Source organism: Schistocerca gregaria, chromosome 2 (assembly GCF_023897955.1).
Source record: "Schistocerca gregaria isolate iqSchGreg1 chromosome 2, iqSchGreg1.2, whole genome shotgun sequence".
Taxonomy (NCBI): Eukaryota; Metazoa; Arthropoda; class Insecta; order Orthoptera; family Acrididae; genus Schistocerca; species Schistocerca gregaria.
Genome location: NC_064921.1, coordinates 1,047,849,158 through 1,047,921,246, shown reverse-complemented (window position 1 = coordinate 1,047,921,246; position 72,089 = coordinate 1,047,849,158).

Below are 72,089 nucleotides of genomic sequence, written 5' to 3'. Positions count from 1 at the left end.
ATCAAGAGTAATATTAACAGTATGCAGGTGTCTCATAACACTAAAAAGTATTAGGTAATATGAATTGTTGATATTTTTGATAACGTATCAATAGTAAAAGATAGACAACTGAAAATAAAAATCACATTTTAATTGAACCTGATGTTAATTACGTTGTCCCTGACTACAAGTGACTGAAAATAAAACAACGAAACAAGTAATCATAAAATAAGAGTTTCTGGTTGAAAATTTATCATTGTTGGGGGTCTGTTCGCACAAATCATTTCTTTGTTGAAGGGGAAACTATAATGAGATATGATCTTAACTTTTAGAACCTTGAAACATAAGGACCATCCCACTAGGTGGTAAATAAGCTAACCGTACAGAATGACGGTTCCTGAAGTCCTGCAGCTCACAACATACAGATCATACGCAGATGCGAGCATTTGTGATCATGCTGCTGTGTGCACAGGTTTACAGAAATCATCTTTTCCATTTTAAAGATCTGTGAAATTCAGATGACACTAAGACGGCCGAATAACAATGACAATAAGCAATCGACACTACATGCGATGTTCCAAACGTATAGTTATTATGCATACGACGTAATATGGTGACGTCCCCTAATGTGAGAAAAGCAGATACAAATTTCTTCACACGTGAAATAAAATGTGTGCCTTTTTCACTGAAAATATCTTATCTACTTCATGTCAGATTGCAAATAAATGATATTCAATATTTTCTCATTCAGGTACAGTCAAAGGTAATAGTTGTACAATACTCAGGGAATAAGCGTAGCGGAGCAGATGTAGGAATCCCGCATCACCGTAGCAGGCAAGGTCTGAGCGAAAGTTGCTTGCCTTTGCTTTCCTGCGACCTGTTCTGAAGGGTCCCGTATGTATGTTTGCCGGGTGGATGACTGCTTCTGCGATACGGTCTTGGGTTCTTTTTATTATGGATGAAAGTAAGGGAGAGACTCTGATGAATCCAGGCGTCGGCAGCTTGTAGCCCACTCCAGTCGACTAGCATCAAGAGGGCCGCCAAACTTAACGTGCCCATCATCATTGACTGCCAAACGCCATCACTTCTTGAGACCCTGCGGATAAGTCTGGACTTTAATCCAGTATATCGGCTCAAAGACAGGTGATCAGGAACTTGACTCCACCTCCTCTTCTCCCCTTGCCGGCCAAATACTGGCAGCGAAAATTTTCCACTGACATGGTTTGTAGCCATCGCACAGGCATGTGTCAGCTGCTTCGTCTGCCGACGTGGGGTTTGCATGTTTGAAATAACTGCACCATTTCCACTTGGGATATCACGTTCTTAATCATTGTAGATAAAGAAATGTTTCATTAGGATTTATTTTCAGCGGGCTGCCAACACAATTTCAAAATTCAATGACGAACTACAGACGATCAAATCGAAATGACAACCCACTCCTTTTATTATGTACAGAGAGTCCTCGTAGTATGGTCTAATGTTTTACGCTGTAACGTGTTTGCTTGTACGCAACCGCCAAACTTTGGATATCGTATTTTATTTTAATTCTTTTATTTTTTAAACTGTTTATCAATCTTGTAGTGACTCGGGCTATGAGAGAGTAACTTTGGGTCCGAAGAGATTTGAGAAACAAATGCGGGTGTAAACGACTAGGGTTGCGTATGCAGATGTTTTGCAGCAATTTAACAGTTAAGAAATGAACTTCGATATGAGTCTTTATTTAACAAAATAACGTACAAGAAGACCATGTTTTGTGAAGAGATAGCACGGTTACAGAAATTAAATCTGACAAATTTATTATTCTAGCTGCGGCAATTATTCCCAACCGCCGACACAGCAACACCTCATTAAAATGCATTGATCCTGTTCCATAACTTAAACTGAGCACGATAACTGGTAGTCATGATATCGAATATTTTGTAATCGCATTCGTGTGCTGTCTGCACGAAACCTCATTAGCCGCTAGCTGCTTGCAGAAGTTGAAGTCTTGGTTATCATATTGGCCGAATTTGTAATTACAATAGTGTGCAGTGTCGTAATAAACAGCATTTAAATAGCCGGTCTGAAAGTATCATATAGAATGGTCAAAGTACTTAAGAGCTACCGCCGTTAAATTTCCTCATTTGTCATGGTATTCAAAGCAGATATCAATTTTAAAATGGAAATTCTTTGAAACGAAATTAATAAAGATTTTGCATGAAAGACCATAACACACATTACAGCATTGTGAAAAAGACAAAAATAAACACAAATAACTTTACCTACACATTTCCAAATATTGTTCGGGGATGATTGTTGAGCTATTTGATGTGAGCAATCCCGAGATAAAAACTGTTAATTATGCAATAATTCGTCGTTGATATGTAAGATACGTTAATTATGTGAGTCAGCTGAGAAATAGTGTTTGCCACTGAAAAGAAATATTCATTACTTTTTGACGATACACTATTTTGTGCACAGGAAAGACAACCAAAGCTTACAAACCATATTACGTGACTCCAGTACTGCGAAATATTCTTTCGCGGGGGTACTGTTTATTTATCTGATTACTGTACAGAACTGTCTGTATCTTTAAAGTACGTTTTCACAATCTCGATCTCCACGAATGAAACAGATAGAATACCACATTTGATTCACGCATTTGATTTAGCGTATCGATTTTAATCCTCGTTCAACCATCCGTAATCAGATATGCTGTTGTTTACCAACATTATTTAAGCAGAAATCTTGTACAGAGTTTTCTAAAGGCCCTGGCTGATTTGTACTATCACACCTCAGACTTTAATTCTTAATATACCTTCCGTTCTTATAAAGAGAAAAAGGAGATTGCCATAATATAACAGTGTATACATTCAGATTCTCCAATATATCGATTGGATCTCATAAACTTGCCACACAAAGGATAGACTGTTTCATGGTAACGGGGCCAGAATTGAGGTACATGATCTATTAATAAAATTTTAATTATTTCGTGGAGACGAGTTAGTCCAAATATTTAGCACACGACATTCAAAAATTTTCTTTTTCTAAAAGAAAATAGTATTTTATAAACTATTCAGAAAATAGTAAGGATGTACACCGTTAATAAGAATTACGGGAACACGTGTATCAACGTCCGGTATGTTAAATTTATTTCGGTACAGACGCTACTTTTGGTTTTATAGCATAGCCTGAGGTCTTCGCTTTCAATGTAGAAAACAGAATCATTCACCAACTGTTGGCTCTATCACGCATTACAGTGTCATGTGACCCCATAGGAGGAAGTGAGTATCGGCGTCCCAGTGTTTTCTGGTGACGTACACACATGGCAATTTCATCTGTGGAGGTTGTAATCAACCAAGCACATGCAGTCCGACATCTTAATGCAGTGTTACTTGCAAAAGCGGCCTACTTCATCAGAAGAGGATGGACTTTCGCTTGTGCTTCTGCAGATACCTTAGGTTGTGGACACACAAAAGTAAGATAGGTCAGTGCAGAAGGCGACTTGGACAAGGTCACCGACGCACTAATACCCCACATGAAAACCGACCTGACCATCTCTGCGCTGCGGCGTCGTACGTACACCGCCATAGCACTGCAGGACGATCTCGGAAGAACCACTGGAGCCGCTTTGTCCGGTTGGACTGTAATGAACAGGTTACGAAAAAGGGCCTGGGCATCCTATTGGCCACAGACTCACCAAGAACTCTCATCGGCTCTCATTGAAGACTGAATACCACAGGATGACCTCTGTAGAGTTACATGGAGGATGCCACGTAGGTGTCATACGGTTATCAAAGCTCACGGAGGGCATACACGCCAGTTCCAAAGACAAGCACGAAGGAAGACTGGATTAATGATTGTCTCCACTTTGTTTTCGACACCTGTCGGACATTTCACTTCTCTTTTATGTAAACAATCGAGGATGTTATGATGTTTCGTGGTGTACTTAATGTGTGCAATACTTAGCGAAAAATGCGTCTTGTCTGATGATCTTATTTGCTTCTGTGAAACCTCAGAAAAATGACGGGAAAACTTTTTTTTACCATCTCATGCAATCACGAAAATGAAAACAGCACTAAAACCAGAGTTATGGATATGGAACTACTTCGTAAAATTCTTTACAGCGCTTCCTCAGTCTGGTTCACGATCTGTGTAACCAATGATCTGAAGAATTTATTATAAAGGTTATTTGTGATTTTCCATTAGATACACTGCGGGCTCATAGTGAAGAGCCGGTAGGTATCAATTCGAATAGGACCCGAAACATGAAAACGTTTCGTTTCTTTGACACGAAAACAAATATGTAAAATAAAGTATTCTACTTTCCACTTCTGCTGGGCGATCCTGGTAATTAATATCATTTTAACCAAAGTGGCCCTTGGTTCAGTTGGTTTGCCCTCTTTAATAGATATTCTACATCACTTTTCACTTCTGCAACAGTGCTTCATAGTGAACATTCGGTACATGAACACTAATTCACAATAATATGTATTCGATCCCCCCTCCACACACACACACACACACACACACACACACACACACACTTTTATTTCGTTATCTGCTGATTTCTTTGCAGCGTCAGATAGATGGCACAATTTGTAGTAACTGCTGTAAAACGGTTGAACGAAGACTTATATGATACATCCTCGGCAAGGTCGGAAGCTACATCATGCATTTGCAGTTTCTTCTGTTAAATGTTCAATTACAATTACAATACGTGTCAGCAGTCGTGATTGACGTATTGTACGAATACTACCATATTTAAGGGAGTTCTTTGACCGCTCCATTTCTTCAAGTTCCACAACTCACACGATGAAATGCTCATCAGGTAGGAAACACGTTTGCTTAACAAGCAGTCGCAGTTCTCAGTTGTCATGCGTTAAAGAGAAGAAGAAAGTACGAACTGGAGAAAATTGTTAATCATTTACAGTGAAGTGGAAAAGAAACAGAAGGAAATGCCTGTTGTAGTATTCTAGGCAACAATTTCGATAGATACTGCAGTATAAAAAGCGAATGATGCATTGTGTTACGTGGCATTTCGATTATTGTACTTTTTCATTGGTAACACGTATGGTGGTTTGGTTACTACACGGATTAGTTTCAAGCTACAAATCATTCGACATTTCATTTTCACTTTGTTATTATTTGTCGTGAGTTAAACTTTTTGTACATTGTTGCCAACGTTTGGTGTATGTGATGTATACTCATTATTTTCTGCACCGGAGCCTTATGGGCACAGATTCTGCATCAGTATTTGCTTACACATTATGGATAAGCACCCGGTAGAGAATTAATCGAACGAGTTTCACTCTATTTCTCTATTGTTACACTCTCGAATAGCACCTTGGAAAAACCGAACACATAAATCTCGAGCTCTGATTTCTCTTATTTTATTATGATGATCAATTCGGCCTACGTAGGTGGAAGTCGACGAAATATTTTCACATTCGTAGGAGGAAAGTGGTGATTTAAATTTCACGAAAAAAAGTCGCTGCAACCGAAAACATGTTCGTTTTTTAATGATAAACAGTCTAACTCGCCTATCATATCTATGCTCCTGCTTCGGGTTAACACCAAGATAGAGCAACATTGACATCTTGTTTCTGTCTAATGCTTCTTCAGGAAGGACTCTGGGTTACATATCCCTCTACTGGCCTTATCCGTTCACCATTTCCCTAGTCTTCCTCCATTCACATTGATCCGAACCCTGTCCTCGTCCATATACATGTCCGTACTATGGAAGGCAGCGCTTCTGCATTTTTCTCGGTAATTCACTTAAATAGTAGTGTTTCTTATGCAGTCTGTCAAAGTTTATTTGAAGCAGCATCCGCAGTTCCACGACACAGTGAGACTGCGCAGCGATGTTCAGCACAGGGCCACACTCCGTACCGCACACGGCAACCGCCAGCTCAAACGGTAGCAAAATGAGAACAAGGCAGATGGAAAAAATGAAGTAAACTGTTTATTGTTTCAAAAGTAATCGCGATGACCTAACACGCCTGTCCCACAGTAAGACAAGACGGTAAGTACATTCACGGACAAATGTTTGCGGTTGCTGACGAAAGCATGATTGTACCCAAGCATGCATCCCTTCGTCCGAAACAAGTCGACTGCCAGGAACATCTTTCTTTAGGGCTCCAAAAATGCGGAAATCGCATGGGGGGCGATCGGAACTGTATGGAGAATGTGTGGTGATTTCCCAGAGGAACTTCTGTAGCGTAGTGGAAACAACCATGGCAACAGAATGATACTGTCCGTGAACACTACTGGCCGTTTGAATTTGATGGCCCGCTCCAATTTTTGTAAAGTGCCCACGTACAGCTGTGAGTTACTTGTGGCGCCGTGTTCCACAAAGTCGGCCCTTGCAGTCAAAGAAAAAAGTCTCATGACCTTCCCGGAGTGAGTGCACTGTTCGGTGGGGGTGAATCCATATGCTCCCACTGACTATAACAGTTGCTCTCTGGCTCCAGATCAAGACACCGTATACATCTACATCTACGTCTCATCTACGTGGCTACCCTACAAAGTGTCTGGTAGAGGGTTCAACGAACCATCTTCTCACTACTTCTCTACTATGTCAAAATCGTACAGCTCGCGGACGGAACAAACACCTATATCTTTCCGTGTGAGCTCTCATTTCCCTTATTTTACTGTGATGATTGTTTTCCCTGTGTGGGTCGGCATCAATATTTTCGCATTTCACGTTCGCATCTCCCACGACTATGTGGAACAGGAAATGACATTCTTCATTGTGATACTATTCCAGGTTCTGCAGTGATGTTGACATTCTGTTCAGCTTCGGCCACTCCCGCAGGCTACACGAACCCAACTGCGCACAGATCTGAAATTTCAGACGCTCTGTCATGATGGTGGGAACGGAACTGCGACTGATGGTCAACGTGAGTCGAATGTCTTCGACGGTTCACCGTCGCTCATTTCTGACGGCAGCATGCACAGCAGGAATCGCAGAAAGGGCGATGATCCGATGAGCCTGTGCCGGCCGACTGCTCTCTTTCAGCGACATCTCACTTTCTCCCAATCGCTTTACTCCACTCAGATGAGTGCGCGTCATATTGTGTTCGCCGTACACAGCAGACATTCAGCCATGAATTTCACTTTCTGACTCTCCTTTCGCATATAGATTACGCATGTTTGTGTGATGGGAGCGATCTCTCCATGTAATGGAAAGGAATTTGTTCCGAACCCAAGATCGCAAAATATTACTTATTTTATTATCACCGGTTTCGAATTCAAATGTCTCCAAGCAGTATGGGACTTAACATCTGAGGTCATCAGTCCCTTAGACTTAAAACTACTTAAACCTAACTAACCTAAGGACATCACACACAACCGTGCCCGAGGCAGGATTCGAACCTGCGACCGGAGCAGCAGCGCCGTTCTGTGCTGAAGCGCCTAGAACCGGCACCGGATTCGACAGAAGCTTGCTGTCATCTTCTGTTTTCCGTAAACTTAAAGAGAATACGCATGAGTCATGTAGCGAGAGCACAGATAACTCATAATACAGCGTAAGCACATTCGTTTGTCAATAATAAGAAGATGGAAATACAAAATACACATAGCGCCTATGTCATTTTAGCGAATACATTAGGAATAGTATAGTTTGTATTTTCATCTGCTTATTGCTGACAAACCTATGTGCTTATTATGAGCGTAATGTGTTCCCGCTACGCCGTTCATATGTATGCAGTTTAAATTTCCAAAGATCGTAAGATGACAGCACGTTTTGTATTATCGAGAAATATGGGAGACAGTGTCACAGAAATGACACAGGATTTGGGCTGGAAGTCATTAAAAGAAAGGCGTTTTTCGTTCCGACGGAATCTTCTCACGAAATTCCAATCATCAAATTTCTCATCCGAATGCGAAAATATTTTGTTGACACCGACCTACTATTTTGTTGACACCGACCTACACAGCGAGGAATGATCACCACGATAAAACAAGAGAGATTAGAGCTCGATACGGAACGATATAGGTGTTCATTCTTTGCGCGCTATACGAGATTGGAAAAATAGACAGTTGTGGAGGTGCTTCGATGAACCCTCTTCCAAGCACTTAAATCTGATTTACAGAGTATCCATGTAGATGTAGATGTAGAAGTTTCTGTCGAAACCGGTAGTCGTGAAATAAATAATATTACGCTATTTTGACTGCAGCAGTGACAGCTTCCGCATTCAAAAACTGCACCACAAAAAAAAAAAAAAAGATGTGCTGAGCACTATGGGACTTAACTTCTGAGGGCATCAGTCCCCTAAAACTTAGAACTATTTAAACCTAACTACCCTAAGGACATGACACACATTCATGGCCGAGGCAGGATTCGAAACAGCGACCGTAGCGGTCGCGCGGTTCCAGACTGTAGCACCTAGAACCGCACTACACATCACTGTTCTTCGTCCCAGGATTCCATAGGTAAGTCGGATGCACACACGACTCTCTGACCTCACTTTGAGCACTTCTGACAAATGGCACACCGTTGAACATTCGCGCTGTTCCTCTCTGATTCCCAATAGAGGGCACTTCTATGTATACATCTGTCTGCGTTGCCAACGTCCGCGCCATCCTCGTTACGCCCTGAAGTGACAACTGTCGTGGTGTACCTCCTAATGTCGTGTCCGACCTTCTTTTTCCCATTGCGCAGTTCAGCAACACGAATTGTCATGGACTCAAAAATTCGTTCGAAGTTGAAACCTTCCCTTAGATATGTAGGTAGGCTGTTTAGTTTTTTATGTTGGCAACGCCACGTAGCGCTCTGTATGAAAATGACTGTGCTGTGTGCAGTCTGTGATTTTCATACAGAGCGCTACGTGGCGTTACCAACATAAAAATCTAAACAGCCTACCTACAAAGTTTCCTGCAGAGCTATTGATCCACGCTGCCTCTACAGCCGTCCGTAAATGCGAAGGTGTTGCCGATGCATGATTTTGTGCACGAGCTGCGCTCTCGGCTATGTCCGGCAACTGTTGGACGGGATTAATGTCTGGCAATCTCGGTGTCCTAGTCATCCTCCAGAATATTCTTCAAACCAATCGCAAACAATTGTGGCCCAATGACAAGATGCATTGACATCCATAAAAATTCCATCGTTGTTCGATAGCATGAAGTCCTCGAATGGCAGGAAATGGTCTCCAAGTAGACCAACACAGCCATTTCCAGTCAGTGATCGGTTCAGTTGGACCACAGGTCTCGGTCCATTCCATGTAAACGCAGCGACAACCCAGCATAGTGCATTGTTGTTGACTTTAGTCCATAGCCTCGTGTGATCTGCGCCACACTCGAACCGTACCCCCATCTCCATCAACTCTTACCAACTGAAATACCAACTCAAGCGACCAGGTCACTGTTTGCGAGTCGTCTACAATCCAACCGATATGGTCACGAGCCCAGGAGAGGCGCTGCAGGCGCTGTAGTGTTGTTAGTAAAAACACTCGCGTCGTTCATCTACTTCCATAGTCCATTAACGCCAGATTTCATCTCACTGCCCTAACGGATACGCTCGTCCTACGCCACACATTGATTTCTGCGGCTATTTCACGCATTGTTGCTTGTCTCGTAAATCTACACAAACGCCGCTGTTCTCGGTCGTTAGGTGAAGGGTGTCGGTGAGAGGTGATACCCGAAGTTTGGTATTCTCAGCACACACTTGACACTGTGGCTTCCGGAATACCTAATTCCCTAAGGATTTCTGAAATTGATCGTCCCATGCGTCTAGCTCCAACTACCATTCCGCTTTCAGAGTCTGTTAATTCCCGTCACTCGCCCGTAATCACGTCGGAAACCTTTGCACATTAAACGCAGGAATGCAAATGACAGCTCCGCTAATGCACTGTCCTTTCATACCTTCTGTACGTGACAATAGCGCCATCTTTGCATGTGCATATCTATATCCCATGCCTTTTGTCATCTCGGTGCATATACTCTCTCTCGTTTTCGTTTGCCTGTTCCTTGTACTTGGGCTGTAAGTAGAAGTGGAGTTTGTAACGCCGGAAATGCATATCCTCCTATTTCCAATTATTGTACTATAAATTTTTTTCCTGAATTTGTTACTTTAAGATATGACATTTCTGTGTCTTTATATATTGTAAATGCATGTCGATGTATAATTGGTTTGTTTTGTAAATAATATTTGTAATTTTATGCTGGGTCTTGCGTAGGGCAAACTATGCTATCAAACGACTACGTCGATACGTCGTGTGAAGAACCAACGTGTGTAGGATCTTTGGTAGTGTTAAGTCTGCCGCGTGGAGCGCGGGCAGAGCAGAGTCTGGCTGGACTAGGGCGGTGGAGCCGGTGTGTTGTGTGACGCTCCCACGAGTTGCCGCGCTTTCAGGGTTTGGCAGCATGTAATTGCGCTCGAGTTGCTATGTTAGTTTCTGATATGGTGTCGCGGACGGGAAGCATTAGCCTGCGCACATCAAGAGCCCGTTTCGCCTAGTGACCGAGTCGAGAAGAACGCGCGCCAACATCCAGCTTCTGCAACAGCTACGGCCGACAATGAGTTACTGTCGCCACCTCCTCGATCGACGACTTCAAACCTTCAATCAACCAACATGGAAGGCTCGAAGCACCTAAAGTTTTAGACCTGTATCGCAGACATCAGGTTTTCAAACTGTTAAATTTTTCTCACTAAATTACAGAAACATAGCATGAACCTTTGTTGCTCATTGTCCCAGTTGCATTACCAAGCAGGGTCCCTTCCTTTTCCGAAATGAACCTAGTGTCGTTGAAATTCAAACGCCAGCATTAAAGTAATATCATTCCATTTCACTGCTTTAATTTCAAAGTTCAATTCAGGTATTCATAGCTGGCTGCAATATTTAGATTACACAAGCACAAATTAAGAGTGCGAGTTTTGTTACCGTATTTTAGCTTACCTGTGACTGCAGCTCATCTTGAAATTTTACTATTCGTAATTGTTCAGAATCATTTAATTCAAGTTCAAAGTTAAATCCCTTATTTCTAAATTGCGTAGATTCAAGTAGCTTTTGAAATGATTGTTGAGGCAGCCCAAGACTAACCTTACTTTAATGAATTTCGCAGTGCTTCAGAAACAAAGTTCACTATTAATTTCAGTCACTAAATTAACTTTCAATTTTCCGGTTTTATTAATTCTTTTGCTAAATTAAGTCAGAGTGTAGCGAAATTTATTACTTCTGACAAACATTCAGTTTTCACACAGCACGTGTCAACCTTGAGTTGCCACGCTTTTAGTGCTAAATATATGTGCATTAATCTTTCATTTTCAGTTATTATAGTAGTTTTCCATGGGATTGGCTACCGAATTTTCCCCAAATCTCAAATATCTAATTAACGCCAATTAATTGTTAACGTAACGACCGCACATTTACTTTCTTTATTAACTTCAACCCTTTTCAAAATTAATTTCCTCCAATTTGCATTTTTCCTTTCATTTAGATGTAACCCTTTCCTCCCTCTTTACCGACAAATTAACTTCGGTGACGATTGCTTTTCCCAAATTTCCATTAGGTGCACGCGGTTTAATTTTTCACTGTCATTAAGGTCGATAAGTGAGGGGGAGGTTACAAGTTCTCCTGTTAATACTCCTGCGACTTTACACTACTGCAACCGTGTTGCTCTTCCTCTGGTTCTAGTGCCATCACACTGCAGAATTCGAATTTTCGGTTACAATACAAGTCCCCTCATAACGTACTGAGTCAGTCCCTGCTTGGGAGGAAGGCTGTGTAGCATCAGTCCTGTCGAAACGCTGCTATGTTGATTCCGGCTTTACTGGTAGTTAAATAACGTCAGACATGGTGGATTACTCAGTCCCCGCCACGAGATATTTCCACCGTGTACCTTAACGCCATCAATAGGTGGTGACGTAATAGCTCCTGTTGCGGTATTGTTCGTTACACACCCTAGAGAGTGGGGAACGCGCAGGGCGTGGACAACCTTGAGGCTGATTTCTCTTAAGTAGGGCGATGGCGACTGATCTCCCTGGGACTCAGTCTGTTCTCTACAGTTATAGGTGGTGAGCCAATGAAAAATTTTAACTTCACACGTAGGCGACACTCATTTCATGAAATGGTATGACAGATTTACTCATACGCTAAAACTCATTTGTTGGTTTATCATTTATATGTGGATGTTGTTCCCAACTTAAACATTTCAGACAATAATACAGAAACAAATAAATTGCTATAATATAGAAATATTTGTTAGTATACTTCAACTAGTCATGCTACGGAACCGATGCGTAGGGCTCTTTAGTACTATGTGCTACATTTGTTTTATAGATGAAGAAGGAGGTATTTGCTTATCAAATATAGCGAATAACAATGAAAGTGAAAACAAAATTTACTGACATCAAAGGTTGAGGTGTCCTGTATTGTAGCTTATTCGCACAAAAAGTTTCTGTTCTGTAACAAAACGTTTTAAAGTCTATTAAGTGTTTATACCTAAGACGTTCAATCACGTAATGAAATATACACATTCCGACGAGATACCCTGTTTCTGCTCCGCCTGATAACGATAATTCTCGTCCAAACCTACACATGCTATTTTATGTGAGCGTGCTGTCCTCGGCATAAATACTTAAATCACTCTGAAGGACTAATTAGAATCGAAACCAGTAGTTTGATTAAAAGTAGTACACAACTGACCACTGGGTCGTTTAATTTCAATAAACGTACTATCGGTAACTGCAGAAGGGCTTGGGGGCTCAGTCAATCCCTCAAGAGGAAGAGAAGTTGAATCATTATGTTTAAGATCTTTACTAGACGGAATTCATCAGTTGCTAATCCACCGATATACTAATCGAAGTGTTGCTAGTAATTTGAAGTGTCTAAGAGTAGAGATGTCTGCACAGGTTATCTTCCAACCGAACAAAGAACAAGTCTTAAAGGTGGAAATGATAAGATGCTGTGCATGGAGAAATTAAGGGTTGGCAGACAATATCACAAGGTAGGTCCTTAAAATGTCGTATGCAAAATACCGGGAAAATTGTTTCACAAGCGCACTAGTGGGAAAACAATCTAAATAAAGACACTATGGCTGCAAACATGAAGAAATACATAAACACACACACACATACACATTTGTATTTTAGACTGAGACAGTGGCCCAGGAGAAAATTAAAAATATTATCAGTCCCCAGATTCCGACCAAGATATTCATGAGGTTTACTTTGTGATATTGTAACATAATGTAGGAGCGAATCATAGCAACCTTTATTGCTAAATTTCATTTTTTCAGTTTCTGTGACAGTTACAAAAAAACCAAATTAGGTTTATTTTGGTTGTAAAGCAAATTCTGAAACCACTAAGCCCATCTTGGAACCCGTCTGCCCCACGAATACCTTGATTAGCGTTTGGTTGAAAAGAAGCGGAACTTTATAATTGGTAGGAATTCAAACAGTCCGTTCTGCCTACTGAAGGAGAGAAGAGGAGTAAACATAGAAGCAGTAGGACAGCAATATTGCTTTAGTAGTCAGAAACTTAGCGTAATACAAAAACTTTTGACATTTCTTTTTTGGAGTATCCAAAGATTCGCAGCCCTGGGAAAAAGTATGAATGGTCAAACAGTACCTGCACTTAGAGAACAAGTGTTTGGCAGTTACCATAATTGTTTCTCAACTGCACAAAAGAAGGAAGTTTATATTATAAATGCTTTAATAAATAGAGCTCCATGGTGATTACTCTGTCGCTCAATCTCAGCAGACGCGCAGTGTTAAGATAAAGGTTGCCGTTTATCCTTCCTTTCGTGAAAGTGTTTTATGCAATGTGAGTCCTAAACGAAGTGGGATCTGTTGCCATGTAATAGGGAGCTTCTTGTGATAACAAAGTCGTCATCGCTAAATGCTTCGGTCAGTTCGCGGGAACCTGTAGAGGCTACACGAGTGGTGAGGCCCTGTGTGACGATAAGGAGCGGTCGCCGCCTGGATGGATGCTTCCTGATAGCGGCTCCATTAGGGACAAGAAAACGCCAGGGTTGTAAAGTACACAAAAGGGAGAACTTCAGAGCAAACAACCAGCCCCACAACCGGTTCCCTTAACTGCATCGTTTCCAGAACCACGTGCCGAGAAATATACTCTAACGGCGGAACACTTAAATTAGTTATCTACAATAAACAGGGAAAGATTTTGATTTTATAAGTCATAGACCAAACGACTATGTTCCCAGAACGCCGTGACATCTGGAACGATGAAGCTGAACTGTTGGTAACTACGTCGTTTCTCGATAAGAAAGAGGAAACTTTTGTGTCCCCTCAACATGATGTACTCATAAACTAGTCAAGAAATTCGGTTTGGCATATCGTGTTCGTGGTATTGTCCTTAATACAAGATTTTTGGTTTACTTTACCTGCTGCAACTCCCTGTTGTGTTTTGGAATAATGTACTGGAGCAGTCCACCTAAAGTAAGCGTATTTATTCAGCAGAATCGAATAGGAAAAACTGTTTAAAGCTAATATTTTCCCATCCACAAAGGCTCGTGTAGGGATCTTAGATTCAGTACTCTCGCTTCCCAGTATATTTACTCGTTAATGATATCCAATGGAAACAGTAGAAGTTCCAGCTGACCTTTATCTTCCACAATCACAACATCAGGTACAAAATCAGTTGTCATGTAGACTTCGCCTTCTTATCGTGGGTGCAGAATGACGTTATGTACTCTGATGCCAAATACAAGGGGCGATCAAAACGTTTCCGTTTGGGGGGCGTTGATCCTGCGTATATGCAACCTTGTGCAACTCTATTGCGGGTATATGTGCACCGACATGTAGGCAAGGGAATAGATTTGAAGAGATTGACAGCGATGGACTACTGGCTCGTGAATATATATTATAAATGCACAGGCTATGAATTATTCGCAAGATTTGCAGGTCAGAAGGTTTCTAGTTTCTACATCAAGAAGACATGGGCGTTGTGAGTTTCATGTGGTTGTGGTTTGTCTTGACAGTTTCTGGTGACAGTAATGTGTTAAAGAAAACATATGGCTTAATAATGTACAAAACATTTGAGTTGTTTCAAATTGTCTTGCTTCTCACTTCTCAGTGAGAACCCGTGATTCACGGTTGTTGAATGCAACGATCTGAAATACCGGTAGGTACTGAATGGCTGAAATGAGAATATGAAACCAGCAACCTGGATACTAATGACGGCCTTCGTTATATGAAAATGTTTTGATAATCAGATGGTTGGTTCAAATGGCTCTGAGCACTATGGGACTCAACTGCTGTGGTCATTAGTCCCCTAGAACTTAGAACTACTTAAACCTAACTAACCTAAGGACATCACACACATCCATGCCCGAGGCAGGATTCGAACCTGCGACCGTAGCAGTCGCACGGTTCCGGACTGCGCGCCTAGAACCGCGAGACCACCGCGGCCGGCATCAGATGGTTAATACGACGAACACATACGTATGAGAGTAATTCATGTTTCTGTGTAACCATACTGGACAGAAAATATGCTTGCTGCTACTCGTAACTTCAGCCCTCAGTGTTGATATGAACTATTAGGGCGCAGCAGTTGTTTCGAATAGAATTACTGCGTTTGAGAACCGTCAGAGGGCAAATACATTCGATTATTTAGCCACTACACTGGGCTTGTATTTAATATTTGAAAGCTTTTTTCAGAACACAACAGATATAAATTCTTCCGTGATATTCTTGCTGAACTTAAATATAAAATATAAACTGAATTATGTGAGGATCAAGTTAATCGGCAACGAGTGCATTAACATTTTGAAAAGTCAGTACCAATGAATTTTATATCCAGATTAAGTGAGAGCGTTGCTTTTACTAAATATTTCTAAAACGTTTTAATCGCCTCTCTGGTTTATTGCCTTGATACAAATAATTTAAAATGCAGAATTACGTTTCTTGTGGTTGAAGTACTCATATACAGCTTCGGTCGCTTCCCTATATCATCACCACACATGTGTTGCACAAATGTCGACGTACTATAACGGGCCGTCTTGGTATTGTAAATTTTTTGTCCTGAGTGAGTTTTGGACATCTAGATAAACAGAAAGCGATTATTGTGCGAAGTGACAATCTTTATTCAGAGGAATTTATAAATGTATTTTCCTCCTCAATTGTGCTGCTTCACGCTCCTTTTCAATGCTGGTAGCTGTCACAGTATAATAATTAGGTACTAATCTGCCTTGGAACCATATATCACAATTTGTAACCTGTCGAAGTCGAATTAATAAACAAATGACGATAACGTTTGCGTAGTGATCTTTTTGTTACACCAACTTTTCGATAAACGTTCCTCTCATGAAGTGTGTTGAACAACGGTGTCCTTGAAACTTCCTGGCAGATTAAAACTGTGTGCCGGACCGGGACTCGAACTCGGCACCTTTGCATTTCGCGGGCAAGTGCTCTGGAAACAGTGTCCTTGTTATCAGACCACCTTCAAGTCAACAGTAATTATAAACATGTTTTTAATCACAAACAGCCAGCAAGTATCGATTTATGAGAGCGAAACACGTTAGCTGTGGCTGATGTTACGGAATGTTGTTGTAGGCAAATATATTTTGCTGTGAAAATAATAGTGAGGAAATGTGTTACAAAAACGACAAGGAAAACACAAAATCTAGATCACACTGTTCCCGGGGAAGATAAATGTGGCGCCTATTAGGTAATAAGGAGAGAACCCACTGTCGTAACACGTCTGCCCAGCAACCAGTTTTTTTCTGACCACGCCCACCAGACCCCAAATCGGGACATACAGTGGATATGCGGAGGTTTGACGCTAGCTTATTAAGGCCGACGACGGGTGGCGATATTCAAATTATTCATTAGCGTTTTCGTCTGGAATGCTACTCTACATGATTCTGTAATTCAATAACCTGCAGATGTGTTTGGAGGGGGGGGGGGGGGGGGGAGAGAGAGAGGAAGGGACGAGGAGCGGTCAGCGAGAGAGGGGGAGAGCATCTGTGACGTCCGTCTGGCGCTTCTCCATTAAGATCAGCAGAACACTAATGATATGGGAGGAAATCACACAAAAAAGTTTTAGAAGATGACAATGGATTAAATGACAGCAAGTTATGAGAGACTTGCAGCGTTATGATTTATAAGTGCAAGGGAGAAATATTGGCATATGACAGTCATATGTAATGTTCTTGTATTGGTTAAAAACAGTCTTGGTTGTAATTTTAGTTTTTTGTTTTTCAACGACGCGTTTCACATTATTTAGACATCTTCAGGTTATCTTTTCTAGATGGACGCGAGAGGCATCAAGATCTGTATAACGCGTTCCCGATCACAGGAGCGAGTAACAGAGCAAGATGGGGCTCAGTTAGTGAGCATAATGCTTATTACTCAGGTCTGCAATATGCTCAGGTAGTAAGCATAATGCTTACTATGCTTACTACCTGAGACCCCATCTTACTCTGTTACTCGCTCCTGGGAACGGGAACGCGTTATGCAGATCTTGGTGCCTCTCGCGTCCATCTAGAAAACATAACCTGAAGATGCTTAAATAAGGCGAAACGCGTCGTTGAAAACAAAAAACTAAAATTACAACCAAGGCCGTTTTTAACCAATACTGTTAAGCACTGGTTTGCTGTATGCCACATATGGATTGGAAGAATTTCTGTAATGTTGAAGACTCTGACTGACTGGACAAAAGCAGTAATCACACCAATCTTTAAACATGGAAACAGAAAAGATTGTAACAACTACAGAGGTATCTCTTTAATCAGCGTTGTGGGTAAAATCTTATCAGGTATCGTTGAAATAAAAGTGCGAATATTAGTTGAGGACCAATTGGATGAAAATCAGTGTGGGTTTAGGCCTCCTAGAGGTTGCCAGGACCAGATCTTTAGCTTACGGCAAATAATGGAGAAGTGTTATGAATGGAACAGGGAACTGTATCTATGCTTTATAGACCTAGAAAAGGCATATAACCGGGTTCCTAGGAGGAAGTTATTGTCTGTTCTACGAGATTATGGAATAGGAGGAAAAGTTTTGCAAGCAATTAAAGGTCTTTACATAGATAGTCAGGCAGCAGTTAGAGTTGAAGGTAAATTGAGTTCCTGGTTCAGAGTAGTTTCAGGGGTAAGACAAGGCTGCAACCTGTCTCCACTGTTGTTCATATTATTTATGGATCATATGTTGAAAACAATAGACTGACTGAGTGAGATTAAGATATGTGAACACAAAACAAGCAGTCTTGCATATGCGGATGACTTAGTTGTGATGGCAAAGTCGATTGAAAGTTTGCAAAGTAATATTTCAGAGCTAGATCAGAAATGTAAGGACTATGTTATGAATATTAGCATCTCCAAAACTAAAGTAATGTCAGTGGGGAAAAAATATACGAATTGAGTGCCAAATAGGAGGAACAAAGTTAGAACAGGTAGACGGTTTCAAGTACGTAGGGTGCCAGGAAAGCCTAAGCAATCACATATTCTCACAGGATGGCAACATAGTGAAAGAACAGGAAACGAGGTGTAGCAAAGCTAATGCAGTGAGCGCTCAGCTACGATCTACTCTCTTCTGCAAGAAGGAAGTCAGTAGCAAGTCTAAGTTATCTGTGCACCGTTAAATCTTTTGACCAACCTTGTTGTATGGGAGCGAAAGCTGGGTGGATTCCGGTTACCTTATCAACAAGGTTGAGGTTACGGATTTGAAAGTAGCTAGGATGATTGTAGGTACTAGTCGATGGGAACAATGGCAGGAGGGTGTCCACAATGAGGAAATAAAAGAAAAACTGGGAATGGACTCTATAGATGTAGCAGTCAGGACGAAGAGGCTTAGATGGAGGGGTCGTGTGACACGCATGGGAGAAGCAAGGTTACCCAAGAGACTCATGGGTTCAGCAGTAGAGGGCAGGAGGAGTCGGGGCAGACCAAGGAGAAGGTACCTGGATTCGTTTAAGAATGATTTTGAAGTAATAGGTTTAACATCAGAAGAGGCACCGATGTTAGCACTGAATAGCGGATCATGGAGGAATTTTATAAGGGGGACTATGCTCCAGACTGAACGCTGAAAGGCATAATCAGTCTTAAAGGATGATGATGATGATGATGATGTAGACTCTGATTACATCTGTGAACACCTACGATATTTATTTCGTATCGTTTGTATTTCGTAGTGTTTTGTTGCAAATGTAGTGACTGCGAAACTGAGGAATTAAGATAAGATTGTGTTCTGAACAACAACTTGCCTCAGTAATGCACTGCTACTGCGAAACACCTGAAACGTGGAGTAATTAGAGGCAAAACCTCGTTCAATGATCAGACCAGAAAATGTGAAAGGACATTTGTATGCCATCCCTGTGACTATCTAGAAAATTACAAGTACAACCGAACGAAATGGAGCATAGGCTAAGATTCTGGATTCATGTTATGGACCACAGTAATTCAAATATGAGTGGCTTTTTGTGGTTTTCCTATACTGAAATATTTCTCTCCGGAAGTGATTGCAATGTGGAAACAACGTGAAATACTCGTTTCTCATTCTCCTTCCTGCAAAATAAATAAACAAAAAATCAGCGTAGCCTAGTCAGTTTTCAGGTCTTATATTTAAATCCCTACTGTGCGGAGGTATTCCAGAGCAATCATAGTAAGAAATATAGTAAAAAGCACATCACCTTCCATTATTTACGTTTTCGAAAAATCATCTTTTTCAGTGTTACATAACTGAGTAATATCTGCACTATTAATCCAACAAGGAATATTGATCTTCACCCAAGAACGCATGACTTAAAAATCCGCAAATATGTAGCATGAAATTCAGATACTGTGTAACATCCAGCACTATACATTTCATTGATGGATAAGACTGCGTCTTAACAACTGTCAATGGATATTCATTTGTACAGTTTTACTCCGAATGTCAGTAAACTTAAAGGCATTCGTAGTTTCATTGAAATTCATTTGATTACGTAAAAAAATTGAATTTGTTCTTTTATGAGAAAATACTACGGGACTTGGCGAAATGTCGTGATAACCAACTTTTCAGAGAATTATAGACACTTGGGGAAAGACCTGAGAAAATTCAAAATAGTATTTCGAATATTTACAGCCGTTACATAGATGAAAGGAGTACATAAGAAAGTTTTAGTTCATCTATACCAGAGCACCATTAGAAGAGTGGACTACATATGGACGATAATAAATCTTTGCCACGATGTTAGAAAAGTAAAATATTGCTCAGATACTCACTGGGATATATGTGTATTATATCTTTTTAGCGATGTATTTCAGATATGCTTCTCTGTCTGCACGCAACTGGATGCTCTGAAGTTTTGTCCCAGTTGGTCTTTACGTTATCGTAATAAGCTTTGTATGGGAACTTCACTTCTTCTACTAGTAGGTACAAATCCAAGTACACGTGTACATAGTGCTTTTGTTGCTTTAACATTTTAACGTAAACAATCTACGTATGGTAATATGGCCACAAAATATGCAGCGTACACAGCACGACAGCGATGAAAGTTTTACTTTTAAATGAAATAAATAAAGAACTAGTGATATCAAACGGCGTTATCAGGATATATGGACCTCTCCTCATTGAACTGTTAGAAGATGTTACTAAGTGCACGATGATGGCGTGCAGCGCGGTGTGTAAGAGCAGTTGTCTGTCAAAAATTATCCGTGGTTACACTCACAGCTGTGTTCCTGGCAGAAGAATGGGCCAGCGTGTAAAATTAACAAGCAACATCACGAACGCTCGTTCCCTTTCTCGTGAGTTTTTGCCTTTCCAAATTACTACTTACTGATAAACGAGGAGTATTCCTTTACAACGACAAATACCTAGTTATAAACACTCATTCGGTCTTCATATGTTCTTCGTGAAAGCTCTGTGTCGATTACGAAGTGTGAAATCAGATAATCTCTTATCAGAAGTGGATCTGACGACACGATATTCTTCACCGTCATGGGTCTACCAAATCAGAAATTAGTTTCTGCCGTAGGGCAAACAGTCAGCTATGGATTAATGTCTAAGTCGGACTCAGTCAGCTATCTGAAGGAATGGCACACTGATCAATGTCTCGTAACTGTCACGTGGCTTGATGAGCAGCGACGTCGGAGAGGACGAGCAGGGCGATCACTGGTTCTAATACCGGGCAGGTAAGCGCCAGGGTCCGTACGGCAGGTACGGAACTCCGCGTTTCTTCCCTGGTCACGGCATTCACGATGGAGGTAGACGACATCTTCATATCTCCCTAGCGCCGCGCTTTCTTTGGTCTTTGTGTCCGTCCTACGTTTGTAATCATCTGCCTTTGCAGTCATCTTCATTGTATCGTAAACTGATTCACTGATGCGGTGTACAGCATTACTTGACAACAGTGTCGTGTTGGATGGAATCCTCGTGTGCTGTACTTGTTCCCCCTCTCCGCCACATGAGGGTACCTCCAGCTTGGTCGAACATAACATTTTGGTGGTCCAGTGTTATGGTGTAATGATGCATGGTTGTACTGACGCCCCCTCCTCCAACCAAATCTTTGAACAAGGTACACTCAACACTCAATCTTATTGTGACATGTTACTTCTTCCCCATGTGCGAATTTTAAGTTATAAAGTCGGCCCTGATTTCATTTTTATGGATGGGAGCGCGCAGTCGCATCGAGAAGCGCAGGTGAAGGCGCTCTTGGAACGAGAGACCATTCGGTGAATGGACTGGCCTGCACGTTCCCCCGACGTAGATCCCACAGAACACGTGGGGGAAGCGTCGTGCAGACATTGTAGCACGTCCACGTGCTCAAAGGGTCGTCCATCCGCTGCCAGACGCTCTGGTGGAGCAGTGGAACGGCCCAACAGAGCCTTGCGACCGGCGTGGGGACACGTTGCCGAGCACGCACTGCCTTCCGTGGTGATCGGACGTCCCATTAAGAACCATGGCTGTAATGTCCAGGAGACCAGCGTAAGTCGTGGTTAGTACAGCTAATTATTGTCTTTGAATGAAAAAGTCATTCCTGTTCGTCTTGCAACGTAACCTTCGTACTGGCTGCGGTATAGTTAAAGTTATAACTCGACCTGGTACAAAGATTGCCGTCGCTTATCATGTGCCTGTGAGGTAACGGGCGAGTTCTGGCACCCTGGAAATATTTCGCAGCTGGCCCGCGCTCGTTAGCGTCTGCGTGGTGACTCACAACGGCCGGAACACGTGGTTCAGGGAGCGGGTGGCTGGGAAGTCCAAGCTGACTCTGTGACGACGACTGTGCTTTGTGTCGATGAAGGAGATTTGTATGCCGATAGTGCCAAAGACGCCGGACTTCGTGAAACCATAATGGCAGAAGTTTAACAGTTCATACAGAAAATATTAACAGCCAAAGGAATCAAGATACGTCAAATAGAAACATGTACATTACCATTATCTGCACGAAGATTCTGATGGTGCAATCAGATTTTCAATGTCTTAGTTACTTCAAAGTTTAGAACACTACTGGCCATTAAAATTGCTACACCAAGAACAAATGCAATGATAAACAGGTATTCATTGAACAAATATATTATAATGGAACTAAAATGTGATTACATTTTCACGCAATTTGGGTGCATAGATACTGAGAAATCAGTATTCAGAACAACCACATCTGCCCGTAATAACGGCCTTGATACGCCTGGGCATTAAGTCAAACAGAGCTCGCATGGCGTGTACAGGTACAGCTGCCCATGCAGCTTCAACACGACACCACAGTTCATCAAGAGTAGTGACTGGAGTATTGTGACGAGCCAGTTGCTCCGCCACCATTGAGCAGACGTTTTCAGTTGGTAAGAGATCTGGAGAATGTGCTGGCCATGTTAGCAGCAGAACTTTTTCTGTATCCAGAAAGCCCCGTACAGTACGTGCAACATGCGGTCGTGCATTATCCTGCTGAAATGTAGGGTTTCGCAGGGATCGAATGAAGGGTAGAGCCACGGGTCGTAATACATCTGTGTCGTCAATGCGAAAAAGTGGTGACCGAGATGTGAAACCAATGGCACCCCATACCATCACGCCGGGTGATACGACAGTATGGCGATGACGAATGCACGCTTCCAATGTGCATTCACCGCGATGTCGCCAAACACGGATGCGACCATCATCATGCTGTAAATAGAACCTGGATTATTCCGAGAAAATTACGTTTTGCTATTCGTACACCCAGGTTCGTCGTTGAGCACATCATCGCAGGCGCTCCTGTCTGTGATGCAGCGTCAGGGGTAAGCGCAGCCATGGTCTCCGAGCTGATAGTCCATGCTGCTGCAAACGTCGTCGAATTCGTTCAGATGGCTATTGTCTTGCAAACGTCTCTATCTGTTGACTCAGGTATCTAGACGTGGCTGCACGATCCGTTACAGCCACGCGGATAAGATGCCTGTCATCTCGACTGCTAGTGATACGAGGCCGTTGGGATCCAGCACGGGGTTCCGTATTACCCTCCTGAACCCACCGATTCCATATTCTGCTAACAGTCATTGGATCTCGGCCAACGCGAGCGGATAAGATGCCTGTCATCTCGACTGCTAGTGATACGAGGCCGTTGGGATCCAGCACGGGGTTCCGTATTACCCTCCTGAACCCACCGATTGCATATTCTGCTAACAGTCATTGGATCTCGACCAACGCGAGCAGCATTATCGCGATACGATAAACCGCAATCGCGATAGGCTACAATCCGACTTTTATCAAAGTCGGAAACGTGACGGTACGCATTTCTCCTCCTTACACCAGGCATCACAACAACGTTTCAGCAGGCAACGCCGGTCAACTGCTGTTTGTGAATGAGAATTCGGTTGGAAGCTTTCCTCATGTCAGCACGTTGTAGGTGTTGCCACCGGCGCCACCCTTGCGTGAATGCTCTGAAAAGCTAATCATTTGAATATCACAGCACCTTCTTTTTGTTGGTTAAATTTCGCGTCTGTAGCACGTCATCTTCGTGGTTAGCAATTTTAATGGCCAATAGTGTATCTAACAGTAAATTATACAAGTAACACTCAGCAACGAATTACGAAAATCTAAATGGTTCATCCGATTTTGTCGATCGAAATGTCTTTACAAAGCTATTATTGTCAAACCAAATTGGTATAAATTACAGGCACATATCTTGAATAGTAAATGAGGTATTGGAGGTCAAAGTGGCCGATTACTATCGATCAAACGTTCATGTGTGTGTGGATTCGTAAGGGACTAAATTGCTGAGGTCATTGGTCCCTAGATTTACAAACTACTTAAATTAACTTAACGTTAAGGACAACAATCACACCCATGCCCGAGGGAGGACTCGAACCTTCTGCGGGAGAGACTGCACGATTAGTGACACGGCGCGTCTAACCACTGGGCCACTGCGTGCGGTTACTGTCGATCACGTCAGGTCTTAACTACTACACAGTTACACGAAATAAACGGTAAGAGCATGCTTATAAACATTTTAATTCATCCATGTCTGATACATACTATTCATGAAGATATTGGTCGAATATTTGCTGTGTTTAGAAAGCACAGAGACACTAGACTACAGGCCTACTTTGTTTCTATTCCTTTGATATATGTTTATTTAATTTGTATTTAATAATGTGTGTTAGAGCGTTTATATGGTCCTGTCATAGGAATATTTATTTAATTTCAAGTTATTCAAATGTAAATCCAGTATTTCAATTGCGTTTCATTATGTTTGTGAGTGTGCGTTGACTTGGAGACACGTCGGGAGCGTTCTAGCCAATCACAGTGATCGTTCCAATAAGGACACGTGGAGACACTGTATGGAAGTGGTGGAGGTGCATCGTTTCGAGGGAGGAGAGGTAGTTCTGAACAGTGCGGCGCGAGGGCCAGTCGCACAGTATGGCAGAGGACGTGGGAGAGTTCTGAGCAGTTCGCCGCTAGGGACAGTCGCACAGTATGGCAGAGGACGCGGGAGTGTTCTGAGCATTTCGCCGCTGGAGACAGTCGCACATTATGGCAGAGGACGCGGGAGAGTTCTGAGCAGTTCGCCGCTAGGGACAGTCGCACAGTATGGCAGAGGACGCGGGAGAGTTCTTAGCAGTTCGCCGCTAGGGACAGTCGCACAGTATGGCAGAGGACACGGGAGAGTTCTGAGCAGTTCGCCGCTAGGGACAGTCGCTCAGTATGGCAGAGGACGCGGGAGAGTTGTGAGCAGTTCGCCGCTAGGGACAGTCGCACAGTATGGCAGAGGACGCGGGAGAGTTGTGAGCAGTCCGCCGCTAGGGACAGTCGCACAGTATGGCAGAGGACGCGGGAGAGTTCTTAGCAGTTCGCCACTAGGGACAGTCGCACAGTATGGCAGAGGACACGGGAGAGTTCTGAGCAGTTCGCCGCTAGGGTGAGTCGTACAGTATGGCAGAGGACGCAGGAGTGTTCTGAGCATTTCGCCGCTGGAGACAGTCGCACAGTATGGCAGAGGACGCGGGAGAGTTCTGAGCAGTTCGCCGCTAGGGACAGTCGCACAGTATGGCAGAGGACGCGGGAGAGTTCTGAGCAGTTCGCCGCTAGGGACAGTCGCTCAGTATGGCAGAGGACGCGGGAGAGTTGTGAGCAGTTATCCGCTAGGGACAGTCGCACAGTATGGCAGAGGACGCGGGAGAGTTGTGAGCAGTCCGCCGCTAGGGACAGTCACACAGTATGGCAGAGGACGCGGGAGAGTTCTGAGCAGTTCGCCGCTAGGGACATTCGCTCAGTATGGCAGAGGACGCGGGAGAGTTGTGAGCAGTTATCCGCTAGGGACAGTCGCACAGTATGGCAGAGGATGCGGGAGAGTTGTGAGCAGTCCGCCGCTAGGGACAGTCGCACAGTATGGCAGAGGACGCGGGAGAGTTCTGAGCAGTTCGCCGCTAGGGACAGTCGCTCAGTATGGCAGAGGACACGGGAGTGTTCTGAGCAGTTCGCCGCTAGGGACAGTCGCACAGTATGGCAGAGGACGCGGGAGAGTTCTGAGCAGTTCGCCGCTAGGGACAGTCGCACAGTATGGCAGAGGACGCGGGAGAGTTCTGAGCAGTTCGCCGCTAGGGACAGTCGCACAGTATGGCAGAGGACGCGGGAGAGTTCTGAGCAGTCCGCCGCTAGGGACAGTCGCACAGTATGGCAGAGGACGCGGGAGAGTTCTGAGCAGTCCGCCGCTAGGGACAGTCGCACAGTATGGCAGAGGACGCGGGAGAGTTCTGAGCAGTTCGCCGCTAGGGACAGTCGCTCAGTATGGCAGAGGACGCGGGAGAGTTGTGAGCAGTTCGCCGCTAGGGACAGTCGCACAGTATGGCAGAGGACGCGGGAGAGTTCTGAGCAGTCCGCCGCTAGGGACAGTCGCACAGTATGGCAGAGGACGCGGGAGAGTTCTGAGCAGTTCGCCGCTAGGGTCAGTCGTACAGTATGGCAGAGGACGCGGGAGAGTTCTGAGCAGTCCGCCGCTAGGGACAGTCGCACAGTATGGCAGAGGACGCGGGAGAGTTTGAGCAGTTCGCCGCTAGGGACAGTCGCACAGTATGGCAGAGGATGCGGCAGAGTTTTAATATTTCATCTGTCTGTGAGTACGTAGTTGAGGGCCACAACACACATCATCATATTTGAAAGCCTGCATCCTACACATCCTGCGAGCGTCCCTCTGTAGTGATGGTTTAACAAATTCGTATGGTCCACGATATTACAGGCCCCTGCGTGCTATTGCTGGGTATTAACAATTTCTAGCGGAAAATTTTAACCAACCGGCAAAAATTTGAACGCAAGGGATAACGCTTTTTTTTTTGTGGACCACTACAGAATGCACCTATGCACCTATGCCAGGCTTAAAAAGGAGCATAGAGCCATTAATTCCTTTCATCACCCAGCATTCAACTCTGGTACTGACTTTTGCCTATTCTCTATAATGAAGGGAGGAAATAATCAGTCGAGTAATAGATTCATGTGTGTGTGGATTCGTAAGGGACTAAATTGCTGAGGTCATTGGTCCCTAGATTTACAAACTACTTAAATTAACTTAACGTTAAGGACAACAATCACACCCATGCCCGAGGGAGGACTCGAACCCTCTGCGGGAGAGACTGCACGATTAGTGACACGGCGCGTCTAACCACTGGGCCACTGCGTGCGGTTACTGTCGATCACGTCAGGTCTTAACTACTACACAGTTACACGAAAAAAACGGTAAGAGCATGCTTATAAACATTTTAATTCATCCATGTCTGATACATACTATTCATGAAGATATTGGTCGAATATTTGCTGTGTTTAGAAAAAACAGAGGCACTAGGCTACAGGCCTACTTTGTTTCTATTCCTTTGATTTATGTTTATTTAATTTGTATTTAATAATGTGTGTTAGAGCTTTTATATGGTCTGGTCATAGGAATATTTATTTAATTTCAAGTTATTCAAATGTAAATCCAGTATTTCAATTGCGTTTCATTATGTTTGTGAGTGTGCGTTGACTTGGAGACACGTCGGGAGCGTTCTAGCCAATCACAGTGATCGTTCCAATAAGGACACGTGGAGAGACTGTATGGAAGTGGTGGAGGTGCATCGTTTCGAGGGAGGAGAGGTAGTTCTGAACAGTGCGGCACGAGGGCCAGTCGCACAGTATGGCAGAGGACGTGGGAGAGTTCTGAGCAGTTCGCCGCTAGGGACAGTCGCACAGTATGGCAGAGGACGCGGGAGTGTTCTGAGCATTTCGCCGCTGGAGACAGTCGCACAGTATGGCAGAGGACGCGGGAGAGTTCTGAACAGTTCGCCGCTAGGGACAGTCGCACAGTATGGCAGAGGACGCGGGAGAGTTCTTAGCAGTTCGCCGCTAGAGACAGTCGCACAGTATGGCAGAGGACACGGGAGAGTTCTGAGCAGTTCGCCGCTAGGGACAGTCGCTCAGTATGGCAGAGGACGAGGGAGAGTTGTGAGCAGTTCGCCGCTAGCGACAGTCGCACAGTATGGCAGAGGACGCGGGAGAGTTGTGAGCAGTCCACCGCTAGGGACAGTCGCACAGTATGGCAGAGGACGCGGGAGAGTTCTGAGCAGTTCGCCGCTAGGGTGAGTCGTACAGTATGGCAGAGGACGCGGGAGAGTTCTGAGCAGTTCGCCGTTAGGGACAGTCGCACAGTATGGCAGAGGACGCGGGAGTGTTCTGAGCATTTCGCCGCTGGAGACAGTCGCACAGTATGGCAGAGGACGCGGGAGAGTTCTGAGCAGTTCGCCGCTAGGGACAGTCGCACAGTATGGCAGAGGACGCGGGAGAGTTCTTAGCAGTTCGCCGCTAGGGACAGTCGCACAGTATGGCAGAGGACACGGGAGAGTTCTGAGCAGTTCGCCGCTAGGGACAGTCGCTCAGTATGGCAGTGGACGCGGGAGAGTTGTGAGCAGTTCGCCGCTAGGGACAGTCGCACAGTATGGCAGAGGACGCGGGAGAGTTGTGAGCAGTCCGCCGCTAGGGACAGTCGCACAGTATGGCAGAGGACGCGGGAGAGTTCTGAGCAGTTCGCCGCTAGGGTGAGTCGTACAGTATGGCAGAGGACGCGGGAGAGTTCTGAGCAGTTCGCCGCTAGGGACAGTCGCACAGTATGGCAGAGGACGCGGGAGTGTTCTGAGCATTTCGCCGCTAGAGACAGTCGCACAGTATGGCAGAGGACGCGGGAGAGTTCTGAGCAGTTCGCTGCTAGGGACAGTCGCTCAGTATGGCAGAGGACGCGGGAGAGTTGTGAGCAGTTATCCGCTAGGGACAGTCGCACAGTATGGCAGAGGATGCGGGAGAGTTGTGAGCAGTCCGCCGCTAGGGACAGTCGCACAGTATGGCAGAGGACGCGGAAGAGTTCTGAGCAGTTCGCCGCTAGGGACATTCGCTCAGTATGGCAGAGGACGCGGGAGAGTTGTGAGCAGTTATCCGCTAGGGACAGTCGCACAGTATGGCAGAGGATGCGGGAGAGTTGTGAGCAGTCCGCCGCTAGGGACAGTCGCACAGTATGGCAGAGGACGCGGGAGAGTTCTGAGCAGTTCGCCGCTAGGGACAGTCGCTCAGTATGGCAGAGGACGCGGGAGTGTTCTGAGCAGTTCGCCGCTAGGGAAAGTCGCACAGTATGGCAGAGGACGCGGGAGAGTTCTGAGCAGTTCGCCGCTAGGGACAGTCGCACAGTATGGCAGAGAACGCAGGAGAGTTCTGAGCAGTTCGCCGCTGGGGACAGTCGCACAGTATGGCAGAGGACGCGGGAGAGTTCTGAGCAGTCCGCCGCTAGGGACAGTCGCACAGTATGGCAGAGGACGCGGGAGAGTTCTGAGCAGTCCGCCGCTAGGGACAGTCGCACAGTATGGCAGAGGACGCGGGAGAGTTCTGAGCAGTTCGCCCCTAGGGACAGTCGCTCAGTATGGCAGAGGACGCGGGAGAGTTGTGAGCAGTTCGCCGCTAGGGACAGTCGCACAGTATGGCAGAGGACGCGGGAGAGTTCTGAGCAGTCCGCCGCTAGGGACAGTCGCACAGTATGGCAGAGGACGCGGGAGAGTTCTGAGCAGTTCGCCGCTAGGGTCAGTCGTACAGTATGGCAGAGGACGCGGGAGAGTTCTGAGCAGTCTGCCGCTAGGGACAGTCGCACAGTATGGCAGAGGACGCGGGAGAGTTCTGAGCAGTTCGCCGCTAGGGACAGTCGCACAGTATAGCAGAGGATGCGGCAGAGTTTTAATATTTCATCTGTCTGTGAGTACGTAGTTGAGGGCCACAACACACATCATCATATTTGAAAGCCTGCATCCTACACATCCTGCGAGCGTCCCTCTGTAGTGATGGTTTAACAAATTCGTATGGTCCACGATATTACAGGCCCCTGCGTGCTATTGCTGGGTATTAACAATTTCTAGCGGAAAATTTTAACCAACCGGCAAAAATTTGAACGCAAGGGATAACGCTTTTTTTTTTTGTGGACCACTACAGAATGCACCTATGCACCTATGCCAGGCTTAAAAGGGAGCATAGAGCCATTAATTCCTTTCATCACCCAGCATTCAACTCTGGTACTGACTTTTGCCTATTCTCTATAATGAAGGGAGGAAATAATCAGTCGAGTAAATAGATTAATTGATATTTATTCAATACCGATGGCATTTCAATAAATAGCCGTGTGTCTGTTGGAATATACATCATCACAACTGGTCTCTAGTTAACATGATCCACTTCCGCCACGTGATTATGGAAAGGGAGAGTAGAGCGCAGACCTGGCTTCAATGTAATTTTATGCACGCATTCCAATTATACCTAAGCCCATGCTTATTGTAATCAGTTACTGAATGTTACGCAGAATAAATTCAGCAAAGACATTGCAAGCGAACTCGGTCAGGGCGGAAGAGTATTTTCATTAAAACGTACGCTGAAGAAGGGGTAGCAAGTGGTGCACTTAACTATGACTTCCAATTTCGATTTAAATTCACTTTCAGAAACACCACATTACTGAGCTCTGGGAGAAGAACATTTACTATTCCTAGGTACAAGAGTTTAAACCGTGTATTTTACGTAATGCGCTTCATTGTAGGCGAATCAAGTACTTATGGGGGGCACAAGAAACATTAACTATCACATCAACACTATTCCACACAGGTGGCCGTAGCGCTAGCCAGCAGAAATGCAAACATCGGACACATGAGATTATTCCTTCTATATCTTACGCTCACCCGCTACCGCATGGTTATTCACTCGACTACTATATATTTTCAGACCGAAACAGCAGTTTGCCATTGTAGAGGTTGCTCCAATCTACCACGTGGCGGGAAAGCAAGTACAAAGAAAAGGTATGAAAAATAAATAAAAATACTCCAAAATATTACTGAAAAAGAAAGACCACATTAAAATACATTAAATGAGTGAACCTCGTTAAAGACAGAGGAATAATGTGGCAGTCAGCTAAGGTTCATGAAGCGTGGCCTGACCAAGGCACAGACGCAAAGTTCTACTGAAATTTGACTAAATAGTGAAAATATGCTCCATTACGGAGGTTTCGTGGTAATATCACACCTGATTTCAACATCTGGACAATATTAACGAGCAGATTTGAGACATTCTGATACCCTTCTTAACTTTACCAAAATCGAGAGCTGCGCCTGCACGTCTGTACAGTGCCGCTACCCAGGTACAAGTGGACCTGCGAGCACCTCGCCTAATCGTTTTTCGTTCAAAACGTGGTGGAGGGGATAATTAGCCAACCTGTCAAGAGCCAATACTCTTGCCTTCGTGACCTCTTTGACATGACTTGCACACTACCTTTGCCAAACTTGTTCGCGTTTAGGGGGTTGGTACTATCCTACCACAGAACCACCCTACTCATGCAGTGCTACGACATCTGACCAAAACATACTGCTACTTCACATAAAATCTCATTCATACAGTCCCAAGTACATAGGGGAGAGGATGCAAGGAAACGTGGCACAAACGAAATTTAAAAAAAAGTTCATGAATAAATAAATAAACACCGCTTGGTCCATTCTCTCCTGCTTGTTACCCATGGATTTACTTCTGCAGAGTAAAACACTCTCGCTATAATTCTCCTGTACTGGAATTTATTGAGAAAAAATATGGAACGGGACAACAAGATCAGTTTCAATCTCATTGCGTAATTCTGTCAGTTAGCTTCTGTATTGTACTGTAGCAGATCTTTTTACGTGTGTTCCAAGTTTCACAGTGCTGTGTTACTTGACAGTGACACATCATACGAGAGTTACTTCCGTGCTTAAGTTTTGCACACCAGTCTCATACTTTAAAGGGCACACTGGTTGCTTTAGAGCCCTGCAGAAATATGGTGCCAGAGCTGACAGATCATGGCAGTGAAGAGAGGTGTGTGTGTGTGTGTGTATCTATGTGTATGTGTGTGTAAGCGCGCGCGCATGTGTGTGTGTGTGTGTGTGTGTGTGTGTGTGTTAACGTGCGTGTGCGTATGCGTGTGTGTGTGTGTGTGTGTGTGTGTGTGTGTGTGTGTGTGTGTGTGTGTGTGTGTGTCAGTCCGTTGTCTGAAATCAGCGTAGTAAGATGAGTCAACATGACTTTACGCCTTGTCAGCGACAATCGGTTTCAAACCTGACAGAAATTACTGCTGCCTGTGAATGACAGGAATTACTGCTGTCTGTGAATGCAGGTCAATCCAAGCCTTTCACCGACTGCATACATGAAGAATCCCTCGCCGAATTAAGGCCATTCTGAAGGCCAGAGCCGGTATAGTACCGTCCTTGCGTGATGTCTCCGAGGGCTGACTAACTGTTTGCCTGATGTATTTGTGTATGAAAAGGGACACTGGCTTCCGGGCAAGCGGTTCAGCTCCGCGTCTACTTCGTGTATCTTCAGCAAACGTACTGACACAGTAATGTGTGAATTCCTGTCGGCGGCTGTCGTCTCATAACTGATAGTTAATTCCGTATAATCGTGACAATACGTGGTGGAAGATAAATCAACTGCCTCTGTCTTCTCCCCTTCCTCACCCTATTCCTCCTACTTCATCCACAAAGTTTGGTTCAAATGGCTCTGAGCACTATGGGACTTAACTTCTGAGGTCATCAGTCCCCTAGAACTTAGAACTACTTGAACCTAACCAACCTAAGGACATCACACACATCCATGCCCAAGGCAGGATTCGAACCTGCGACCGTAGCGGTCGTGCGGTTCCAGATTGTAGCGCAAGGTTTGCGCGGAGAGAATGACTACCGGAGAAATCTGAGTGTAAGATGAAATATATCGGGTTTTATGCTTGTGATCATCAATGCAATGCACAGCGTCTCACTTTCATCGTCTTCTAGTGGAATTGTGGAATTAGTAGAGTATCTCTGCGTCCCTGTCGCTCTTGCTAAGCGATCCCACAACGATCAGTGCCGATTTTCTTACAATCTTCAAATCCCCATTTAATTCCTCGAAGCAGTAATGCTAGCACGACGAGCAGGACTCAGTAATTGCGCCATGCGAGTAAATACTGCGTCAAGCACCAAAAATCTGATTCAGAGATAAAAAGCAAAATTAATATAGCAGTTAAAAATTAGGAATCGCGACACGAACACAAAAACTATACTATTTTCATGCTACATATGTGTTTCTATTCTATGCCAATAGGTTTAAAAACAAAATGATACAAAATTTAAAAAAAAAGGAAAGGTTTTGTATGCAACGGCTTTAACATAAATAACGATACAGGTACCATCATATCCGGTTTCACTCATTTCACAACGTTCTCGTAAATTCTCCTATTCTCCTCTGTTACAAATGGAATCATTTTAGCTAAATTTCTTCAGGCAACCTAGGTTCACAGTGTAGTGTTCCAGCTGCACGAGTTGAACCTGAGAAGGTTTCACGTTCCTCTTCAAGACGTAATGTTCCCTGAACTTTTCAATTGTATTTAGGGTTGACCGAACTTGCATTACCCCCCCCCCTCCCCCACCCGCTCATCAGTCTGATCCACTGTGTTTTTGAAATATCCACATTTGTGAGATTCGCATTTTTTCAGCAGTTGACTTAATGTCGTAAAAATATCTTTCTTGCAACAGTCGCTGTGAATGGCATTGCGCCTGTACATTGAGTGATGAGATTAATTAAATCTTTCGGAATTTCACACACCGTTAGCCTCTTTCCTTTCTCATTAGGTGCAAAACCAAGATCACAAGACACATAAGAAGGTCCTTTCACCAAAAACTTGTGTTCTACTTCCGTAAAGTAACCCTTCCCTGTTGGGTAAGTAAGTAGTTAGATATAACCTCATAATTAGAACGATGGTCCTCATATTCACTTCAATAATAAATTAAACGCATTAAAATACTTTAACATTACTTACATTCATTGTAAGCCTTATAGTAAATGTTAAAACGAGGATCAAAGTCTATCTGGTGCTTGGGACCCTCTTTAGCTGGAACCACAATATTGTCGTTTCGCGTATACTCCTTTACTTCGCTACCTAGTTTCTTCCTTTCACTTTGAGCAATACCTTCACCCCGCTTACTCTGTTGTTGAGAAGTTTTACTTTCTGTTTTGCAATATCGTATATTATTTATAAGTGAGAATTAATTGAGCAGTGCCCTATTGCTCCAAACAAACCACAGAGCACTTCAGTTGTCTGCAATTCACACAAGTACACGGCAAGACACTAACAGAGAGTTGGCGCATAGCTCATTACTTGAACATCGATGTCGGTCTTAGACACTAGTGCCATCTTTGGAGAGCTCTAAACACTGATTACCATTGTTCTGGTGCTTGTATCATAATATACGTTATTGGCCTTGGCGTTTCACAGGAATTTTGCCATTAACTCAAATTTTTCTCTTTTGGCGCTTGATCCGTGATTCACTTGCATGCCGTAATTGATTTAACGAGAGTTTTTTAAGCTAATTTGTGCTTGGCGTCTACCTCTTCCTCGTTCAGTTTGAAGTTGCCACCCGCTCCGGCTTTGCATGGATCGCAGCAAGTATTTACGGCCGGACGGCTTGTCTGGCGTGGCGGCAATAAATTATATTCAGAAACTTACCTAGTGAATCAAGCCATCTATTAGTGAAAACCGTATCAAGATTCCGGTGGTAAGTTCTGGAGATTAGCCTTCACATACAGACTGAAAAAGGCGAAGTTAGACTAGGTGTCGGATATTCCTTTTTGGAATAATGTCAACATATATCTTTGTGCAATGAACTTTAATTTACTTCCTTATTGCCACATAAATTACTAAGTCTATAAAACTGACTGTAACATGAATTACAAAATTTTTTCCTGATGGATACACTTTTTCATACAGGTAGGTTTTCTCTTCCAATTCTCCACATTGCAGTTTACGTAAATAAGTCAACTATAGTTTTATTTTACTGTTTTTGGAATATAGAAGAAATACATGAAATGCATTCACGATTGCGGGTACCGGCGAGTGTCACCTGTATAATGGTATGGTGAGAATGAAAATTTGTGCTGGACCGGCATTCGAACCCAGATTTCCCATATTACGCGAGCGATCGCATTAACCGTATTGGCTGTTCACGCACGTCATCCATCCATGTGCGAAGGCACACTGCATAGTTCTTCTTAACGACACTGCCAATGTAGTGTCTCATTTATCCACCGATATCAGGCAGTGACTTTCAATGAAAAATGTCTTCCCCTGTATGGGAACTGGATAATGTGCGTACGAGTACAGATCGTAACGCAGGAACGACATCATATGGCCGTTTGGGTCTAGCAGCGACTCTCGCACGAAGAGTCAAAGTGGGTTCGAGTCCCTGGTCCGGTACAAGCTTTCACTGTCATCGTTCGCTTATACAGCAGATGGTTGCCCGTATTCGCGACCGCCGCTAATACAATGTCCCCAGTCGCCGCAGCATTTTTTTCCTCGGCCATCCATGCACGTCGGAAGGAACAGTGCATAGTTCTGAACAACACAGGCACTACAATATCGTACACAGAAGAAAGCCTATGGAAATGTCGTACTGTAATGTAATATATCCAATGTGCTTGAAACAGGTGCTGGAGAATAAATCATTAAACCGAATTAAACTGTACCTATTACTATTCTCAAGCCACTCTTAGGACAGTCGCAGAAACAACGAACTGCCCTACACCTCCGTATGCGACAAATAATTGATACTTGTATCATATGATTCGTACTGGAAAGATTAACAATAAATACATAAGGCTGTGAAGGAGCTTCCATTGAATAGTACTGGACCTATGATGCTTTGTGTAAACGTCAGTCAAGAAGAAATTTCGAATACAGAAACTGATTACAGAATCGCGCTTTCAGTTTACTGCAAGAGGTATATTATTTTGTCATCATTTATTTCTTGCGATAGGTACAATGCCTGAAATTGGAATGTTCAACAGAAACCCCTGAACTTAACCCTTTCAAGAGAAAAGCAGAAACTCCTCGGTTGAAACGTCCTCCAACTATTTATGTCTATCAACAATATTCTGTGCCATCCAAAAACCGCCAAATTTCATACTACTCAGTGTCCTTCAATTTGTGAAGATATTTGTGTTTAAAAAACTATGGAACACTCGTGAGCAGATGGTTATTCGGAAGCACAATTGGCGCGAGGAAGCGTTACAACTGCTACTCAGTTCTTCCAAACGAAGAACTGAAAAGTGACTGTTAAAAAAAAAAAATAAAAAAATTAGAAAAACGAACATGGTGCTAACATGGATTGCTTCTGATGTTGATTATCTTAATCAGTCGTCCACAGTTATTAGTTAACTATTTTTATAATACAGTAATGAAAGACGTGAAACAATTTCCTATTTAGGAAGAAATATCTCAGAAGATGGTAGAATCAAAGAACTTATCACATACATGTTTTCCGCTGGAGATGAACGTGTTCCTCAATGAAAGAGCCACACTAGCATCAGATACTGACACTAGCATCAGATACTGACACTAGCATCAGATACTGACACTAACATCAGATACTGACACTAGCATCAGATACTGACACTAGCATCAGCTACTGACACTGGCATCACATACTGACACTAGCATCAGATACTAACAGTAGCATTAGCTACTGACACTAGAATCAGATACTGCCCCTAGCATCAGATACTGACACTAGCATCAGATACTGACACTAGCATCAGATACTGACAGTAGCATCAGATACTGACACTAGCATCTGATACTGACCCTAGCATGAGATACTGACGCTAGTATCAGATACTGACCCTAGCATCAGATACTGACCTTAGCATCAGATACTGACCCTAGCATCAGATACTGACACTAGCATCAGATACTGACACTAGCATCAGATACTGACACTATCATCAGATACTGACACTAGCATCATATACTGACACTGGCAACAGATACTGACACTAGCTTCAGATACTGACACTAGCATCAGATATGGACACTAGCATGAGCTACTGACACTAGCATCAGATACTGACACTGGCATCAGATACTGACAGTAGCATCAGCTACTGACACTAGCATCAGGTACTGACCCTAGCATCAGAAACTGACACTAGCATCAGAAAGTGACACTAGCATCAGATACTGACACTAGCATCAGATACTGACACTAGCATCAGGTACTGACACTAGCATCAGATACTGACACTAGCATCAGATACTGAAACAAGCATCAACTGCTGACACTAGCATCAACTACTGACACTAGCATCAGATACTGACACTAGTATCATCTACTGAACTAGGATCAGATGCTGACACTAGCATCAGATACTGACACTAGCATCAGATACGGACAGTAGCATCAACTACTGACACTAGCATCAAATACTGACACTGCCATCACATACTGACACTGGCATCAGATATTGACACTAGCATCAGATACTGACACTAGCATTAGATACTGACAGTAGCATCAGCTACTGACACTAGCATCAGGTACTGACCCTAGCATCAGAAACTGACACTAGCATCAGATACTGACACTAGCATCATATACTGACACTGGCAACAGATACTGACACTAGCTTCAGATACTGACACTAGCATCAGATACGGACACTAGCATCAACTACTGACACTAGCATCAGATACTGACACTGGCATCAGATACTGACACTGGCATCAGATATTGACACTAGCATCAGATACTGACACTAGCATAAGATACTGATGGTAGCATTAGCTACTGACACTAGCATCAGATACTGACACTAGCATCAGATACTGACACTAGCATCGGATACTGACACTAGCATTAGATACTGACACTAGCATCATATACTGACACTGGCATCAGATACTGACACTGGCATCAGATACTGACACTAGCATCAGATGCTGACACTAGCATCAGATACTGACATTAGCATCAGGTACTGACAGTACCATCAGCTACTGACACTAGCATCAGATACTGACAGTAACATTAGATACTGACAGTAGCATCAGCTACTGATACTAGCATCAGATACTGACACTAGCATCAGTTACTGACACTAGCATCAGATACTGACACTAGCTTCAGATACTGACAGTAGCATCAACAACTGACACCAGGATCAGATACTGACGTAAAAAAAGAGAAGTTCCTTCACGCTTACGTCTGGAATGGAATATTGTGTAAAAGTAGAATTTGAACCATCGATACCCCTAAAAGAGGAAAATCATCAGTCTGGGTGACCGGGTAAGGCGTATGAACTTTAATTTTCCAGAATTTGAGTGCATTTTCTTACACAGGGTAGCAAATTACTCGGTTAGACACAAGAAAAGCAGGTAACTCAAGCTGAACTGCGAATCTCGCACCCTCGTTGTTGACAAAGCGGCAATAACATTCAGATACCAACTCAGTAAAATTGAGATGTCTTTGTGGATAATGTAACAGCTCACACGTAGCCTGCCTTTGTTGTCCTGCAACGTTACTGCTAAACTGGGAGGCGAACGTTTCCTTAGCCGGAAGGGAATGTGGCGCGACGAGAGCAGCCGTCCCCCTCCGCGACGTCGCAACCTGGACGCACGACCACTCCAGAGCACTCAGCTTTTTGTGTCCAGCTGGTGGGGGCGTTTACAACGCGTGACCTCTGTTAATAGCTGCTGAATGTAAAATGATGTCACAGTAACGGAGGGACTAGGAAGAACAAGCCGGTTTTCTTCAGCCACGTCACTGTCGGCAAAGGTCAGTCAGGATTTAAACTGTTGCCGAGGGTCGTTAACTGCTTCATAACCAGTTAAACTACGGTATGTCTGAGGCTAACATTCTGATGTAGTTGGTGTTACTCACATAGAATAAAAATGGAAACAATTCGTACGGAAGTGGAGTAAATACTGAACTGACTGCAAACTACTGCGAGTCAAACAAACTAGGCTCTTGTCAATAAAATTCTTCTGGGTTAGAGACGGCATTGTCATTTATAAAATTCCAACGTTTCGGCGTCTTGCAACAGACGCCGAAACGTTGGAATTTTATAAATGACAATGCGGTCTCTAACCCAGAAGAATTTTATTGACATTGACAACGGCCGCGGAAGCCTACGGTTACAAACTAGGCTCTTCTTTTGTAAAGGTCCGTCTTGGACACATAAATTTTAGAATTCACAATTAGCGGTTTCGGCTAATGCCATCTTAATCTTTTTGCAGATAGAAAAACGGTGGTGTAACCAACTAAGTTAATTAGCTGAAGCAGATTCTTTAACAGCCATAGTGATAGACAAGAAGAATATTAATATGATCAACAGCCAGGCATAGACCCGCCAGGGTAGCCGAGAGCGCCAACGCGCTGCTTCCTGGACTCGGGTAGGCGCGCCGGCGCCGGATCGAAGCCGCCCGGCGGATTAACGACGAGGGCCGGTGCGCCAGCCAGCCTGGATGTGGTTTTTAGGCGGTTTTCCGCATCCCACTAGGTGAATACCGGGCTGGTGCCCACGTTCCGCCTCAGTTACACGTGTCGCAGACATTTGAAACGCGTTCGCAGTATTTCACGACTTCCACTGGACGCAGACTGCTGGGGTACACTGATTGCATCGCTGGGGGTAGGGGGCGGCCGCAGGAAGCGCGTCCGGCCACCCCTAAATACTAGCCTTGCCAAACCCGTTCTAACCCCGCCGACCCTGCCATCGATGCGGAACTTTGGCGTAAGAGAAAGAAAGAAAGAAACAGCCAGGCATACTAGCCATAAATACCATAAAAACATGTAGGCCTCAACGTCAGAATGTATATAGCCAGATACATATTAAATTCTGCTGGTGGCCTGGATGCATCCAGTATTTATACAAATAACTGAGGGCAGTACAGGGCACTATAGCTACGTTACGTGCGTAGACAGTATCGTAAATTCAGTAGTTGAAAAGGCACTGATTGTAATTACTCTTTATGGCAAAATGAGCGTCTGCCACTAATATGGGGCATTACATCCAAACTTAAAATCTACATAAAACATGTAAAGGACAATAACAGAAAACTCTTAACTTGGCAAAATACAGATGACCTTGAAGAGCCAAAGAAACTGGTACACCTGCCTAATATCGTGTAGGGCCCCCGCGAGCATGCAGAAGTGCCGCAACACGACGTGGCATGGACTCGTTTCTGAAGTAGTGTTGGAGGGAATTGACTGCAGGGCTGTCCATAAATCCGTAAGACTTCGAGGGGGCGGAGATCTCTTCTGAACAGCACGTTGCAAGGCATCCCAGATGTGCTCGATAGTGTTCCAGTCTGGGGAGTTTGCTGGCTAGAGGAAGTGTCTAAACTCAGAAGAGTGTTCCTGGACCGACTCTGTGCAATGTTGGACTTGTGCGTTGTTGCATTGCCAGCTGGAACGATGAACATGAACGGATGCAGGTGATGACTCTGGATGCTTACGTGCGTGCCACCTGTCAGAGTCGTATCTAGACGTATCAGCGGTCCAATATCACTGCAGATGCACATACCCCATACAAATACAGGACCTCCCCCGGCCTGAACAGTTCTCCACTGACATGCAGGGTCCGTGGACTTATGAGGTTGTCTCCATAGCCATGCACGTCGATCAGCTCGATACAATTTGAAATGAGACTCGTCTGACCTGGCAGCATGTTTCCAGTCATCATCAGTCCAATGTCGGTGTTGATGGGCCCAGGCGGGGCGTAAAGCCTTGTGTCGTGCAGTCATCAACAGTACACGAGTGGGCATTCGGCTCCGAAAGCCCTTATCGATGATGTTTCGATGAATGGTTCGCACACTGACACTTGTTGATGCCCCAGCATTGAAATCTGCAGCAATTTGCTGAGTGGTTGCACTTCTGTGAGGTTGAACGATTCTCTTCAATCGTCATTGGTCCCTTTGTTGCAGGGTCTTTTTCCGGTGGCAGCTATGTTCGAGATTTGATGTTTCGCCGGATTCGTGGTATTCTTTGGACACTCGTGAAATGGTCGTACGGGAAAATCTCCATTTTGCCTCTGCCTCGGAGATGTTGTGTCCCATCGCTTGTGCGCCGACTGTAACATCACGTTCAAACTCACTTAAATCTTGATAACCTGCCACTGTAGCAGCAGTAGCCTGTCTAACAACTGCGGCCGATACTTATTGTCTTGTATAGGCGTTGCCGACCGCAGTGCCGTATTGTGCCTTTTTACATAACTCTGTATTTGAATACGTATGCCAATACCAATTTCTTTGGCACTTCAGTGTATGTAAGAGCGAGAATTAAAAGTTTAATAGTAACATGACGTCAATAAATCGTAGCCTTTAAGTATGGTAAAACAAACATAACCATAATGAGATTTTCACTCTGCAGCGGAGTGTGCGCTGATATGAAACTTCCTGGCAGATTAAAACTTTGTGCCCGACCGAGACTCGAACTCGGGACCTTTGCCTTTCGCGGGCAAGTGCTCTACCAACTGAGCTACCGAAGCACGACTCACGCCCGGTACTCACAGCTTTACTTCTGCCAGTATCCGTCTCCTACCTTCCAAACTTTACAGAAGCTCTTCTGCGAAACATGCAGAACTAGCACTCCTGAAAGAAAGGATACTGTGGAGACATGGCTTAGCCACCGCCTGGGGAATGTTTCCAGAATGAGATTTTCACTCTGCAGCGGAGTGTGCGCTGATATGAAACTTCCTGGCAGATTAAAACTGTGTAAAGCTGTGAGTACCGGGCGTGAGTCGTGCTTCGGTAGCTCAGTTGGTAGAGCACTTGCCCGCGAAAGGCAAAGGTCCCGAGTTCGAGTCTCGGTCGGGCACACAGTTTTAATCTGCCAGGAAGTTTCATATCAGCGCACACTCCGCTGCAGAGTGAAAATCTCATTCTGGAAACATTCCCCAGGCTGTGCCTAAGCCATGTCTCCACAGTATCCTTTCTTTCAGGAGTGCTAGTTCTGCATGTTTCGCAGAAGAGCTTCTGTAAAGTTTGGAAGGTAGGAGACGGATACTGGCAGAAGTAAAGCTGTGAGTACCGGGCGTGAGTCGTGCTTCGGTAGCTCAGTTGGTAGAGCACTTGCCCGCGAAAGGCAAAGGTCCCGAGTTCGAGTCTCGGTCGGGCACACAGTTTTAATCTGCCAGGAAGTTTCAAACATAACCATAACTGAGATGTAATAAACAAGACAGTATCTGTTATTTAAAACAACCTCGATAGTCGATGATACACACGGACTGGAACATCAGTGGCGCCGCCTCGTAACTTCCCTGTAAGATGTTTCTACTTTCCCGTGGCGGAGCGACCGCACGTCCAGCTACTGCAGCGCGCCAGGCTGCTTGAACCAGCAGATCTCTGAGTACATCACATTAGGCATTCAGCTTAAACTCGGTCTGTTCATTCACCAGTAATCCCAGTTGCCGTATCCTATGTATGTAAATTTCCATTGCTTCCAGTAGATTCAATAATTGTCCGTTGTGCAACACTTCGCCAGCCGCGGTGGCCTAGCGGTTCTAGGCGCTACAGTCTGGAACCGCGCGACCGCTACGCACGCAGGTTCGAATCCTGCCTCGGGCATGGATGTGTGTGATGTCCTTAGGTTAGTTAGGTTTAAGTAGTCATAAGTTCTAGGGACTGATGACCTCAGAAGTTAAGTCCCATAGTGCTCAGAGCCATTTGAACCATTTGCTACACTTCCTTATTATTCTCTGAATTTCGTGCCACATACTTTTTCTTTGTCCAAATGTGTGTCGGATACACTGTTATTTTGGCTAGATGTTTGATCTCTAAAATGAGTCTTGAAATTACTTCCCGTCTGACTGACATAAAGCTTTTCACAGTCTCGGCAGCTGATTTTGTAGAAACCACATTCCAAATTTTTGTTGCTGTTGTTAACTACTTTATGGCGTAGTCTAGACCCAACTGTACGTTTAATTTGAAATCCTTCTTCACTTTTGCTTTCCTAAATGCTTGTGCAATTCTCTCGGAAAATGCACCTTTGTGGGACATAGCAACAAGTTTTTACGCCCAGGATCCTAAGTCTCCTTTTTTCCTCTTTACCTTTTTTCTTTTAGTTTTAGTTTGTTGTAAAGGTTCATTAGATCACGGTACTTCTACCCGTTTGTCCTGGGGTGCTTGTTTAATCACATTTAATCCATCCACTTCGCCGTTATGGGTGAGTGGTAGCTTTAGCATCCCTGTTGATCATGGCTCTGAACAATCCCCATTTATGCTTGTTGGGCCGGTGACAGGATTCCGCATTTATAATCATGTCAGCACTCATTTCATTTCTAAATATACCAATCTTATGTCTTCCGTCTCTCTTAGTTAAACTAAGTTAAAAATACTAATACCTTCTCCTTCTTCAGATCCACAGTCATCTTAATTTTTTCTTGTATCCCACTCATCTTTTCTGACACTTCACGCTTTTCATTTCCATCAACTTTGTACAGTAGTATGATGTCGTCTACCCAACGCCTGTAGTAAACAGTCAGAACGTTGTTCAAAATGCGGTCATTTTGCCGTGTGAAGTAATTTTAATTAATGAGTACGCTGCACGCTAACTATCGAACTTCCAATACTGATTACTCATTGTGCCCTCTAACGGCCTAAGTTTACTTGTATACATACTTCTCACATCATGGCCACCAGCAGCACTTACTATGAACGTAGATATACACAACGACGGAAAAAATCACAACACCAAGAAGGAGCTGTGCGACGTAAATGGAAGTTGGTAGGCGTATTTCTACATCTGAAAGATGATGTCTACTAAAATTTCCAGCGGATCGCATAAGAGTGGCGATAGCAGCGCCGCTGCGTGGTGTAGTTACCTATGAGATTTGAAGTGGTGTGTTGATGCTAGTCAAGAATGCGTTTAAGGCGACAAAGACGCCATTGTCAAACATTTGGCAACACTGTGACAGTGCAATCACTTCCGTGTAAGGTACTGAACTGACTCGCTAAATTCACTCGATATTCCCTTTTCATTTGAATGACTCGTGCTATATAATCCTGATGTAAACTAATACACTGAGAAAGAAAATTCAATTTTTTGGCTACAGAAATGCTATTCTTCACATAAATGACAACTTTTATTATCTTTCAAGATGCGTTATGAGGCTGAGCGACCAATACCATGATGAGAGTGGCGTTCAGGCAGCAGTGTATCCATAGCCCCATGGTACCGCTCGTGTCTAGTACTGCAATGGTTCAACAAGTCGTCAGTTCTATCCGTGGTAGGGGCCAACGTGTACGAGGTTTTCTTTGTGGTTTATTTTATGGAGCTGCGAATTTCCAGAAAAAATTCTGTAACGAAATCAGAAGAAAACATTCACACATCAAATCCTCTTAGCAGCTCGACTCAGTAAGTTGTGTTAATGGTCACATACCTCGGCTTTCTGACTGCCAAGTTGCTTCACATTACAAGCGTCTCTGAAGAAATTCGAATCGACCGCCAACGATACGAAATTCAATATTGTTCTTCACTTAAGACTCACATGCCAGGGATATAAGTATGAAGAAAATGAAATGGTAAGCAAATCGCAAGAAAATACTTTCGGCTCATAGTGCAATGGTTAGAAACTTACAATCCTGCAAAACAGGTAACGCCTATTACCGCTGCTGACAAGCAGATTTTGGGTTTCTAGGAATACATAACTTTATTTATGAAATGCCACATTCGCATACCTGTTGAGTATGACACAGTATACCAATTAAACACAGACCCAATCGAAATCTAAACGAGTAGTATTTTACAAATTTGGGCCAATAGAGGCACGTTTGTGTACAGATACTCAGTTTTATTAAAACAGACTTTAACCGTAAGGTAATCATGGATAGTTTTGTTTCATTTACTATAATACAGTGCACAATTTTCGTAGGGCTTCTTTTAGTGTTGTTAAAACAATACTAAATATGAGAGAGAAATTAATTATCAATGATATATGCGAATTCTCTGATTTTATCTATAACAGTCTGACAATGCACATTCAGTTTATTGATTAAATGCATGTAGAATACATGTTCTGAGTTAAAGCTGTCAAGCAGGGTTTGAAGAAGAATAAAATGCCACTACCACACGAGAGCTAATGTAGAAAATACTTTTCTCACTATTTTGGTACGATGCACTCTCCCCATACATAATACAAAAGCTTCGAATTGCATCTGCTGCCTGGCCATCTATTAAACCCAAAAAGAACAAAATGTCGCAGAAGTTAGCCCTTTTTCCCCATGAAACTATTTTGGGTTGAGAAGTGAAGGGAATTATGTTCAAAATTCCATTAGATAGACGACTTCAGCAGATAGCAAAATTCCGTTTTAAAAACATCTTATCTACAGTGAGCAACGCTTCCCATCACACTACCAGCTAACACATAGCTACAGCCCCTACAGAAGTGAACAATTCCTCTAAAACTTCCTCTTTCCACAGTGCTGTAAGATAATGCATACGGCCAGCTCTAAACTTCTGTGAGACGGACAGTTACAGCTTTTCTTCTGCAGTGCACGGCGTATTCAACAAACAGATAGGGCAATACAATAGCTCAAGTGGAAAGGAACACTTAATATTTAAATATCTGCACCCTTCACTGTCAGCAGTTCTGTGTAGGTGGCAGTTATGTTATTTTATTTCGGTGATTACAAAACGCAGTCGAATGTGTGCATTGGGTGGTAGCCAAGGCAGCTAGTTCATGGCGATTCAATCAACCAAGTAAATAAATGCACTGCACAAGCTGCAAACCACTAAAGGGTGCCTGTGTGTCAGAGGGATTATCCAGTGTGGCGGAGTGAGCCACAGAGAAGAGGATATGGTGGTTTGTTGGTTTGATGATATGTTCATATTCTTGAGGACTCAGTTCGATTCGATCTTCTGCTCATGGTTTTTGATAGGGAGAGACAGATTCTATTCCTTCTGGCTACGCCAAGTGAAGAAGGTATAGCAGCATTGTGGTCTGAAATTCACATTAAACATGATATTCCCTCTCTACCTAGTAGACGTTAGGTTGAACGACGATAAAGTCCGGAGTGGAGACATGTAGAAACTCTATCACCAGTAACCTTTCTTACACTAGTTATTTATTTGTAGTGGCGAAACAAACGCTATGTAGGGTCACAGGACACTTATTCCATCTTTTATCTGAGCTTCTGTATGTCGATAAAATTGGTTCTGAACTGAGAATGCAACTCAGACGCCCTTAACGCGGAATTTGATCCCTTCGTGACAATACAGGTTGGCTACAATTTGTTGTTTGTTCAAAAGTGCAGATTCCTCAACATCTCCACATATTACGCGTGAATGGGTTCGAATCCTTACCCGGCACTACGGCTTTGATTATGAATTATCAAGCTCTAGCATGAGAACACCTATCTACTGGTGTATCATAATTTTGATTTCAATGCGTTTTCATTCGTTGTCAACACTAACGATGTCTGACGTTTTTGACTCCCAGTGAGTCATATAACTATTTGCGAGATCACTGTAAGTTCAAGGATGTTATTCCGAGCTGCTGGTGGAGAACAATTCGGTAGCTCACGTCTGTTTGTGTGTAGAAACGATATGTGTGGGGTTCGATTCCCAGTCAGCGCTGAATTCTTCGTCATATTGTTTCTAGTTCAAACATGCTCTCATGCCGCTGCTGGTGTAACAAACCCACATTTAGCGTTAGTTTTCTCTAGAATATAACAGCGATAGGTGCCGAGATGGAGTCCTGGGAAGGAAAGAATTAATGTTTCGTCTCGTCATTTCAGTTAAAACATCTATCTACTGTCGAGAAAATCCGATATGTCACAGTTGATTGAGCTTCGATAACAATCCGATTAGGTTCTGGGTTCGAATCCCTGTCCAACACAAAGCTTTACCTCACGGTATTTCAAGTAAGTTACTTGTGAAGAAGCAATATTTATCATCTGTTGTAGTTCGTTGGCAGGGACAATAGATGCTTAGTAGGATCCGCGTCCGTTACAAATGCTTACGTTATGTAATTAAAAGTTGATGTTTGCTAACTGATATTGTCTAAAATCGAGGTATGTCATTTTGTGTATGCCTAGTCAGGAATAACTGTTAGTTTCAGTCAGTCACGAGGTCTTAGTCTGTATGACCTGGGTTTGAATCCATAAGCAGAACGAGACGGTTCGTCGTGTCATTTGAAGTTCATTCATATTCTCATCTAACTACTCGTGAAGAACTTCAATTTTTAATGTTATTTTGTGTTAAATAATAAGTACGGTATGTTACTTTGAAGAGGAAATCACGAATACGACGTACTATGTGCATTACCTATCTGACGTAATAATAAGAGTGGTAACATTTCAGAATTGTCATTTATTACAATAAATGTGATCTTACAAGCCCTAGGGACAGTCTTAGTTGTGATAAGGTGTTCCCTGGTATTCCTAGTATCGTGGTATTACTTTACATCTTATGTTATTGCGACAGATAACAGTGTTTTCTAGTGATGACTTGTTGGAACCATTTTCAACAGTCAAACGACTGTACCAAGGAGCGATTAGAGGACCTGCTAGACAACTGAGTTATGTGGGTTGCATTCGAATCAGGTCGTTCGGATATTTTTGAGCACTACTGTACATCGGAATATTTGCAGGGTATACATGGCTAGTATGCATGACTGTTGATCAAGTTAATATTTTGTTTTTTATTTTCCTTACGTGTCACTTGGCCTGTTACGGATTTTGCTTCGTCTAATTAAATTTGTTGGTTACGATACTGTTTTTGTGTTTGTAACAAATCTGAAAATGGCAATAGCCGAAAGTGATAATTGTGAACTGTACAATTTATATGATCAAGACAGAGTTTCACAAATAAAGTGCCATAACATGATCACGGACTTTAGCAGAGCTGTGTGTCTTCAATTACTTGATATACGAGGTTTTGCTGAAAAGTAATGTCCTCGAATTCCATATTTGAAAACTCATTAAAATTCTTAAATAAAACATTCTTCGTCTTAATTCTTCTTGCTGACATGTTTTTCAACATAGTCTCGCTGGTGACGAACACATTTCTCCTAGTGAGACCAGTTTGTTGATACTGTCACTGTCGAAATTTTATCTCTGCTGACGGAGCCACAACTTCACCTCTGCTTCCACCGCTTCATCATTATCAGAGCGAAGTTCTCGAAGGTGTTCCTTAAGTTTTCGAAAATCCGATGGGGACGAGTCGAGACTGTATGGAGAATGATCGCTGCCACTGCACCCAAGTTGTCGGCTTGTCGCCAATGTCGCATACCTTGTCTGTCGTCTGGTAATGTCATGTTGATGGAGAGGGTGCTCCACATGTGGACGAACTCTTCGAATTCGAAACTCGATTATAGCGCGCTAATCTCACGTACCGTCGTAGAGTCGTTACACACCACCATGTAACACACAGTAAGCCGTAGCTCTATAGGTGCAAAGGGCTGCAAATACGGAGTCACGAAGAAAAAGTAGTAGAAAATAACGCTTGCTTTATTAGAAAAGCCTTAAAAATTATCACATAAAAATTAGGTGGCATTTTTTTCAGTCCGTCCTCGTAGGATACTGGACTTACTGAACGACTGCTGGGGGATATTTAGTAAGAGGAATGGTTGGACTACGGAAGTTATCCAACGTTTATTACCGGCATCAACCAAAAATGTGACAAAAAGGTTGAAAGTTCTTAGTGAAGCTCTTTCTGAGAAAAGAACAGTGTAGTTTAAATGCGGTCGTTCCTGCCTCATTTGAAATGAGTTACTAGATTCAGAAAAGAAAGGGGCCAACGTTCTGAAATTCATAGATTATGCTCTTGGCTATACGATTACCGTATAGCTCAGGATTTGTGTGGTGTGAGGTGTGGTCTGTAGGGTTGGGCAACTGTAGGCTCATTTTGCAACAGCAACTATTTAACAGTATATGTAAATGACTGGAAGTTGATAAAAAAGATCAACAGCATTTGGCCCAGAAATAGTTATTCTATACAAAAGGGCTTCGTACAATTATAAATGGGCGTTGTACAATAATAAATAACAAATACGAAACTTATCCCAAGTGTAAATGATACGTACAAACCTAACCTGATTCAGCCCCTGTGACACGCTAGTGGACACTAGCCAAGAGCAAGACTCAGACATCAGAATCTGGACAATTTCAGCTTGAAGTACGTTATAATCCGTCAACAATTACGACTCAGCATAATGAATAAATACAACCATAACAGTAGTTACCCTTACTAAAAAAGATACTCATCAGATTTCTACTACTGCTACAGAAAACAGGATTGCACGATACTAGCTAGTCAGTGGACAGCAAACATCAACATAATACTCCAAAAACTTATAACTATGTACGACAAGGAGGTAACAAAAGTCATGGGATACCTTTTGATATCCAGTCGGAGTACTTTTGCTCGACGTACTGCTGCAACTGGACGTGGCGAGGACTCAACGAGTCACTGGAAACTCCCTGAGGAAGTACTGAGACATGCTGCCTCTATGGCCGTCCATAATTGCGAAAGAGCTGCCGGTGCAGGATTCTGTGGGTGAACTGACCCCTCGATGATGTCCCTTAAACGTTTGATGAGACTCACATCGGGTGATCTGCGTGGCAAACCATTCGCTCGAATTGTCTAGCATGTTCTACAAACCAATCGTTAACGATTATGGCCCGGTGACAGGGCGGATTCTTATCCATGAAAGTAGGAACGTAAAGTCCGTCAGTGGCTAAAAATGGTCTCCAGATAGACGTACATAACAGTCTCCAGTCAATCCGTACAGTTGGTCCAGAGGACACAGTCCATTCCATGTAAACACAGCCTACATCGTTATGGAGTCACTACCAGCTTGAACAGTGCCTTGTTGATAACATGGTTTCATGGGGTCCGTCGAGACACGATTCCTACCATCAGCTGTTACCAATTACAGCCGCGACTCATCTGACTAGGCTAGTCGTCTAGGGTGTAACCGAAATGACCACGAACCCAGTTGATGTCCTGAGGCCATGCCATGCTCTTAGCAAAGGCACTCGTGTCGGTCATTTGCTGCCATAGTCCGTTAACGCCAATTTCGCTGCAGTGTCCTAACGGATAGGTTCGTCATGAGGCTCTCATACATTTCTGCGGTTATTTCAATCAGTGTTGCTTGTTTGATAACTCTAGACAAACGCCAAAAGACCGTAACAGTTAGGAAAAAGCCACCGTGGTACAACAAGCGAGTTACAAAACTGCTACGGAAGCAAAGGGAACTTCACAGCAAACAAAAATATAGCCAAAGCCGTGCAGACTAACAAAAATTACACTAGGCGAAATATAGTGTGAGGAGGGCTATGCGTGAGGCGTTCAATGAATTCGAAGGTAAAGTTCTGTGTACTCACCTGGCAGAAAACCCTATGAAATTTTGGTCTTATGTCAAAGTGGTAGGTGGATCAAAACAAAATGTCCAGACACTCTGTGACCAAAATACTAAATGTCTTTTTCCAAAGTTGTTTCACAGAGAAAGACTGCACTGTAGTTCCTTCTCTAGATTGTCGTACAGATGACAAAATGGTAGCTATCGAAATAGAGGACAGAGGGGTAGAAAAACAATTAAAATCGCTCAAAAGAGGAAAGGCCGCTGGATCTGATGGGATACCAGTTCGATTTTACACAGGGTACGCGAAGGAATTTGCCCCGCTTTCTTGCAGCTGTGTACCGTAGGTCTCTAGAAGACCGTGAAACGTCCCCTTAGAAAAATTATTACAAGACTGTGCTTAAACTGAAACACAATATTTTTTAGCGCAACGCAATCTGACTTTCAAAAATCCCTACGAAAGAATGGCCCTGAGTAACATTAACCTATACGTTTCACAGATCACTTACCTCACAAAAATCTTCGTTACTCAAGCTACTGCAATACAGCGAGCTAAATAAAATATTCAAACTACTGAAGGCACTAACTACTGACAGGCATAGTTAGCAAATGAAAGATTTTAATACAGAACAGACAATGTATTTACCTTAATATTCATAATATATAAATCAGCTCGTGACACCAATTCTTACAAATTTCAAAACTCCGCTATCTCTCTACCCACGTTCACCACTGCTGGCGGTTCACCTCCAACTGCGCAACGCTACGCGCTGTTAGCATCCAGGTGCCGCTGCCCAACACTACAATGGCAGACAACAATGCAAACTAGCCACAGACTGCACACGGCACAGCCAGTGATTTTTATACAGAGCGCTACGTGGCGGAGGCGTTACCAATAAAAAAACCTAAATAGCCTACTTACAACCGTAGCGTTCCAAAAGATTGGAAAAGGGCACAGCTCATCCCAGTTTTCAAGAAGGGACCTCGAACAAATGTGCAGAACTGTAGACCGATATCTCTAACGTCGATCAGTTGTAGAATTTGGCAACACGTATTATGTTCGAGTATAATGACTTTTCTGGAGACTATAAATCTACTCTGTAGGAATCAGCATGGGTTTCGAGAAAGACGATCGTGTGAAACCCAGCTCGCGCTATTCGTCCACGAGACTCAGAGAGCCATAGGCACGTGTTCTCAGGAAGATGCCGTGTTTCTTGAGTTCCGCTAGGCGTTTGATACAGTTCCCCACAGTCGTTTAACGAACAAAATAAGAGCATATTAACTATCAGACCAATTGTGTGCTTGGATTGAAGAGTTCCTAGCTAACAGAACGCAGCATCTCATTCTCAATGGTGAGAAGCCTTCCGAAGTAAGGGTGATTTCAGGTGTGCCGCAGGGGAGTGTCGTAGGACCGTTGCTATTCACAGTATATATAAAGGACCTTATGGATAACATCGGAAGTTCATTGAGGCTTTTTGCGGTTGATGCTGTAGTAAATTGAGAGTTTGTAAGAATGGAAAATTGTACTGAAATGCAGGAGGATCTGCAACGAATTGAAGAATGGTGCAGGGAATGGAAACTGAATCTCAATGTAGTCCTGTCTCCTCTTTACCTCTTGTGTCATTGATAACCTTCGCATTTACAATAAACTATGTAACCTTCCCTTAGGATTTCCATCTCTTGCTTAATAATAACAAATGAAATATTCCCTCTGAAATTTATTCTCTTTCTCTATCTCCGCATACAAATTTAATTGCTGCTTATTGAAAGTGATTTTGTGGTTATTTCGACGAACGATAGAACGTGTTGTCGTCGTGGCCCTCAGTCGTTATCTGCAATAACCTGAAACTGTTCCTTACCTATTTTACTGTTACTGGATCGCCATCTGACTTCTACATCGAACTGGGACATGAGTATACTTACCCTGTTTTACAATACTCTATTAGCTGCTGGTGTGCTTTCATAATAAGTGGCTGTATTTATTACCAAAGTTGACGTAAATCTTTAATAGCAAAGCTGACGTTATTCTATAATTAATTTGACTGAAATTCCGTAATTCATAGTTAAACTCTTTCTTGACAACAATAAAATTTTACGTTGATGGTTTTTGGGATGGATTATAATTAGAAATGCAATATTGCTGGCAAAAGTCAATTATATTCTGAATGAAATAATTTTTCAAACGTTCAAATGGGACTTACTTTTTACAATAATGTTACAACTAGCAATGCGCAAACATACCTTCAGTAGTCTTGAGTTTCTCAAAAAATTAATTCAATAATATTAGTTCCTCTTATTATAGTAGTTAACTGATGTCTCTGTACATCCATTTATAATCTCTTGTAAATCGTATCTAGTGGCTGGCAGGCACACCGTTCCTCTCAACCTCTCGCTTCACACCTGCTACCGACTCGCTTTACTTCTCGCTTACTACTGACTTCTTACGAACGCTAAAGTGCGGTCTCTCCTGCCAACAATGATTTCTGGTGCAGACAATCCCTGCTACCATTACAAAATTTATCACTGGGCGGCTTTTCATGCTCTTTTCTTAAAATGTATCCATATGCAGCCTGTCCCGCCCTTTTTAAAATTATATCAATTTGCGGTCTCTCTTGTCAACAATACTTTGGTGCAGACGTTCCCTGCTGCCACAATTATTTCCAACATGACAAATATCAATTATTCCTACTTAATCCTATTAATAAAATATAAACAAACAGCCTACTTACATAATGTGCTGCCAATACGTAGAGCAACTGGAAGCAGTTAATTCCATAAATTATCTGGGACTAGCCCTTAAGAGTGACCTAAAATGGAATGACCATATAAAATTAATCGTCGGTAAAGCAGATGCCATACAGATTCATTGGAAGAAATCTAAGGAGGTACAGTCCGAAAACAAAGGAAGTACGTTACAATACACTTGTTCGCCCACTGCTTGAATACTGCTCACCGGTGTGGGATCCGTACCAGATAGGGTTGATAGAAGAGATAGACAAGATCCAACGGAGAGCAGCTCGCTTCGTTACAGGATCATTTAGTAATCGCGATAGCATTACGGAGATGATAGATAAACTGCAGTGGAAGACTCTGCAGAGAGACGCTCAGTAGCTCGGCACGGGCTTTTGTTAAAGTTTCGAGAACATACCTTCACCGAAGAGTCAAGCAGTATATTGCTCCCTCCTACGTATATCTCGCGAAGAGACCGTGAGGATAAAATCAGAGAGATTAGAGCCAACACAGAAGCATACCGACAATCCTTCTTTCCACGAACAATACAAGACTGGAATAGAAGGGAGAACCGATAGAGGTACTCAAGGTACCCTCCGCCACACACTGTCAAGTGGCTTGCGGAGTATAGATGTAGATGTAGGTGCTCTAGGTTGTCAAGTTAACACCGTCGGTGGGAGGTAATGCCTGAAATTTGGTATTCTCGGCACACACTTGACACTGTGGATCTCGGAGTATTGAATTCCCTAATGATTTCCAAAATGGAGTGTTCCATGCGTCTACCTCCAACTGCCACTTTCAAAGTCTGTCAATTCCCGTCGCGCGGCCACAATCATGTCAGAAACCTGTTGAGCTGAATCACCTGAGTACAAATGACAGCTCCGGCAGGTGCACTGCGCTTTTATATCTAATACCGTCTGTATACGTGCACATGATTTTCGTCGTCTCAGTGTATAGCTGAACGTGCCTTCAGCGTGATTATAAACCACAGTACAAAAACCTTTCTTAAATACGGCTTAACACGACCTCAGCGTGAAAATGAAACACAACACTGATCGCGCAATCTGGCGTTTCACAGCCACTCTGTACAATGCCACACTTTTACTGAACGCATGATATTCAAATACACATACCGGCCATTGGGTGCCTTCACTATGCTCAACACTGCCGCACTGCATCAGCCTCATAACCTGTCAGATGCCCACCAGTCACTGTCTACAAGCAAACCCCCTGATAGTGCTCTGTACACCACAACAGTTAACAAATCTCCACTGTTCCACGTCTCTGGTTGCGGTTGCCATCTTATCTAGTCACAACAAAAATACATCGCTTGCCCTCCAGGTGGGCGAAGTCCACTACAACTTTCCGAAGCCCCACGTGATCACCGGGCGAAATGGCGCAGCTGTTAGCACAATGGCCTCGCACTCGGCAGGACGACGGTTGAAATCCGCGTCCAGCCATCCATATTTAGGTTTTCCGTGATATCCCTAAAATCGCTTAAGGCAAATACCGGAATGGTTCCTTTGCAAGGGCACTGCCGATTTCTTTTCCCATCCGTAACATGTTCCGAGCGTGTACTCCTTCCGTAATGACCTCGATGTCGACGGGATATTAAACCCAATCGCCCTTCCTTCCCACGTACACACTGCGACTGTACACGCTGCTCTGCGCTACGGAACACTACGTTCAGGAATGACACTTCTGTAACGTTGCTAGGCAGGAACCAGCTTCCTGTGATCTGCTATGGCTGTGACCAATGGCAATAAATTGGGCCCGTCATGCCACCCTTAATACAAGTCATGACAGCGCCCATTGCGAAGCCCGTAGCCGCCCCCTGACTCGCCATTTTTATCAAGAAGAACAGTGACCAGGATCTCGCGAAACAAATAGGAAAGCGATCTTGAATCTTTGTAAACAAACGAGAAACAGGCACCAACCACCTTTTCCAATGGGGACTATGCTATTTTACCCCCAAATTAGAAGCGGTCGAAGAGAGAAATTCAGTGATGTAACTCTTTTCGATATCTAATAAGGAATTAGGGAGTAAAAGGACAAGAGGCATTTTTGTGCTCTATCTGTGGCCGTTACATTTTGTGCCATTCAGAGATTTACATCACTTTACAAGGAAACTTACGCCATTGAGGCAAGAGGTACTTAATCGTACTCTCAACAGAATCCCGTGTCATCGAGACAATAGGTACGTCTTCACTTCTCCCTTGCCTTTCGGAAAGATTAACGTAAGTATACGCAGATCAGGTTTGTTACGATGAATGCAGCATTTAATTATACAGGGTATTTGAAAAAGAAGTCCTTAGTTGTAATGTGTCCTAGGATCTGTACAAAGTGACACACACCATTCTGCTTTATAGTGTTTGATTCATCAACTCTCCAGGTTTGGCTCCCCTGCAGTTGGCATGTCTACTTGACCTTGAGACGGCACCAGAGCTGTTTTTCTCCTGTTTCTCAGTTCAACCCAAGAGTGCGTGTACTGCAGTGCAGAGCAACTCAGCAACAATATGTACTCCGAAACGGAAAGTTTAGTGTGTTATTTGGCTTGAGAAAACCGAGTCAGTTATAACAGTACAGCGCAATTTTAGACGCCAGTAAGGTAGTGAAGCACCTACAGCGAAAACTATGCATCATTGACTAAAGTTTTTCAAGGAAACCGGTAGTGTTTTATAAGCAAAAGCATCCGATAGAGTGAGAACTTTTAAAGATGTTGAACAGAACCGTGTTTCGTGTGTTCGGAGGCCAAAGAAGTCATTGGCCACACCTAGTCTACAAATTAGGAGTGCCTAAAGGTACTGTGTATGATGTTGTGTTTAAAAGACTTAAGTTGTGCGCCTACAAATTGCAACTGTTACATGAAGTACAACCTAATGATTAAACCGAGAGGCATGAGTTTGCTGTTGACTTTCTGCACAGTGTTGATGTCAATTTTTTTTAAAAAAAAGATTCTCTTTTCTAATGGGGCTACATCTCATGTTAGTTGAACAGATAATCGCCGTAACTGCAGACTTTGGGGGCAGGGCATCCACATGAAGTTATTCAGCATCAACGTGACTCTCCCGAAGATAATGTGTGGTGATTTGATGGAAGATTCCGTGATTGGTTCTTTCATTTCTGTAGAAAAAACAAATAACAGGGACGTTTACTGTGACACGTCGAAAGAATATGTCTTCCTCAAATGGACGGTACTGAGGCGGAAAAGAGACTCGTGTTTTCCCAACAAGATGGCGCCCCACCCGATTACAGTAACCATGTACCTGCAGCTCTTGACACTCGCTTCCCAGGCAGATGGATAGGTAGGGATGGTCCAATACCTTGGCCGTAACGAAGCCCAGACTTAACCCCACAGGACTTTTTCTTTTGGGGCCACATAAAAAAGTTGTGTAAAGTGAAAAGATCAGCGAGATCAACCATTTATGGGAAGGAATAGTCGCGGCGGTTGGAACAGTTCCACCTGAAACGGTGAATACATGGCGAGAAGTGGAATGTCGTCTCGACGTGTGAAGGGCAATAAATAGATTCCAAGTTATCGTCTACTAACGTCAAACAAAACTTGAAGGAATTCTCTGTCATTAATGTAGTGATTGATGTAATTTTTCATTAATTTCCCCATTAAATTTGTGCTTGAAACAAGGGAGTTCTTTTTCAAACACCCTGTATTGTGTGTTACCTGTAAAACAGCAAAACAGCTCAATAGTAGAATCTCGAGTAATGCATGAACAGTTTTTAGGAAACAGTGTAATTTGATAATTTATAATTGGTCGAAATACTCCTACTTTAAGGCAAATAACTCGAGAATGGATCAAGGTCATCAAAACTATGTGTATTACGGCTTACCAGTAGACTTTGTAGATCTCGCCCCATCTTCGTTAATAACATCAAAAGACGTTCCGAGGCTGGGAATGTAAATGTAGGACATAATCTCTACAGATCAATGGAATCCCAACATTGGCTTCGTCAGGCATTCAACTGGCGATACTGAAATGCTGATTTGCCGTGTATCGTAAGCGGGCAGCACATGATCAGTCCTTATTTCGTTGATGTTATGGTGAACGGGGAATGTATACACATTTCTTGATGATATACTCTACCGTTGTTACTAGAAAATATGCCCTTGAGAACTCGACAAATTATTTTCGAACATGACTGCTGTCCGGTCCTAAATCTTCAGTTGCCAGATGTGCATTACACTGCTCATTTCAGAACCCGTTGATGGGTAGAGGCAGTACAGATCAGTTATGCAGCACGATTTCCTTACCTGATGCCATTAGCCTTCTTTCTCTGGAGTCCTGTAAAAGATGTGGTATACAAGGAGGTTCCAAACTCTGGAGAACGTGAAAGAGTGAATTTCTGCAGCGTACAAAGTGATTACTTTAGATACATCGAGAACAGTGGGTTCATCAGTGATACAGCGTGTGCAGCAGTATTGTGATGAAAATGGTTCTCATTTTAAACATACTCCTTAAAAAACTCACGCCACGTAACAACGCATTTATTCTTTTTTGTTCATTGCCTTTAGTTTAGTTTCATTTACTTGAAGTATTATTTTAATACGAGGTGTGATTGGAAAGTCTTAAGAATGTTCTTGCAATTGTACAATGCTGTTACTTACAAGCCACTGTGATGCATCTCCTTCAAAACAGTCCCCTTCTGACTGAACACACCGACTGCAACTGTGTTTCCACTTTTGGAAACATTCCTGGACTTTTTTTTCTTGAAGTGTGTTAAGGATACTCTATGTATTTCCCTGGATGTCTTCAGTCGAGTCAAATCGCTTCCCTTTGAGTGAAAATTTCAGTTTAGGAAAGAGGGAGAACTCCGTAGGGGCCAAATCAGGGGAATATGGCGTTTATTGAAGTACAGGAATTTTGAATTTTGTCAAAAATTCAACGATGGAGAAGGCACAATGTGCCAGAGCATGGTGATGGTGTAGCACCCAACTCCTGTCTTTCCATAATGCAGCCATTTTATAGCGCACCTTTCCTCGCAATCGCTCAAGGACACATTTGTAGTATTCCTAGTTAATTGTCTGTCCTCCAGGGGTAAATTAATGATGCACAATACCGCTGGAGTCTTCCACTGCGAAGACTGCACTTTGGTTTCGGGATCATAACCGTATATTCACTATTCGTCACCTGTAATTACCCTGTTTAACAAATCTCGGTCATTTTTAGTCCAATTAATCCGTTTTTGGCACACTTGAAGTCGGTATTGTCTATGGTTACTTGACAACACTTATGGAGTGAATTTTTCGGACATTCGACGCATGTTCAGAACTTCAGTTAAAATTGCCTGAACGGCATAGAAACTTAGATTAAGTTCATCAGCCAGCTCCCTAATTGTAGGTATACCATCAGAGCGCATTAAGTTGCGAACTTTTACAACATTTTCATTCGTTTTTGAGGTGGGAATATGGCCGGACCGTGGTGCATCTTCAAATGATTCACGGCCATTTTTAAAATTGTTGAACCAGACAAAAACATTTGACTGGCTCATACAATTATCTCCAAAAGCTGTTTTTAAGAGTTCGTAAGTTTCAGAAGCTGATTTCTCAGTTTTAAAACAAAATTTCACACAAACTCGTTGCTCCGTTTTTACGTCCGTTTTCACACAGACAGAATGCGGCAAGCTCTAATAGACCCGCACTCTACCAGCTGCCACAACTAACTGAATAAAGGAAATGCAGTTTCCTGTCAGAGGGCGTTCAAGGACAAGGAAATGACTCACTCCCCACCCTCCGTGTACCTGCCCACCAAACCAGTAAGCAGTAGTGGATCCATTCTTAAAACTTAACAATCACACATCTTATATGACTTTTTACCGGTGTGCAAATGACACCACAATAAAAAATGCGACCGGAAGAAATAATTTATTTTTATTTTAAGTCAGTAAATTTGGTCCTCAAAGTTCTATTAATTTTATCACATACAAACGTTCTGTTGCGACCATCAGATGTTCGCATTAGTATCTGACTGTTTATTGAACACCGTGGGAGGTAAAATGCGCTAACTGTCTCACCTGAATGCCATCTGAGTGGCTTTCCATCGATATAACATTTTGCTTGGCATGAAACATGTTCACACTTTTGTAAAGTCTAACACACAAGCATGACATTGCATCTTAAGTCGGCACCAAAAGTTTTCTTTGAGAGTGGTACAAACTTCCTGGAGGCGGACCATTCAACGGCTGCAATAACAGCACAATAGTCCCTAACTGTGATGTATTTTTACACCTGGATTTCTTCTTATATCTACAAATCTGTTACACCATTGAATTTATCTGAGATCTGCTACTCTGGGGCGCAAAGTTCTATTTAAAAGTTTTGATAACTGCACTCGATTATCAATGAAGCTGCGAGAATGCATTTCTGTTGGTTTCATAAAACCCTTGTCACTCTTCTTCTAGGAGAAAAAAGATTAAAAATATCATTAATGGGTAAAATTAATTTGAAATATAAACGTTAGGCGCCTCATTTACATACATAGATACAAAGAAGAGCTGAGTAACATATGAAAATGGACAGCGAAAGCTTCAAAACAGTAACATTTGTAAACGGTTAACTTCAGCAATTTAGAAAACGACCTACACTTATTAGCGAATAATAAATGTAGGCTTGGTTTTTATCTCACCATTGGATGTTGACATATCTTTAAAAAATCTTAAGAAAACATCTTAAAAAAAGATGTTGACATATCTTTAAAAAAAAGATTGGCATAAAGACCCCAAAGGGATATAATATTTGAGAAGTAAAATAGCTATAAATGACAAAATCATTTCACAAATATGCAATTTCTAGTACACTATGTGTAATGTAATTCGTTATTAGACAATCTCGATTAACAATAAGGTAAGAAATTTCCAATAAAAGAAATCTGTCGTACAATTAACAGATATTAATAGGGAAAAATAATGCATTTACGTAAATAAAGTTTCATAAGGTGTAATTAGCAGATCACTTCTTAACATACGTCCGTGAGAATGTTAATCATACCAGGTAAGCGGAAATTAGATGTTGACCAGATGAGACTCTTAAGACATGTAACGGACTAAGCAGTTTTCTACATCTACATAGGCAATGTGCAAATCACATTTAAGTGACTTCACAATTCTCTGTTATTCCAATCTCGTATAGCGCGCAGAAAGAACGGACACGTTTATCTTTCAGTACGAGTTCTGATTTCCGTTATTTTATCGTGTTGATCGTTTGTCCCTATGTAGATCGGTGTCAACAAAATATTTTCGCATCCGGAGGAGATAGTTGGTGATTGGAAATTCGTGAGAACATTCCGTCACAATAACAAACGCCTTCCTTTTAATGATGTCCAGCCCAAATCCTGTATCATTTCAGTGACACTCTCTCCCTTATTTCGCGACAATAGAAAACGTGCTGCCCTTCTTTGAACTTTTTCTGTGTACTCCGTCAGTCCAATCTGGTAAGAATCCCATATTGCGCAGCAGTATTCTAAAGGAGGACGGACAAGTATAATGTAGGAAGTTTCCTTAGTACATCTGTTACCCTTTTTAAGTGTGCTGCCAATGAAACGCAGTCTTTGGTTATCCGTCCCCACAACATTTTCCATGTGTTCCTTCCAATTTAAGCTGTTCTTAATTGTAATTCCTAGGTATTTAGTTGAATTGACGGTTTTGTATTTGATTGATTTGACGCGTAACCGAAGTTTAACGGATTCCTTTTAGCACTCATGTGGATGACCTCACGCCTTTCGTTATTTAAGGTCAATTCCCCTCCCGCCAGAGGTTCGAGTCCTCCCTCGGGCATGGGTGTGTGTGTTGTTTCAGTAGTGTGTAAGTCTAGGGACCGATGACCTCATCAGTTTGGTCCCTTAGGAATTCACACACATTTGAACATTTTAAGGTCAACTGCGAATTTTCACACCATTCAGATATCTTTTCTAAATGGTTTTGCAGCTGGTTTTCATCTTCGGATGACCTTATTAATCCATAAACGACAGCGTCGTCTCCAAACAACGGAAGACGGCTGCTCAGATGGTCTCCCAAATCGTTTATACAGATAAGGAACAGCAAAGGGCCTATAACGCAACCTTGGTGAACGCCAGAAATCACTTTTGTTTTACTCGATGACTTTCCGTCAATTACTACGAACTGTGTCCTGTCTGTCAGGACGTTACAAATTCAGTCACATAACTGAGACGATATTCCATAAGCACTCAATTTCACTGTACGCCGCTTTTGTGGTACAGTGTCAAAAGCCTTCTGGAAATCCAGAAATACGGAATCGATCTGAAGTCGCTCGCAATAGCACTCAACACTTCATGCGAATCATGTGTCGGCCGAAGAGAGAAGTAATAGTGAGCACTAGTTCAGAAACTGAAAATTTTCAGCTTTAATGATGTAATACAAGGCAAAAACGAAAAATAGGAGGAAGAGGAACAAATGAAATCCAAATTTCTCAATGAAGATTAGACTAGATTATACCAACTTTTCGTTCTAGTAGTTTTATAGTGACAATATCTTCGAGGGTTTAGAACTTGCTGCAAGAACAAGAGCACACATTAGAAATGTATAAACAAGAACAAATAGCAAAGGTGCACCACATTTAATAGGACTGTGCTTAGCAAAGCATGATGTGTTCCAATGGTCGTCAAGGTTTTAAATAGTCTTACCTTCATGTGTCACCTTGAATTTTAATACACACTGCAGCTCAAAAGTTATTTAAAAAGAAAAAGAAATTTATTGCTGCTGTGGACTCAAGAATAAAAGAGCGACTTTGTTCCCAAGCAGAAAATACCCATATCATCTTTACGAGATGAAATACAAGTAAAAACAAAAATTATGTCCCTTCTCACCAATACGGGTTGAGAGCAGTGTGTTGATTCTGCACTGTGCTGGACACAGTTCTGATGGAGGAGCTGTAGCCGTGTGGGAAGTTTTGATTCTGACAATGAGTGGTTGTGTAGTGCGGTATTGTGGATGCGGTCTTATGAATTAAATGGGATGTAAAAGGAACCGATCACACTCCATACGTTTTGATGACGAAAAAATGGTTCAAATGGCTCTGAGCACTATGAGACTTAACTTCTGAGGTCATCAGTCCCCGAGAACTTAGAACTACTTAAACCTAACTGACCTAAGCACATCACACACATCCATTCCCGAGGCAGGATTCGAACCTGCGACCGTAGCGGTCGCGCGGTTCCAGACTGTAGCGCCTAGAACCGCTCGTCCACCATGGCCGGCTTTGATGACGAAATACGGCAGGTTCGGTAGAGTGTCAAGTCCGCAACACGGTCATTATATAATACTCGTAAGAAGTGTTTGCTAAGCTTACCACGGAAAAGTTAGAGATCGACACAGGTCATGTTTATGGAACCAGCTTAATATTAGACATGTATCTCGACCTTAAGAATAGACACAATCATTCATAGCGGCAAACAATAACGTAAACTGCTTTTGCTGTTAGGAGAAGGACAAAGTCACAGAGAGCTCTGCTCTCTAGGAAAATTCCGCCAACCGACTTATGTCGTCACCTGCGCAGGGCAAGCAAGGACTTACGTATTCACGTCGGCCTCTCACATTGTGCTGAGACTGATTGAGACGAACGTGTTCCCTTTCTGACTGAGCACTTGCCATTAATCAGCGTCAGGAGCGAACCCTGAAAAGAGGGCAGGTGCGTTCCCAGAATAGCCCCCCTTGCGTCCTCGGGCTCACTGTTCGACTACGTACGTCTGTTATTAGTTGTCTGTGAACGGGATTTTGCATCCGCATTGCAGATGCGATTTTCTTTCTTTTTTTTTCATCTTGAATACTTAAAGCGCCCATTATTACAGACGACACCGGTTATAAACTCGTATTGCTAGTTCAAAGTTGGTAAAAGTTACTAAATTAGTCTGCATTGATTAAAAAATAAGAAAACGTTTCTGATATTAAGGAAAAGAATGGCTCGTATTTCCACTACTTGCGCAAAGATTGTCGCAAAGTAGCACCGTTTCTGAAAATAACTCCCAAGTTCTTCTCTGTACCCTGAAAAGTCAGTTCCGACATACCATTCACTATCGCATAGATTTCGTTTCCTTTTCATATATTTCAAAACTGCTTTTATGCCCAACCTTTATTGTAATTACTCTTACTACACATCGTACACATTACGATAATGACAGCCATTGTTTCCAGAAACATCTATCACATGAATCCCAGCTTCAAACGTTTCTAATATTTAAAAAGGGGAAAATTAGTTGAAGTTTGTGTTAGGGAGGGCACTGGACTAGGGTAATCCGTGCAGATTTGTCACCGATACTGGTATGGCCGTGTAACAGCTAGCATACCTGCCTAGTAAGCAGGAAGACCCGAGTTTAAGTCCTCGCCATAAAATAAAGTTTTGTTCACTTCTTCAGCCTCTACGATTAGTTTCTAATATCCTCTCGCAGTAAGATTAATTCTGAAATTAAACATGACATATGTGACACAACAAATGTAGCGTTGGCCTTGTTCTCAGGTCGAAAACCGTTTTTCTTTTTTTTCGCCCCTGAGTTAAAGCTGAAAAAAAGTCGGTACGCAGTATTTTATCTGCTGACATGGCCTGGAAATCTGTAAAACGCTTTACGAACCAAGACGTTTGTCGCATGATTTTCCGCCCTTGTAACTGCCTATCGCCCAGCTCTCTGACCTCTCTCGCTACGCTATGCCAACGCCATCTACGGGCAAGATGGGGTCAGCTTAGCGCCGCTCTCTTTCCACAGCAATGCGTCAGCTGCTTTGCGCAGTGAAAGAGATCGTAAGATAATTAAAAGATCTTCGAAGATTACAACTGATACGTTATCTACAACATTCTTCACAAAGTGCTATGGAATACACACATATATATTTGCGGTTTAGAATACGTCAGAATTAATTCAATTTCTTGTGCCTACTGCAAAAATACGAAATATTGTAGCAATGTTCCAAATATGCGTTTTTATGCACCACAAGCGTGCAAGTAAAGACTACATACGACGGCCCTTGCGGGCCAGAGACGTTTTTAAACTTTCTTAGACAAAACTTGGCCGTTGTTAGAAATGAAACGGAAAAAACTCTCTAACTGTTGAATTACGTTTGTCGTGCCGGGTTGAAACTGAATGATTTCTACTTCTTTGTCAGGGTGAGCTCGAAATACAGTTTTGAATGAATCAGAGCTTTTACCACCTGTTCACGAATCTATAAGGAGAAGAGATTTGTTCTAGCAGAACGACAGAAAAGCATGACGCATGAAAACTGTCTCCTTTACATTTTCCATTTTTCCCTATTTCGATGCTTCTACCACAGGACTGTCTTTTGGCACGTGGTCCTAAACGTTCGGTTCATTCTTGAAGACATACATATAACTTAGGCGCCAATGAACCATCCAGATCAACACTATGGCCGTTATAGTGTATGAATGTGTTACTGCAGTCGTGGACTGCGCAGTCGCCTCTCTATGTTCTTTCCCCTTTGAATAACAGTGTTCTTTCAGCATGCATCTCTTTTTTGAACACTTTTCTGATCTGCACTGTAAACGTAAGAGTCACTAAAACTAGCGATCTAATGCTTTGCATTCGTAGTAAAAACTGCTGTCATTTCTATTTGAATCACTTCATTTTCCGCCCTGTTTCTCGATAAAAGTAGTCTAATTTTTTCTTGCCACAGTTCTATGTCATCTTTTGAAGCGCCTAATCCAACTTTGGGAAGCTGTAACTACCTTATCGCCTATCGCGTTGGAAGTATCTAACGCCCAGCCATGTAAAGTTGTAAATGGCTTCGGTAAATAGCTCAAAGAGTCGCGCATTTAACTTCGTTGCAATTTCCAGCCGACTCTTACGCTGACCAGCGACTTAGTTTCTCCATCTACACAATTCACGTTCAGAACGGGCAAAGCGAAATTGTTTTAGAAAACTGCTGACACATATTCGTGTCTTGCTACTTTCCTTCAACTAATACACCACCGCTTTTTCTTTGTCTGAGTAGGTAATATTAGTTCCTAATATCTCTTTCGGAGATTCAATTTGTTCTTCGTCTGTGGATTCGCAATCTGAAATATCAAATTTGTCAGCCGTTTCTAGCCATGTCTGCCCTATTTACATGCTCTTCTAGAAGTTTAACTACATCACATAGTGTTCACGAGTGTTCCTGTTGATGCCTCCATTTGGCTTAGCATTTACAGGGTTCGCCGTCGCCTGTGACGGGAGATTGAATGTTCAGCGTAAAAGTGGCTTTCGGAGTATACATGTTCAGTCGTGCTCAAAACTATCCGAACGCCCTGAACTGTATTTCGCCTGATTCGCATGCCACCGGCATAACGCAGATGTCTAGCAGGACCTCTAATCGCTCCTTGGTACAGTCGTTTGACTATTGAAAATGGTTCCAACATGTCAGAACTAGAAAACACTGCTCTGTATCGCAGTTAACTCAAGATGGAACGTAATACCACGATGCTACAAATATCAGGGAACACCTTATCACAGATAAGACTGTCCATAAGGCTTGTAAGCTCACATTTATTACAATAAATGACATACATGAAAAGTTACCACTCTCATTATTACGTCAGATAGGTAATGCACGTAGTAAGTTCGTCGTATTCATGGTTTCCTCTTCGAAGTAACATACCAGACTTGTTATTTAACACAAAATGACATTAAAAATTTAAGTTATCCACGAGCAGAATATGTATGAACTTCAAACGACACGACGAACCGTCTCGTTCTGCATATGTATTCAAACCCAGGCCAGGCAGACTAAGCAAAGATTCCGTGACTGACGCAAACTAACATTCACTCCTGATTACGCATACAGAGAGCGATATACCTCGATTTTAGACAGTATCAGTTAGCAAATATCAACATAACGCAAACATTTTTAACGGATGCGAATTCCTATCCAGCATCTATTGTCCCTGTTAAAGAAATACGAGAGATGTTAAATATTGCTTCTACACAAGTAACTTACTTGAAAGGCCGTGAGGCAAACCTATGTGTTGGACAGGGATTCGAACCCAGAACCTAATCGGATTTTTATCGAAGCACAACCAACTGTGACATATCGGACTTTCTCGGCAGTAGCTAGATGTTTTAACTGAAATGACGAGACGAAACATTAATTTTTTCCTTCCCAGGACTCCAACCCGGCACCTGTCGCTGTTATATTATAGAGGAAACGAACGTTAAATATGTGTTTGTTGCACCAGCATGTTTGAAATAGAAATAATATGACGAAGAGGTCAGTGCTCACTGGCAATAGAGCCCCACACATATCGTTGTTGACTACACACAAAGAGACGTCAGCTACCGAATTTTTCTCCACCAGCAGCTCGGAATAACATCTTGAACTTACAGTGATCTCGCAAATAGTTCTGTGTCCCACTGGGACTCAAAAACCTCAGATATCGTTAGTGTTGACAACGAATGAAAAAACATTAGAAATCAAAATTATTATCCACCAGCAGATAGGTGTTCTCATGCTAGAACTTGATAATACATAATGAAATCTTTAGTGCCGGGCCAGGATTCGAACCCATTCACGCGTAATATGTGGAGATGTTGAGGAATCTGCAGTTTTGAACAAACAACAAATTGTAGCCAACCTGTATTGTCACGAAGGGATCAAATTCCGCGTTAAGGGCGGTGTGAGTTGCTTTCTCAGTTCAGAACCAATTTCATCGACATACGGAAGCTCAGATAAAAGATGGAATAAGTGTCCTGTGAACCTACATAGCGTTTGTTTCGTCACTAGAAATAAATAACTAGTGTAAGAAAAGTTTCTACATGTCTCCACTCCAGACTTTATTGTGGTTCAACGTAACATCTACTTGGTACAGAAGGAATATCATCTTTCATGTGCATTTCAGACCACACTGCCATTATATCTTCTTCAGTTGGTGTAGCCAGAAGAGAATGGAATCTTTCCCTCCCTTTCTAAAATCATTGATAGAAGTGGGAATCGAACCCAGATCAGAGGTACGAGAACCTATCATCTACCCAACAGACCACCAAATTTTCTTTTGCAGGAGCTATTTTTCTATCTTAACACCGTTGCGCCACACTGGATGAGAAATCTAACACACAGGCTCCCTGTAGTAAATTGAGCATGTTCAGTAAATTCATTTTAATTTTTAATAAAACTGAGTATCTGTACACAAGCGTGCCTCTATCGACACGAATTAGTGAAATACTACTCACTTAGATTTTGATTGGGTCTGTGTTTAATTGGTATGCTGTGTCACACTAAAGATATGCAAATGTGACATTTCATAAATATAGTTATGTATTTCTAGGAACCCAAAATTTGCTTGTTAGCAGCGGAGAGAGGCGTTACCTGTTGTGCAGCATTGTAAGTTTTTCACCATTGCACTATGAGCCGAAAGCATTTTCTTGCGATTTCCTTATTGATGTTTGATCTGACTGCTTGTAGCTCTTTCACAGAAGGGATAGAAACGTTGAAATCAGTGAGACTGGGCATGCGAACCACAACAGACGCTTTTTCACAGGTCAGCACGTTACCATACAGCTGGCGAAGAGGTATGTGTCTTAGCTTCCTCTCACGAGGCCAATAGTGGCTAGAACTCATAAACCGCTATTTAAAGGACGAGATTAGTTGCGATTTCCACCTGCAACAACTTTCCTGGGCTGAAAACCGTAAGTTTACAATCTTTTGTTACACCTGAAGCGATAATAACTCAGATTACTCAATGGAAATAACAGGTACAATCAAGTGAACTTTAAGGCTTAATTCCGTGCACACCAGGAAGTAACTCGTCGATCACAGAGTTGCCAAACATACGTTGCCTTGATTCCAAATCTCAGTTACAGTACCAGCTGGCTGGGAAGTGACCATAGCTGGTGTCCCCAAGTCGCAGCTACTACGTCCTGGAATACGTAATGCGTCCGATTGGCATTTCTGTTTTTAGGTTTAGGGACTAGAGCGTAGTTACTAATAATACTCAGAATTGAGAATTGACTGCAAACTAAGAATCATAAATCAGTAACTCTCATAGTTGTTTTTATATTTCTTTCGTAAGTGTACTCAAAACTAAGAAACTCATTCACAGGCGTTTTCGTGCCTCGCCGATAGTCGAGCACAACAAACAAATAAAAATAAAAAAAGAATGTGTGTGTGTGTGTGTGTGTGTGTGTGTGTGTGTGTGTGTGTGTGTGTGTTTGCGTGTGTGTGTGAAAGAGAGAGAGAGAGAGAGAGGGGGGGGGGGGGAGAAATAAAAAATAGTGAGAGAGAGAGAGTGTGTAAAAAATTGTTGTAAAGAAATTGTATCATGGTATTTAAAGAAATCTTTCATTTAAAATGACACGTTCCACATCATTACGAAATGTCGTATTCATGATCTATGGAACAAGAATTAATCTAATCTAATCTAATCACATCATGTTGATGACTAGCCATGAAGAGTCATGAATTACCGAAATTTTTGCCAAATCAGTAACCAAATCTAAACTTGAAAATAAAAGACGACAATTTTTGTAATAAACAGGGACTCCTATCAAGACCCTTTCGTCCCTGTTAGCTAACCACGGAAGGTGTCTGATATACCTCCATTCTGAAGTAACAAAGTGTGCATGCATTTAAAGATGAAGTGCATGATGTGAAGTTCTGCGACAGAGATACGAACCCAACACGTCATCGGATTGTTAACTAAGAAAAATCAAATGTTACGTATCGGTTCTTCCTGCCAGCTGCTAGGTGTTTGAATCTAAAATAAGGATACAAACTTTTGTGCCTAAGCGACAATCGACCTGCACACCTACCGTGCATCCACGAATATAGCGTAAGTAGCAGTTACTTACTCACCAACAGTAAGATGTGTGGGTTTTTGACCAGAAATAACGACACCTATTGCGATTGTTGGCAACACATTAACAGACATTAAAAATGCACGTTAATTTTCACTAGCTGGTGGGTGTGCGCTTGATAGGGCTTGAAATGAAATTATGAATATTTTGTACTGGATCCTTTGGAAGAGACCTAGCGAACATTGCAGTCTTGGGAAAAGGAACGAAATGGTTGAACTATACTATTCTGAGAGATTCAGATCCTCGAAAGAGGAGGTACGAATTCGAATCACAGTACCAGCACCAATCTTTTCAATGTCTCTAGTTCAATCAAGTACAAGTAAAATAAGAGACCTGTTTCTTTAAATGGCTATCAGTTCATCAAATAAAATAAAATTCTCTAATGTAAGTAAGTTTACTAGCGACTGTATTTCTGTTTGCCATGACTTCCGCTATGCCATTTCACAACGTAAACCGGCTCTGCCCAGCTGGTAATGAAGGAACGTGATGTTTAATGCGGAATATGGATTATAACGTCTTTCTCTTGAGGTTACCAGAGGTAAAATAAATCTGTTGTGCCTCTTAAAAGTAAATACCTTAACCCACGTTAGCGGATAATTCGATTATTACGTCATTATTACTATCATTTTATTCATACCGCTGCTCGAACACATGTGCTTGAAGATCACTTAATGCCTTTTGGTCACTATAGAAGTAGTTTCCCAAGAACAGGTTCTTTCCCTGTCTACGGAATCCTTTTCATGTTAATATCAAGCATCAGCAGTTACTCGTAGATTACATTAAAACTAAAGTAATTGATGAGGACGTTACTCGATAGCAAAAACGCGCTACCTTTCTTCATTTACTAGCGCCTAGAAATGGCTATCGAGTACTGCGAAACCAAAAGGCAAGAGATCTTACTGCCTTCCGATACACGTCGCTATCAGTTCGACATGACCTGTTTCAAGTTACCAGATCGCCAATCTATAATTTCCGTTCACTGCCGAAAATTTGCGGCGGGCGATATTTTGTGCTAGACATTTTTGTGTTGCTATGATATAAGGACTCGCAGTGCGAAGTCCGAGTGTCAGAATTATTCTTCGCCCTTTATATAAGGTGGTTCCCCTAAAAATTGCACCTCAGATATTTCGGAAGTGGAAAGCGCTATTGATGTGCGGTTTTCAAAGAACGGATTGCTAGTCAGGGGATCGTACTGGTAGCTAATAAACACATTGTTATAATACTTGGAGAGTGTATTTTTTTGTACAAACGTACGCTCTTTTAAGCGGAACAATGCCTGTTGACATTAACAAATTAAAAGTAAGATAAATAAGAATGTTAGCGGTGTTTATTGCAGGATTGTAGTGCGAGTCGTTGACATTGTGATAGCACACACTAAAGAACAACACAAGTGCTTACTGGCGGTTATTTGGTAACCAGTCGCTTTTTCACGATTTATTCAACCACGAACATGTTTTCGAGCCACTGCGGGCTCATCTTCAGATGGAGGTGTTATACAATCATTATCTTGTGGACTAAGAATGTTTACATCCTGTGAGCTAGTGTAAGACCAAGTGTTCCTGCATACTGTGTTTATTGTGTACATAGCATAATAAGGCACGTTATAAGAAGCAATATGATATGAATACGACAAGGCAGTGCACTCAGCACCAGCACTGCATCTAGCTGCACTTGTTCCACAAGATAATGTTTCTGTAACACCTCCATCTGAAGATGAGCTCGCAGTGGCTAGAAAACATGTTCGTGGTTGAATAAATCGTGAAAAAGCGACTGGTTGCATATCTATTGCCCAATTAACGCCAGTTTAAATCACAGTCATAGGCCGGCCGCCGTGGCCGAGCGGTTCTAGGCGCGTCAGTCTGGAACCGCGAGACCATTACGGTCGCAGGTTCGAATCCTGCCTCGGGCATGGATGTGTGCGATGTCCTTAGGTTAGTTAGGTATAAGTAGTTCTAAGTTCTAGGGGACTGATGACCACAGCTGTTAACTCCCATAGTCCTCAGAGCCATTTGAACCATTTTTTGGTGGTTTGTTACAACAAACCACAATCACACTGTGTTCTGGTGGAGTGAAAAGTACTTGTTATAGTTACGTATGCGTCACAACACCTCAGCATGATGCGGAGAATGGAAGTGCTTGCCACACGAAAACATGGAAGGCTACCTGCAATAATTAACACGAAAGTGATCCAGAAAATTCATGCACACCCAAATGTGAAGAATAAATAAAAAAGAAAACCCACTGACGTTGGCACAGTTGTTCCGCAACATGTTTGGGTACTGAGAAAAACGGTGTTTTGCATAACTGGAGGACCTCACATCCAACAATTTGAACCTTTTATACGGAGGACAGGTGGAGTGGCGCCACTGCAAGGATTGCCGTTTGGCTGTATCGCCTATGACGATGTTCAGCAAAATTTGTCACGGTCAGCCTCGTATTTCGCAAAAGACTCCACAAACATGGTCCTTCGTTCCTTTTTATGGTCTTCTGTCAGACCGTGAGGAACTGATAGGGCACACACCTTTGAGTATCACAAATAGAACACAAATGTTCCAGTACTACCAACAGAGACGTTCAGCCTGACACCGAGGTATTTCATTGTAATCTGTCGATCACCTCGAACAAGTGTGTCCGCACGCTGCAACATTCCAGGAATCACTAGTGTGTGCGACCGGCCGGAAGGCGGGATATCGGACACGTTTGCGCGATCTTGTTGCGATGATGACAGACTCCTCGTCCAGCGATTCAGCATGGTTTTCTAAACTGACAGATCTCCGTAGGCATTCTCCAAGTGCCTATGAATATCTGCGATGCTCCCGTTTTCCGCCAAAAGAAACCCAAAGACAGCTCTCTGGAAAGCACCTCCGTTACCTATGTCATTCTCAAGACTCGTATATCGCGATAAATTTGTGCCGATAATGTAAAGTTACCATAGTGTACGAAATAATCAGATCGAAGAGCGTTACAAATAGACCTGGAGACGATTCAGAATGAACTTCAATGGTTCAAATGGCTCTGAACATTATGGGACTTAACATCTAAGGTCATCAGTCCCCAAGAACTTAGAACTACTTAAACCTAATTAACCTAAGAACACTACACACATCCATGCCCGAGGCAGGATTCGAACCTGCGACCTTAGCGGTCGCGCGGTTCCAGACTGAAGAGCCTAGAACCGCTCGGTCACTCCGGCCGGCAGAATGAACTTAACAAAATTTAAGAAGTAGTGGCAAGGAACAGCTAATGTTACCCAAACAAGTTTTAGATTGTTCTCCAAATCGTCATTCGTATTTAGTTGTCAATTTCTCCTTTAAACTTACGTGAAAAAATGGCACCGGTATCTGAAACTGGAACGAAAGTGGCCACCCTCACGTTAAGCATTTGTAAGGACGTCAGAGCAGAATGCAGGCACTGCCGCGATTTTCAATAAGGCATGTTGTCACGCGAGCTGCGAAATGCACTAAAGTCGTGAGATACACTGCAGCGCTCAGAATTTAAATGCAACACACAGATGATATCAGCATTTCACAGCCGAAGGAATTAAACATAAGCGTGTTAGCAACAGACATATTATTGGTTATGATATTGGT